This window comes from Rhyacophila brunnea, unplaced genomic scaffold (assembly GCF_057557595.1).
Source record: "Rhyacophila brunnea isolate RB1 unplaced genomic scaffold, BYU_Rbru_1.0 scaffold_32, whole genome shotgun sequence".
Classification (NCBI taxonomy): domain Eukaryota; kingdom Metazoa; phylum Arthropoda; class Insecta; order Trichoptera; family Rhyacophilidae; genus Rhyacophila; species Rhyacophila brunnea.
The window spans coordinates 979,466-1,051,554 of NW_028232985.1; the positions used below are offsets into that span (position 1 = coordinate 979,466).

At 25.1% G+C, this 72,089-nt stretch overlaps 1 protein-coding gene and 1 pseudogene across 1 annotated transcript; both read right to left on the minus strand.

The window, feature by feature from the left end:
- Positions 1–23,205: 23,205 nt before the first annotated feature.
- On the minus strand, positions 23,206–24,992 carry LOC147067687 (uncharacterized; annotated as a pseudogene).
- A 701-nt stretch (positions 24,993–25,693) lies between these two features.
- Positions 25,694–31,023, minus strand: LOC147067688 (uncharacterized). Its single transcript, XM_085953443.1, is given in 4 exon segments — positions 25,694–25,718; positions 25,720–26,679; positions 26,956–28,103; positions 31,009–31,023. Coding segments are annotated over 4 exon segments (2,148 nt in total).
- Between the last annotated feature and the right edge of the window lie 41,066 nt (positions 31,024–72,089).

Consider the following 72,089-nt stretch of genomic DNA (forward strand, 5'->3'; position numbering starts at 1 on the left):
TTTTAATTGGAACTTTAATGTAATATTTAGACACACTGATAATTGCATTCTATTATAAATTTGCTACAGAGAATCTTTTATGATTTCTGATTAAAATATAATTTCATATTTTTTTAATAGAATTAACCAATGATTTAAAGTTCATACAATCAAAATTCAAATGTATCTCTTATATATACTTGAGCATAAATACATTACAGTTGTATAACAGTAAAAATACGTGTTTCACGATAAAAATGTTTTCATGTCAGAATTAGTACTTAAAACACGTATTTATATGAGTAGAAATATTTTTCATGTTTAAGTCATGAACTCTATCGTATAAAATTATAATTCATATCTAAACGCGTCATTTCAATATAGAAACTTCACTTTCTATTTAATAGAAAACCAAAAAAACCTTTTGATACCGTTTTGTATATTTTCTTATACAACAAGAAAACAGATTAAGCATTCAAACTTCATAATATTCCGTGCGGGATTGAGTATTTGGTATGACAATTGTTATTACTTTGATACAATATATATAAAAATATAGAAGAAGAGTAACTCAAAGTAAGAAGAAGAAAAATTCAAATATACAAAATAGCGAAAAATTTATATTTTTTCTATCGATTTTTATTTTAGCGCTCGTACAAAGTCGATATATGCTTTTATATATATTTATAATTTTTTCAACATAAGATATTGAACGAATATGTCTTTATATAGTTTATTCTTGTTCATACATTTGATTTTTATCAAAAAACTATTTTATAAATATTATTATTAAATATGTAATGATTATATTCTGCCACAAGTTTTCATCCCTTTTTATATATTTCAACATTTTTAATATATTTCTAAATTTTGTTTTGATGGTGACAAATTATTACTGTTTTATTTATGTAAGTCCCAAATTAAACCCCCAAATGAAGCATCAAAACCTAGAATAATACAATAAAATAGTGTCAGGTTTAAATTACTAGCACTTGAAATTTTTTTTATTGAAATAGATGTATTGAAGTCGTTTATAAATCGTACAAAAATTTTAAATTTAAAACGATCACAAGAAATAGGGCAATATTTTTAAAATGATTATATATTAGCTCATTTTATTTTATAGTCAAAATTAATAATTGTAAGTTATTATGCCGACAAAAATATTTAATGTCATATGTACCCTACAATGTTACAAAAATAAATTTTTCCGCGGTAAAAATGTGAAACTAAAACAGGTTATAATAAATACAATCAATGACATCTGATATCAAGTTTAAGAAATTCTAATGATTAAAATGTTTTTTTTACTTTTATCTTTTATTTTTTTTTTCACCAACCGTAGCTGTATTTTCATCCCTACGTTTTATTTTGGTGTTTAAATTGATTGCCTTAAATTTAAATTTTTTTACTTGACTTAAACCTTATCCATATTACCTTTTAGTGTTTTTTTGCCTATTGATAGTTTAGTTTACTTTCTTTCTAAAAAATCTTTTCTAGATAAATTTTTTTTTTCTCTTATGATTTTTATATATGCAGCGGCTGCTTCTGTATATCTTTGTAGTCTAAAAAGATTTATAATTCTTTTTGTTTAGTTAATAAAGGATTTTTGCATAAAGTGGCACCAGCCTGAGTGATTTGAGATTTCTCTTTAGGTGAAATTTTCCCCCTTATAATGTGTTTTAGTTGTACTACTGACGTCTCTTACGTAGTTTTTATTGCCTCTTCTTATATATCGGCGTCAACAATCGCCTTTTTATATATTGATTGATAGACCTGTATAATTTGTTCGAATTTAAAGATTTATATTGATTTCTAACAGCCTCTCTTTTGCTTTTGTGGTCATGCTCTAAGCAATTCAAATTCATATGACATAATATTATTGCAAAATTATATAAGCCATATTAACTCTTTCGTATTTAATAATGCTACCATAATGAAAAAGAACACTATATGCTTTTATTTATTCCCAGATCCACCAATCCCATGGGCTTTTTGCTTTTTCTTCTATTCGGGGGTTTTGTTCTAGTACCTTTTTTGGTTCATCTACTTTAGTTGCATTGGAAGCTTTCATTTCATCTTGTAATCGAACTATTTGCTCTTGTGCTTTTTCGAGTTCCTCTTCTTTAGTTCCCTTGAAATCTATCATTTCTTTTTCTAATCGACCTATTTGTTCTTGTGCTTTTTTTAGTTCCTCTTCTTGAATACCCTTGATAGCTGTCATTTCTTTTTCTAATCGACCTATCAGTTCTTGTGCCTTTATATATTCCTCTTCTTTAGTTCCCTTGATAGCTTTCATTTCATCTTGTAATCGAACAATTTGTTCTTGTGCTTTTTTTAGTTTCTCTTCTTGAATACCCTTGGAAGCTTTCATTTCATCTTGTAATCGAACAATTTGTTCTTGTGCCTTTATATATTCCTCTTCTTTAGTTCCCTTGGAAGCTTTCATTTCATCTTGTAATCGAACAATTTGTTCTTGTGCTTTTTTTAGTTCCTCTTCTTTAGTTCCCTTGGAAGCTTTCATTTCATCTTGTAATCGAACAATTTGTTCTTGTGCCTTTATATATTCCTCTTCTTTAGTTCCCTTGGAAGCTTTCATTTCATCTTGTAATCGAACAATTTGTTCTTGTGCCTTTATATATTCCTCTTCTTTAGTTCCCTTGGAAGCTTTCATTTCATCTTGTAATCGAACAATTTGTTCTTGTGCTTTTTTTAGTTCCTCTTCTTTAGTTCCCTTGGAAGCTTTCATTTCATCTTGTAATCGAACAATTTGTTCTTGTGCCTTTATATATTCCTCTTCTTTAGTTCCCTTGGAAGCTTTCATTTCATCTTGTAATCGAACAATTTGTTCTTGTGCTTTTTTTAGTTCCTCTTCTTTAGTTCCCTTGGAAGCTTTCATTTCATCTTGTAATCGAACAATTTGTTCTTGTGCCTTTACAAGTTCCTCTTCTTGAGTACCCTTGGAAGCTTTCATTTCATCTTGTAATCGAATAATTTGTTCATGTGCTTCCTGTGCTATTCTTTTGTCTTCTATATTGTCTTGAGTGGATTGTTTCAATCTCTCTTCTAATTCTTTCATTGCATCGTTTGCAGTTTTTAATTCCTTTTCCATGGTATTCTTTTCTTCCTCGGTCAATTTAAGTGCATTATTTACGTTCTCTATAACTGCATTCGCACTTTTTAGTTTATCTTCTATTTCTTCTTTTTTGGTTTTTAACATTTTTAAGGCATTTTCTGCGGTTTTTAAGGCCTCTTTACCGGCGTTTTCTTTAGCTTCTTCTGTTTCTTTAATTTTCTTAAAATCCAAAAACTTCATTTCTGAATTATGTTGAATTTTTGTCGTTTTTTTTTGTTCATCTTCTGCTTTTATAAACTCCTCTTCTGCTATTTTGAGTTCTGCTGCAGATTTCTCCTTAGATTCTTTAGAAGCCTTTAGAATTGAATCAGAATTATCTTTTGCATCTTGAGTCGAATGGGGATCCCTATGGACGTTCGATCGACTATTAGTTGCGTCTTGAAAATCTGCTACTGTTATGGCATATTCTGTTTTTTTATTTTCTAGATCTATCTTTTTTTGATCATATTCGACTGTAATATTTGTAAGATCTGTCTCTGCAAGTTTCTTTCTGACAATTGAAGCTTCTAAATCATCCTCTGCTCTTTTTGTTGCATTAGCCAAAGTTGCTAGATCTAATTCAGCTTTTTTTACAACCGTTTCCATTTTTGCTATCTCAACATCGATATTTCCGTTCTCTTTGATTAATGCATCCATTTCATCTTGAATATTTTTACTGGATTCTAGTTTCTCTTTCTCTTCTTTCGCCTTTTTTAAAGCCCCTTGGAGATCTTTGATGCTGGATTCGGCGATATATTGCGATTGCTTCATATTATTTATTTCTAATTCGTATGCCTTGTTAGAATTCTTTATATCAGCGAGTTCTGATTCAGCCTTATTCGCTTTGTCTATATAATCCGTAATATCATCCTTCTTCTTCTGCTCTTTGTCATTTTTGATGCTGATTTCCCGGACTATATCGTTAATATCTGCAATGAAACCTGGAGATTCATCATAGTATCGTAACCCCACTATAGAATTTATGAAATGATGACATACAATATTGGATATCTTGAATTGATTTTCATGTTTGTTCTTTAGAGTCGATGACAACTCTTCAAGAAGCAAATTCTCGTATAAAAAATCATCATATTCAATCAAAGATATCTTATTTTTTCCAAGAAGTACAAGATGACTGATTAATTCTTTTAAGAACAATATGCTCTTATCTGTCGTCTCAACTTTTAATAAAATAAGGAAGTCTGCTCGGTGTGTCATAATCATACTGAATAGATCACCTATTGCATACATGTTGGTCAATTCTGGTAATTTGGTTTGAATTAATAAGAGGTTTTTAAGTTCTGTACTTTTTATATTCTCATCTGTTATTTTTTGCATTTTTTTAATTCTTTCATCCAACTCCTTAGTCATTAAATGAAGCTCAATACTTTCGTTCTTCTCTTTGATTGCAAAACTGCAAAAATTTCTGTATTTATATATTGCTATACAGAAAAGCAGTAGTATAGCGAGCAAAGAACATATTACGATCAAGACTTTTTTCAAATTAAATTGATTCTTCATGGAATATGATTTCACAAATGTTTATATACTTGTTGAATATTCCAAATTAGACTTTATTTACTTTATTTGTAAATTATTGTTGCATCCAATGGATGTTTTATTTCATAATTAATTATTTTATCCAAAAATTTTAAAATTTAAGAGCAAAGTTTACAATTCATTTAAAAAAATTCTACAATTTTTCTATTCATCTTTTCGTTCAGGAAATGTAAAAATATCTATTGAACAACATGATTCATCCAAGAACAAAAAATCAGTCATAACTTGTTTTAAAGCAGTAAAAGGAGACAAATTTTAATAAGATCAAATTATATTAATCTGTACGCGAAAAGAAAATTAACAAAGTATTTATGGCTGATAAATTGTCGATCATTAACCAATTTATTCGGATTATTCCGTATTCAAAATTATGAACCAAAAAATTAAATTTATATTAAACAAAAAATAAATCTATATCCACGGTAGACCACAAAAACGAAAAAAAGTCATTCATCGCAAATAAGGGGTCTTAAAAGGTTTTATTTGTACATTCTGAGTATTTTTCTAATTTTACAACACGAAATAAAAATCTGTTTTTGCATAATTTATGATTGAAACTAAAAAATACAAGAGACTCAGGAACTGCTTTCTCTTATTATTAAAATTTTTGAATTTTTAAAAAATTATTTGTACTTAAATTTATATATTTTTTAATTGTAAATAAGTGGTTTTATCTTTCAAAAGCATGTATTACGATATTTCTGATTTTCGATATGTTGTTTAAACTTAGTATTTCGAAGTTTTTTACTACAAAAATACAGATCAAGATTCTTTTATATATAATTCATCCCTAATGGGTTACAAAAATCAAAATCTAATAACTATATTTTACTACTTTTTTTTTATTTTCAAAATGCACGATTTCATTAAATGTGTTGAATAAGATTTTTTTTTAAAATAAGCTTTTTTATTACAACATGTATATAAGAATGGTATTGTTCATGAACACAATTTTATCAATGAAAATCGTGCCACAAGTTATTTTATCTAGGTCTGATATATTAAAAAGCATATAGATTAAATTTCGACTTTTAACATCATTTCGTGATATAAGATGTCAAAAATATTGTTTATAAAATTTATGTCTTCTTTAAGCTTCGTGATAGATTTCTAAATGCGACTCTATCAATTTAAAAAGAGCAAGCGTTAGAAAAGTATGAAGATAATTTATAAATATATTTAGGAAGGTGTTATAAGCCACCCATCGAAACTTGCTTTGTATTCGCTGAAAAAAATATAAAGTCCGATTTTTTAAAAAAGGAGGGTTTATGATGGTTATTTTTTTTCAATAAATAAGAAAATTGATTATCTATCCAATAAAAATATCATCAATCAGAATTGGGGTTTCTTTTTTTTATTGGTAATTCTCAAAATTTACATACATTTATCTGCTTTTTTTTGCGTATTTTCAAATAAATTTAACTTTAAATGCTGTTTCTAGATTTGATTCTGTAATTTCTGACTGCATATTTCGATATGTAAAATATAAATAAACATTATAGTTCATATTATATACGAATTAACACATTTTTATAATGATAAAAAATACATTTTATTTATTATTTTGATCTTTTTTTTGTAGTACCAACGAGATAATGTATCGCAATATTTAGTATAAAATTTGATTATTCAAAATGTAATGTTTTATGTAGGCATATTATTAAAAAAACATCCTAAGATATTTCTAAAACACTTGTCTTTTTTTTGATCTACTATTTAAATTTCCGAGCCTTAAGTTGCAAAATTCATAGAATATGTACAATTACATATTTATTGCTTAGCTTTTTTTATTTAAAAACTTAAAATATCGTGCTTAGTGAATATTTATTGTTCGTGTGATGTGAATAAGGTAAAAAATAGACAAAATATTTTTATAAATTTTTTCTTCTGATATTGTTCATGTTTTGAGTAAGAAAATCCCGTTTTAAGATCAAAGATCGACCTAAAATATCAGCATAAGCAAAGTTCTAACCTAAAAAAGAAGGATTTATCAATTGAGATATAATTATAAAATTAAAAAAATAAATATGGCTTTTAACGGGGACAAATAGATGTAAGTCGAGTTTTATAAACTTTAGATACAATAACCAATAAAAATCCAGCAAAATACGTGACATCATATCTGAATTACCTAAGATTCTAGCAACAAATTGTAAAAATATTATTTATATGGTGGTAAGCTTTGCACATTTCAGATACCTAGTGACCGATATGAACATATATATAAATAGTTCAACGAAAATCAAGGTTATATTGTTAAATTAGCCACAATAAACTAAACTTCCAAATATAGGTCGCCATTCTCTGGATTTTAAGATTCATGAAACTGATATATACAGAGTTAAGATGATAATAACAAATATATATTTTTATATTACTAAATTACGAGATTTCAGTGTATTAAAAAAAATGTATTATAAAATTAACAAAAATGCTTGATAGAGCTAGTCATAAAATGAAGTGCTATGCACAAAAAATATACAATGTATAAAAAAATCTTAAAAATTTAAAGTATATTTGCTTTATATTTATGTCCAGGCGCTGTATTAAAATTATCGATATTTATCGGGTTGAAATTACACTAATGACTTCTAAAACGAAGAATGAATAAAAAACCCAACAAAATAGAAAATCATAGCCGATTCCAAAATCCAGTCATTTAAAATAGCCTATCTAAAATAAGGGATATGTGGCTTTATCAATGAATTTGCGTGAATTAAAAAAAAAGGGAAATATTGGCAGCATTCTTAAGAAAAGAGGCAAATATGATAACAGAATGCATATATTTCTGAATAAATACATTTTTTCTACAGTTTTTGTAATAGATAATTCTTTTAAGATATGAATTTTAGAATTTATTTTTTCTCGAAAGATTAACAAATACCTTCCTTCGATAGTTTAATAGCTCAAAATAACCGATAAATTTTATATTATATAGAATGCTTATATAATTTACCAGGTTTTGGTAATTTTTTACTCATTTTTGGTAATTTTGTTTTAGAAACATAATTTACAATGAAAATTAAGTTATCTTTATTAACAATGACCTAACTTTTAGAAATATTGATTATAATCATATAATAAAAATCTATTAGAAAAATTCATATAATCGATTTATAATTAGTTATCTAGTAAATAAATATCTTTTATTTTCATTGCCTAGAAATGATTTCATCCAGAAATACCAAATTAGCAAAGACTTACTATATATAAATATATGGATCTAATAGATCATTAAAATATGTAGTAACTACAATAAGTGAGTTTTATAAACAGACATTATCAAAGGGAATCATTATTAACAACCAATATGAAATATAAGGTTCAAATTATCTAACTATAAAATAGAGGAAATGTAGAACATTGAATTTGTTTATTTATTAATATTTAGTTAGCTTTCCATAAATATAGTATTAGATTTATTGTATTAAAATAAGGTTTTTTTATTAATAATATACACATTTGAGTGCAAAGAACTATTTTTATTAAACTTCTTTGCAGGCCATATATGCTTATTAATTCATTTGTTTTTTATGTATAATTGAATTTTTTATATGAAAATAATTATAACTTTAAAAATTCTATAAAATTTCACAATTAGCAAAAAAAAATGAATGTATCTTGATGATTCAATTATACTTTTAAGATCATATAATCGCTTTTATTTTCATGAATAATTCATAAGCTATACTATTCGCAAACTAGTATAATTGAGAAAAAAATCAATTATACAATGAAAAAGGAAAATTAAAACAAAAAAGGCTTTGAATATATTAGAATGTAGGGGTAAAGGTAAAGTAGTCTAAAATAATATTTAATTCAATTATACGTGTATTTAACGATAATAGAGCAACTTAGAAGATTATTTGATTAAATAAAAAAACTAGTTATGGGTTATTTAATCTAAACAATGACAAAAAACTAGTGCACATTATACAATATTTTTTATATAAATATCTGGTATTCTTTAAGCATTCTATATATTTCAAATGCAAACACTCTCAAGCAACTCAATTGTGTCTGAACTTTTCATTCTACTTAGTTCCTCATACTCTTAATCAAATATATTTTTGTATTTCCCAACTTAAAATAAATAACGATTATTACTAAATTATCAACAAAATAAGAATAGGGCTTTTTTTGTTTATTAACTTGCAAAAAAATCGGAAGTCGGAAATGATAAAAAGTAAATGGATTTAGCCTAAGCTGATAATAATTATAACATGAGAAATATAAATAACATAAAATTGTTGCAAAAAGATGCATTAATATGTCTTAGTAAATAAATAAAAAAAAATAAACAAAAAAATAAAGGTTTTCAAAATATTTCTTTTGAAGTTAGTGATGTAGAAGTCTAAGTTTTTTTTGCTTTGTAAAGAGTTATCTACAACTAAATTTTATTTAAAGATGTTATGTCACATAAAATTTTGTATATTTTAAACCAAAAAAAATAAAGAAATTCTTAATCGTTGCACATTAAACTAAAATAACTTCAAATTAAGCTGTTAAAATTTTCTAGACGTTTATAAGTATAGTTTTTCTCCCAATTGCTAGAAGTATAGATGTTTGTCATGTCAAAGGAATTTTTTAATAGATTTCAAGCCTTGATTATATCTGTTTAAGATTATGTTTGATATATATATGATTCAAAATCTAAGATTCGTTTACCATATTTAATTTATTGATATTATGGGATTTTTTGTCTATATTTATAAAAGGATAAAATAAAAGAAATATAAAATCCATATTATAGTTTGAATATTTTATTTTAATCTCAAAAAGATACAAACAAAAATTTAATTTTTTGATTTTAAATATTCCATATAGGATTGCCTTTTTTATTTTAAGGAGGAAAAAATAATTTGATAAATTAGCCTTTATTCATAATATCAAGTACATTTTTGGCGAATGTTTTGGAGTTTTATATTCCTATTATTTTATATTTAAAATTAACACATATTTTTGTCATAAACTAGTCACACAGACAAAAGCACTATGATAGTCCTGCTTCGAAACAATTTAGCATGTACAATAAATATAAAAAAGACTTATGTTTTTTGATAATATATATAAGACACAGATTAGGATTAAAGTTCCCGACACGAGATACTATTATAATTACAATATTCAAATTAGAATAAAACAGCAAAAATATAAATAGTAATTATACATTTGATCTAGAATATGTAATTTCATTTTACTTTTTTATTGAAATGCTAATAGCATGTATATATATAAATACATGGTTTTTACATCATAATTAAAATATAGGGGCTGTTATCAAATAGACTAACCACACGAAACATCAGTCATTAAATATAAATAACGCATTAAATGTCGTTTATAAATCTTTTTGTGCAATTTCCTAAAAAATTTGGCATTTTAATATGGTAGTGAATTATTTTTGCTGTGCCATTTATGTTAAAACACAAACTATTTTTCCAGTACAAAAATCGGATTTAATATTCTTTAACTATGTAAACAATGGTGCTAAGATAAAACAAAGTTTTGTTTTGCTTTTTATTTTAATTAAGATCTACCAATTCCATGAAATTTACTTTCTTTATGCGTTTTATTGATGGCAGTGTACAATCTATATAATAGAGTTTTTTTTTTTGACAAAGCACGACTAAAGATGTAAAAAATGTTTTTGTTATTTCACATAAAATAATATTGACAAAATATATTTTATATCGAACATCATGGGTTAATGCACAGTAATCCATTTTTTCTTTTTGATGAAAACATAGGATGTTATTTAGAGTATATATAGGTTCTTATAATGACATTTTAAGATCAATTTGTGATAAATTTCATAAACTACACGAAAAAGCATCGCATTTACGTGATTTTGTCATTAAAAATATTTTTTACAAATAATTTATGTAAATTCCTTCCATTTCGTTATGATCGATTATAGTTTAAGCAGTATTTATCGAAATTTGTAGCAGCCTTAAAATTTCGGAATAAGGCCATTACCCGTGGCCTTGCAAATTTATATTTATATTTATAATTCCTATTAAAATAGAAATACTAAAGTATCTAAATATAAATAAAAGCATATAATTCAAATCAGCCGCAAAAATCCTAAAAATTTCTATAAATGCACAAGAATTTTAGTTTGCCAAAGATTTATTCTTTACTGTAAATAAATCATTGAAAATTGTAAAATCAATATTTTAACAAATATTAGTCATAGATACATATAATAGAAACGCATAAAAAATATTTTCTAGAAATTAAAACCTTTTTATTGCATGCAAATGTAAAAAAAAATATGCTTTCCTAAGATATTCATATTTAAATCAAATGTTTTGACCATCGTATGATTCAGTATTGTATAAAAAAGATTTATCAACTACAATAAATTTTCACCATGGCATATTTATAGAATTAAAGTAGAAAAAAAGCTATAAATACCAATATATTATATATTAAAAAATAAGTTATAGATAAATTAGAATTTATGCTCATAATTTTTGAAGTCAAAATACCGCAAATTTTATATGAAATTAAAATATGATAATAGCTTAAATTTATAATAAGTACATCTCTGCATATTTTAAATGAAAAAAAAACGAAACCTTTATTATCTTAAAAACAAAAACATGCTTTTGTCATTTTTAATTCAATTATGATATAATTAATTTACTACAGTGCTAGTTAAAAGTTCTAAGTCAAACAAATTTATTAAATGTAAAGCAAATCTTGTTTCTGTATTCTTTTGAACACTTTTTTGGAGTTTTTGATATTTATAATAAAGAAATTTATAAATAAAAGGAACGACTTTCTGGCTGTTTTTACATTGATATTGGATAAAACTACCTTTTGGGGTGGGATATATGCTTAACTTCTTTTCGAAAATTCTTAAAATAATTAATATTGGTGGAAAAATACACTAAATAACTATAAAAACCCCATAACACACAAAAAATAAATATAAAATCAGTACAATATAATTTGATTATTTAAAGTTAGTCATCTAGTTCAACTTTAAATATTCTACCAAATAATTGCTTAAATAAAATATAATCTAATCTTGAATAACCCATTATCTTTTGACTAGTATTATATCATGCCGCACATTTTTGTATTAAATCGAGGCAGTGTGCACGCCAGTTACATTTTTGACGACTTCATCGTTAAAATAGAGTGTTTAAATCATTTTAACATAATCTTATAACGTGTACACAGTCTAACCAAGATATATTTTTTAAGAAATGATACGTTATATTACCTTTATTCTATATCTTGACCGCAAAAAAAAATTTCTTTGCTAGTATTTCTTCTAAAAATCACACAAAAACAAATAAATGTGGATAAACGATTTTTTTATTTAAGATCTAGTAAATTCACTTAAATTTTTTAATAAAATAAAATATTTCAAAATTTTAAGCTAATAAAAATAGCTTAATAGTATATTATGACGTTTATTATTATAAAAACCGAATATATAAGAAAGCACATCTCCTTATTTATATTTTCAGCTTTAAATTTTTACTCTATCTGCGCTTTAATTAGTTTTAAAGATTAAAAAAGCCTGTTTAATTATTATTGCTAGCCCAGATACCAAGATGATTTTATGACATACAGTTATATGATTATAATATAATATTATAATAAATAGTATATTCTATGTAAATCATAATTATATATGACATAATTTACGAGCACGCAATTATACTATGGTTGTTGCTTTTTGTCAAAAAATTGGTAATGTGCTCACGCATTTCTACGATACAATTATATTAGTTCCATTTTCTAGGCTATTTTAGACGATTTAATGTGTAATTAAGATTAAGTATAATTTAATTAGAACGGATCATTTATCCCAATTTACATAATAATTTTTATAAAATTTTTCTTGTACTTTTCTATAATAAGAAAATCAATATCCTTCGAATCGTATTTTAACGGATCTGAGTTACTTCATTTATCAAGTAACGAGGTTTTAAACAAAGCATAAATCATTATCACGCCTAATTTATGTAACAAACTCATGCGTTTTTCTTTTTTAAAAATAAATCTTTAGGTTCTAAATATATATTCTAGTGATTTATATATTCATATATACACATTCATTGATAAAGATTGCTACATTGAACCTATATTTTAATCAAATTTTATAATTCAAAATATTAATATTGTGATCAAAATCTGTTTATATTATATACAGTCGCTGTATATTTAGCTCTATTTACGGTAAATTTATAGACTTCTATAGACATTTATAAATTTAGCATTGATTTTATGCCATTTATTTTTTTTGGTTTTAATCTCGGAGGGTGTGGAAACATCGAATTTTCACTTAGGGGGAAATATTAAATCTTTATGAAAATCAATATAAAAAATTTTCAAACGAATTTTTTATTATTATCCAATGTAACAGCTATTTTTACACATTCAATCTTATTTTCTTTTTTTATTTCTTTTATTCATAAGATTGCTAGGTTGAAATATCAAGTTTACTGATTATTAAGCATAATTTTTATTAGAACATTTGATAGTAAAATAAAAAAAACCCTTATTATTTGGAAGTGTAATTTATTTTTTAATTGAAACTCACACCACCAATCAAAAATTCTTCCACTTACATCTGCCATTTTTTTCAAGATTTTATAAATACATGTGAAGCAAAAAGACTCTATATAATCATTTTTTTCTACCGCGGTTTATGTTATAATGTTTATCATTTAAGTTCTTCATGTCTTTCCATCACTTTTTCTTATTAAAAATTATTAAAAAAAGCAAGCTGCTAGTAAAAAATTAGAAATAAACTAACAAGGTAGTTCAGTATGTTTTTCATAGCATGAAATCACTTTTTTTTATTAAATGAAAAAATATTTTTGATAAAATAATCACATAAATCAAGAAGTAAAAAACATCAATTTCATAATGATTGATATCCAAAATGTTTAAGAGTTTTTTTTCTTTCTATGCATATTAAAATCTATTTTTGGGACAATAATACAATGATGATACATTGTGACTTATAAGCATTTAAAAGAGATCATCCTTATATATACAATTCTATGATTAAAAAAAATAATTTTTTATTAATAAATCGATATTATAATAAACACGAAAATGTATTTTAATACAGTTTTTTTGCATGTTCTATTATATTTTTTTTATAAAGTAATGTTACGTGTATCTTTTTAAGACAATTAATCATTTCTACTAGCTAGAACTTCATTTAAATTGTAAAAATCTTGTAATTTTGTTCGTTTATTTTTAATTTACTTAATATTTCATTTAATAGAATTAAATCAACGTTTAACTGTCGTATTTTATAATCAATAAAATTATTTTAATCTTTAATTTGCAAATAAAACAAAATTCTGCTTATCTAATGCAAAAATTTAGCTATTTTCCATGAAATAAAGCTTATAAGTTTTTTAGAAGCGATATATAAATAATTTATATGTTTCTTAGGATTCTTTTTATATTATTATTAGTCAAATAAAAAAATAATAATAAAATACATTATTAACGATATTAAGAGCCATCTAAGCTTCGTTGGAATTTTACTTATTTTGATTATATTAAAATTTAGATATAATGTTTGATTCTAATAAACTATCTGCTGCAAAGTCTTTTCTATGAAGCAAATGTCATAGCTTTAGATGAAAACAACAAGTCAAGCATATACGTAGCCCTGATAATTTATATAAAAAAATTGTTTGAAATGGACGAATTATGGGAATAAATGATACAATTGGTCTAAAATTTCCATAGAGCATATAAAAAATAATTATAATATGCATTTATTATGCTCAAAAACATAAACCATGATACATTTATTATTTAAACCATCTAAATTTAGATATGCACAATAAACAAGAAAACTTACACAAAAAAATATAGTTTTGCAGATAAAATGACGACATATGTGCAATTTATCGCATATAAATTATATCTATTATTAGATGATATACATGTGACAATAGTTTTTAAGTTCAATAATAAAAGATCAATGAAAAATTTGCAGAATAAACAAATAAATTATATAATTGTTTATGAAAAAAAACGCTATCTTTGTTGATTTTATATTAATTATCTACAAATTTTCTAATTTTCAACATCTTTTTAAACCAATAAATGCTATGTTTGTTATATTTTAAATGCATTTTTTTCACTCGCTTGAATAACATATATTTTAATAATTAGAGATGTAATTTTGGAGATTTATTTACAGTGTAAATTTTAAAAAGATTTACATTTTATATTTTGAATGAGATGAATGAAATTTATTCTGTCTATACTGTTTTCATTGTAGCATAAGATTATTGTTCAAGGCTTATTTTCGAAAATTTTCATGCGCAATTTATGCTGTTACATCACAAATATACAGATATGCTTATCTCTTGCAGTTTGTATATAAAAAAATAAAAAATTTAACGATAATAAATAGGTTTTTATGATTAAAATTCATGATTTGTTTTTCTATTTCTTATTATTTTTTTTGTGATTTCAAAGAAAACCATAAATTTATTAATTCTATGATATTTTCACTTTTTGTTTCTGTGTATTCATTTTTATACTTATGTAATAATTTGATTGATTGTTCTTAGAACATCTTTGACACAAAACATTTTTTGCTAGAAAATTTAGTATGCTATATACAATTATAGAAAACAAAGATCTCTTAATTCCCATAACTAGATACATAGCAGAAGCACTGATATTATATATATTGTTCAAATATGGATATAAATCAAGGCGGTACGAAATTTTTCTTGACGAAAAAACAAAAGATCAGCTCATTGAGGATTTCAGGCCAGAGGATATTGTGGATGAAAAATTTCCAATCGAAAATTTGCAAACCATGCCTTGTTTCTTTACATCTGCATACGAATCCGAAAAAAGAAGAAAATATACTATTAAATTTGAGTGTGCAGATTATGATTTATTTGATCTACGTTTTAAAAACAAAGATGAAATAGTTGATGTAATAAAAAAATATGGAATAGGAACTTGTGGACCACCTGGGTTTTATGGAACTTTAGATCTTCATCTTGAACTCGAAAGAACAATTGCGGATGTTATTGGTGTCGAAAGCTCTATATTGTATTCCAACAACTTCACATGTATTAATTCTGTAATCACGTGTTTTTGTAAGCATTATGATATTGTTTTTTATAATCAATTTTGCAATGAAGCAATTCTTAGAGCTGTGGGAATTACAAAAGGATCATCTATTTCGTGGACAAATTTAGAAGATCTCGAAGCCAAAATAAATCGTTTTTATGAAAAAGGCAAAAGAAATTTTATAATTACTGAAGGTCTATTCAAAAATACAGGAGATATAATAGACCTACCGAAATTAATTTCTTTGAAGAACAAATACAAGCTAAGGTTAATTGTTGATGAATCATTAAGCATACCAATGCTAGGAAGAGGTGGGATATCCGAATATTTCAAAACATCTGTGTACGAAATTGATGTAATTATCGGATCTCTTGCCCATTTATATAGTGGTAGCGGAGGATTTGCAGCAGGAACGGTTTTTACAACGGACTACCAAAGACTTTCCGCACCGAGTTATTGTTTTTCAGCCTCCATGCCTGGATACTTGGCCAAAAATGCTATGTGTAATTTGAGTATAGACATAAACATGGAAGATATAACGCGGTTAGCTACTATTTTCATCGAAAAATTTGAATCTAAAAATTATATAATTACGTCACATAGCGATTCACCAATGATAGTTATAGCAAGCAAAATGTGTATGTGCGAGACGGAATCTATTTTAGAAGAACAATTAGTTGAAATAGTGAACATAAGAAAGATCAAACGCTCACTTGAAAAGGAAGGAGTAAGAGTTGGTGTTATCGAAAACCCGATTCCAGCAATAAGGCTTTGTATAAAAAAAGATTTTTCAGCTAAAGATGTTCTTGAAATTGTAAAAAAAGTCATGAAGCATTGTAAATAAAGAGTACCACTGCTGAATATACTTTATATAAATAGATAAATTTTAATGAAAATTTTTATAATAATCCCGTACGAAAAAATATTTATGTCTGATATTATTGTTTAAATTTTATATGAAGTAAACTTTGCAAAAAAAATGAGACCTTGAAGGAAAAAAGAACATTATTTCTGATCAATACTAAGTTCCAAATAAATAGCAGAGTAAAACTATAAAGGTGGTAAAAGATAAAAATTAAGGAGTAATTTATTTTATAATTTTTTTAACATCTGTCGTAACTTTAATGCTTTCACAGTTACTGTTAAATGGCGTGCATCATTTTTTTTATTTATTTTTGAATGAAAACGTAAAGGATAAACTAAAAAAAATATTTCTTCTTGATTTGCTATTACCAGTAAATTAGATTTAAATTACAGCCCAAAAAATATCACAAAATTATAAACAAAATTATGAAAATTTATGCATTGTATATTATGACCGCTTTTATATACATTGTATAAGGCACCAAAAAATTAAAAAATAGTCACCGGAAAAATAAAGACATGATGTATACGCAAAATATAGTCCGGCACAACTTTGTGTGTTGATGGAGTCTTTACCATAAGAATCAAAAATAATCTTTGCTGTGTATATAAAGTAATAAAATATGCATTGTTTATGTATAAAATTTATACATAAAGCATATAATAACGAGATTTAGCATTTATTTTTATCAAAGTAAAAAGAAAATATTAAATCGATAATATTTTTTTATTTATTGTATACATTAAACTCTCGTTGAGGTATTTATCGAGGTTATATTTTTTGATGATACCATATACATAATAAACAGTTACTGGCTTTAGAAAGCGTTTTAAATATAAAAATAATATGAGTTTTTTTTCAATTACATTTGTAGATATTACACTATGAATACAAACAAACACAGTGACTTACGATTTTTTGACCAAGTTTTGCAGATATTTACTATACTAGTTTTAAATTGACTCTGAACCAAATGAAGACGTGATAATTACGATCAAAATATTGCTTTAATTATAATTATAAATTTGATGTTTGCTATTTTCACATGCAAAATTTTTAAATGAAGGTTTAATCTTCAAAATTTTCGACATAAGTTTCAAATTTGTTATAATCATGTAAAAAACCCAAAAAAAATAAAGACGAGTAATATGGTTCTATGCAGACTTGAAAGAGATGTAAGCTCATCAAAAATATGTTATAAGGTACACGTTTACAATTTAAATCGTTAGTATAATTCATTTATATATGTACGAGATTATAAATAGTTTAGCTTGTAACCAAAGCGTTTTATTTTAAATATTATATATGTATTTTGCTCTTTTATATACACCTATACATGAGACCAGTGCAAAATATTTTATACATAAAAATATGTCCGATAAAACAATAAAAACACAACTTTATTTTTAGATGGTTGTTTTTTCAGCAATAAATACCTTAGAAAACGTCACAAACACAAGTATAAAAAAATGCTTTTTATTGGTGGACAACGTAATAGATAAAAAACCAGAATTTTTAAATAAGTATTTATTCCTACTGTATATAGAAATAATATAATATGGTAGTTTTAAAGGGCGTATAATAAATTCCACGTAAATTGCTATATAAACACCCTTACAAAGCTGGTAAATATGTAATTTTTTTACAACTTATTTTCAAGAAAAAGCCTTTTTGGAATTTCAACCTTACAATTTGCGATCTAAATGTTTAGGTGATTGAATCTTTGTGCTATTCTATATAAATAAGCATACAATGTAGATCTTAAATTTCTTTTGATTCACAAAGAAAGCATTTAGATTGAATCAAGAAAACCAATACCCTTTATAAGTTTAATAAATTGGATATATATTTATTTTGTATTTTATCATACTTTAACAGCTTTTAGAGTCGACTAAACTATCGGAATATATCCACAAAACTCGTCTATAGTATGTGACTATTTGGATCACAAGCAAATATAATTTATTGTGTAATTTACTGTGATCGGTTATTTTTAAGTCTTTTACACAACTCCATTTATATTTTTTTGTATCTTACAATAAAAAATACTACTATAATCTTCATAATCTTTTGAAATTTATATTTTTACATTGGAAATTTAGATTTTATTTTCGCTGGAAATATATTCTTTTTATTGTTTTTCAATCGTAATACGATTTGTTTTATTTTTAAATACTACGCTGAGCCTATGGAAATTCATTAAGATCGATTTAACAACCAAACTAATTTTATACTTGTGCATGATCTAGATCCCTATTAATTCTTCTAATTGGGGATACCAAAGATAGAAGATTTGTTTAAAAATGCAAAATATAGTTTATGCTACAGTAAAGACATGTCAGCTTCGGAATTTGTGTTCAGGGCCATAACACCCCATTTAAATCTAATTTTTAATGCCAAAAGAAATTAATTAAACACATTTTCACTATATATCATAATTTTCATACAAAATTTCATTTGGTTTTATTAGGACAGAATGGGTATCTTTTTATTATCGATAGTATAAATTTTAATATTTAACGGAGAAAAAAAGGTAAATAAATTCAAAAATATATAGAAATTACTGATTAGAAAACTTTTAAAAAAAACGGTTAACTGTTATATTAAAATTAAAAAAGTATTAGGATACAATTTTTTTATGCTTAATTTTCAAATAATAATGATTCACTGTCAACAGATATTTTATGGTTATAGATTCAATAGCTTCTTACAAAATTTTACGCATATTGATTTTATGCAATTTCCAGCCTAAAATTTATCATTTTTAAATAAAAGCGATCTGGGATGTTTTTTCAAAAAAAAATTTATATGCTTGATTGGGTTGTAGTAAATTTATATTTACTATGAAGTTTTACATATATGTTTATAAGTTGTTTATTTAAAAACTAAACGTGATAATTTTGCCAGAAAATAAAAACTAGATTTAGTTAATTATAGTGCAATATATTCCCTTTAAATTTTTTCTTTAAAGCTACTATTCGAGTGTGGACCACGCTTTTTTTTTCAGAAATATACATTATTCAAAATAATTTAGATATGGGTTTTGGTGTGTTAATTTAGACAAGCATATTTGGTAAAAGAGTTACTATTTTTTTACACCTTTTGCGATTTTATTATAAAATATCAAATCCAAAAAATGCCTTAAGGACTCAAATTAATACATATTGATACGTAGGATCTATTTTTTTCTAAAAATTTGATGATTTTTTTGTATTTTATATATTTATGGCTTTTTTGAGAAAAGTAAGACATTATTAACGCAAAAATAGCATTTATAAACATGAAAATAACAAATATATATTGAAATCGCCATATTCTGCGATAATATATTGTTTTTATAGCAAATATATAATTATATTTACTAAAAATAACAAAAAGATTGAAATTCTATTGTTCTTAATAAAAATATGACGTTTTATACTGCATAATATAACATTATATGTTTAAAAAATACCAATGACGATTGAATATAGGTTACTAAGTGCTATGCTACTAAAAAGACACCCTATAAGTCGATTGGATGTTATATGTAAAGACGAACGAATTCTTTTATTATAAAATAATTTAAAACTAGATATATTTATGAAAATCACTTGGCAAAAAGTTTCACTCTACAGCTTCTCTAGAAAAATTAAAATTGAATATCGATTGTGACACAGAATATTTTATGTTTAATTTCGAACTAAGGACGAATATATATACTAAATCGATAATAAACTGTAAATCGATATTAGATAAACAGTTAGAACTATGAATACGTAGTTTTAAAGGTATAGTTAAGCTTAGCTCTAAGAAATTTGAGCGCAAATATCAACAGAAGCTTAACTGTTGCAGCAGAATTTATGGTTTTGATTGAGACAAAACATTTTTTACAAATTTTCAGGATAGATTTACTCTTCAGAAAAATATGACAGAAGTCATGTATATCATGCATCGTTAAAATTTTATGAAGCTTAATATCCATAAATTATAGTATGAATGATTGATATATGTGAAAGAAGAAAACCATTGATTATAAATACAAGCAAAAATCTTCCTATAAATTTTAAAATTTTCTAAGAAGGTCTATTTTGTTATTTTAGTAAAAAAAACATGAATAGCAAAAAATATATTTAATAGCCCATATAGCAAATATAAAACGAGCTTAATATATATTGGGTGAAGCCGGAAATAGTTTTTTTTTTGGGTATCCATGTGGGTTATATCAGAACTTGATCTTTAAGATTTTTAAATCAAAACATTTGATTTATTTCCACTCTAATATGATTTTTGAGTATTTTACAGCAGTTAGAAATTCAAAATCTGTTATTTCTATATATTTGCTGATATTTTCAATTATATAAGGTTTATTTATGTCATAGTAATAAGAAGAATAACGTTGGAAAAATGAAACTAGTTATTGCTGTAAGATTATAATATTGGATTTTTTATTTTTAATGTTTTAATTTAAAGTTTTATAGATTGTATAAAATCGTAACAGAATCAAGTTAATTTGCAAACGTTTCCTATGGTTGAAAAACATTGCATATAATCTTTAGCATTGTAACAAGCATTTAGGAAAAAAAACCAGATATTCCATCTATTCAATTTTAAAAAAACTATTTTTATAGGTAAAATTTTATTATTATAAAATACAATATAAGCTTTGTGAACATGGTAATTTTATTGGTTTAATATGAAAAGTCATAGAAAATTAGAATAATTACGCTCAAATATGTTTTATTCGTAGATAAATCGAACATTATGTTCGTATTATTTTATAGAATTTTTTTTTTAAATAGACGATTTCCATCATTGGTCAAGGCAGTAGCTCCTATTAGTAGTAATAATTTTTGATTTTAATCAAAACGTGAATAATAATAATCAAATTTCACGTGATGAAAACCTTATTCCGATCTTCAAATATATTGTAGCAGCAGAAAAGATATTATTTTCGACCCGAAATTTCATAATCACAGCTTGCATTTTTTTCTATTATAAAGAAAGAAACCTTTCTGTCGTGAGTTCCACAATCGTAATGATTTTTGATCTTCTTTTCCTGTTCACCATCCTCATATTCATCATAAGAATTTAGACACAATAGTCTCTACCATCACACTTTTATACTTATTTTATGAATATTATTCAAAATTTAGGTTTATTTTCAATCATAATAATTAAAACAGAGAATAGGAACCACAGTATAGGATACAAGTATCAACTTACATATGTATTTGTGTTCAAATAAAAAAAAAATAATATATACGTTAAGAAGTTATATTTGACCCCTTTAAATACATGAATAGCAGCTAGATAATATTTGAGATACTCATTGGACACGTTTTGTTGTTTTTTTCTGATATTTACGATCCAGGCTTATTTTTATACCACAATTATAATTTTAAAACCTACTAGTAGTGTTTTTATGATTTTTGAGTACAATCTTAAAAGATTTATTTTTAATTTGCAATGAAAAATCGGTTTAACATAAAAAAGACTTCCAAATTTAAAATTGTGTGTAAGTTAGCCTGTTATAATCAGGTAATATTTATTTTTGTATCTCAACCTGATTAATTTAAGATGTAAAATCTTGCGAAGCTTTTTGTATTTCCTTACTTATTTTTCGGGACTTTTTAGTGTAAAGGGTTTTCTCGGTCTTATCTTTTAATTTATGCCACAATTTGGTTTTAAACATGAGTGCGCCCAATTTATTTGCTTTTAGAGTCTAAATTTCCAGTATGAATTTTAGTTTCTGTTTCCAAACATAATTTGCTTGATTTCCGTGCGCTATTGTAGTTATAGTTTCAGCTATCTTCACTGTCTTTTTAATATATCTCCAATTATTAAGCCGTATTAATTCAAGGGTTTTAACAACCCAAAGTTTGTATAAATGCCTCGATCAGGTTATTAACTTCGATTTTTCGCGAAAATTGAGATCGTAAAATGATTTGAATTTTTAAATCGAGATATATAATTCGTTGATTAAAAAAATGTTTATATTATCATACCATACAATAAAAATCAATAATCACATTTATATAAAGAAATGTTTACATATCTATACTATACAGTATAAATTCACAATCAATTCATAATAATAAATGTTTACATTTCTGTCTATACTATACAATACAATAAATGATTAGAATGATTGAAGTTATTATTATAAATAATGTACAATATAAAACAGTAAACACTTATAACGGTTGAAGTTATTAACTAGAAATAGTGTATAACACAAATAAATGTCCCTTAGAAGGATAAAAGTTATTAACTAGAAATAGTGTATAACACAAATAAATGTCCCTTAGAACGATAAAAGTGATCAATTATAAATAATTTACAATACAAAAGAATAAACACTTATAACGATTGAAGTTATCAACTAGAAATAGTGTATAACACGAATAAATGTCCCTTATAACGATTAAAGTTATTTATTAGAAATAATGCACTGTAAAAATAAATGTTACTTATAACGATTAAACTTATCATATAGAAATAGTGTACAATACATAACAATAAATTGGATCATAAGTTTTAAAACAATTTAAACCTTTATTTTCTTGTATCCCCTTCGTCTTTTTTCTCTTTTTCTTCGCTTGGTGAAACACTTCTAGCTTGTGTTCTTGTTTGGGTGTCTCTGGAATATCTTGGAGAAGAAGGAGACATGGGATTATTTCTTCCAAAGAACCCGCCTCTAAACCTTATACCCGGAGACAAAGGGTTACCATCCCCTGTATTTGAGCCTAGGGAAGAGGCAGATGTAAAGGAGGGTGAAGTTGGTGTATATTTTGGACTAACGCTGGTGTAAGCTGGACTTGTTGGTGAATAAGACTGAAAGGAAGTTGGGGAATAAACAGCAGAACTGTGGTTTCTAAAAGAACTACCGGGGATAAAACCAGGAGAAGAGATTTTCATGCTTTGGGTGTATGAAGGAGAGGAAATTTTAGAGTAAGATGGACTATTGCTAATGTTATATACTTTTCCAACTTTTGAGTATCCGGTAATTTCAGGACTCCATCCGCCAGATCCTTCAAATTCGTCGCTTAATGGAGTTCTTACATCAGGGGATCTCATGTCTGTGTATGAGTCATCGATATTTTTAGATTCGAAATCGAATATCTTGTCCACGCCGACTATCTTTATTGCATCTTTGAGCATAGTGGTATCGAGGTATAGTTCTGTCAGACCAGTTCCTACAGGTACGTTTTGGCCTAGAATTATACTTTCTGTTACCTCTTTACAGTAGCTTTTTTCGCCGATGACAGCAGCTTCCATGAGGATTTCTACAGTTTCTTCAAAACTGCACCGCATTAAACTACTTTTCTCGCCTCGATTAACACCATGTCTTGTAATTCCGGTGAGAATCCCCCTTACGGTCATTACGTCAGCAAGAAGACTTAAATGTCGAATATTTACATAGCCTTCGTTTTCGATTACGGATCTTAGTTCTTTGAGTATAACGGCCCGAGCAGCTTCGATTCCTAGTACCTCGAATGTTTCGATGATGTTGTTGGAGTATAGTTGTGATGTGTCAATTATTGGGCATGCGAGCAGATCTCTGAGGTTAACCCCTTCAGTTTGAAGAATAAATTCATTTTTTTCTTCGACTAAGAACACTTTTTTTATATTTTTGTATCCTAATAAAGGAATGGTCATTATTTTGTTGAAAAGATCTATGTTTTCTTCTTCGGTTGTGAAATAACTTCTGATTCTAATTACAAGGTTTATATCGTTTTGATCGCTTGTAATTATAGATAGTTTACTGCTAATTATTTCCGCATCATTTGTTATGTTATCGATTGTATCATTTTCGTTATTTGTTTGATTATTATGATTTTTTGGTGTTTGATCATCGTGTTTTTCTTTTATTTTCATAACTACCTGTTCGATAGTGATGTTTTTAGACACAACTCTATCCCTATCAAGTACAATTCTGATGACATAAAATCCGAGTCTTTGATCCCTTTCCTTTTCAACATCATCTGCCAGCTCATAGTGTGTGCTTAAAAAATCGTTATCTTCTTCAATATCTGTCTGATCGTAAACAGGCTCGTATAAAATCTGGGAATAGTCAATGAGGTCTTCAATGCGTGTATACTCGATATTATTCTGGGCAACCTTTGCATCGTTCAATGATTTTCTGTACTCTTCATTGAGTACAATTTTCATAGACGGCGTTTTAAGAGTTTTTGCAATATTTATAATTTCCTTAAGACGAGGTACTCCAAGAGTGACTGTTGATGCAACACCAGCAAAGTGAAATGTATTTAGGGTCATTTGAGTTGCAGGTTCACCAACACTTTGAGCAGCCAGTGTGCCTACCATTTCATTATGAACAGCAAGCGAGGCATGGAGTTTCTCTTTCGTCACATTAAAAATGTATTCGAGTTGATCCATATTTATTTTATTGTAAAGGATATTTACCATAGAAAGTGTATTTTGTATATATTTTAAGAATTGAGAATTGTTGCTATAATGAATTACTTTCTCAGCAATCCATTCTTCAAGTTTGTTTCGTTTGTTATATAGTTCTTTTGGGAGTATATTACATAAGGTTGATGGATATTTTCTTTTAGCGTTCCAGAAAAGTCTACGCATGTTTACTGGCATGTAATAGGTGTCTATTTTTGATGCTTCCTTCAAGCTATAAAGCTCGTCCTTTAAAATATTTGTAAACTCCATACATGTTTTTTTTACATTTTCTGTAGCGTTATTGAGAAGAAAAACAATTGTGGCTTGAATTAAATCAAAATTTTCAAGATCAAAGCTTGATTTGTTGTATGGATCAGTGCTAACAACAGCTTCCATGTTTGTTACCTTCACTTTAGACTGATTAATATTAAATATATTATTTCCAATTTCAAAACTATTTGATGATTTGAGGCCGCTAGTATCATTTCCAAAGCTGTTCGATGATTGTGCTACTAAATTTTCTGCAGGGATATTCATATGGGCATCGCTACTTTCCTTTTGGTTGTTATCTGTTGATTTAATTTTATTATGTATTTTATCTGAAGGGATATTCATATGGGCATCGCTACTTTCTTTTTGGTTGTTATCTGTTGATTTAATTTTATTATGTACTTTGAATTGATTTCTTATGATTTCCAAAAGCTCCTTTGGTATTTTTAATTCTGATATATTACATCTCTCAATACTTTCCCCTTTCAGGCTATCATCACCATAACAAAACTGCGTTAGGCTTCCACCACCGGATCTTACACTTCCATCAAATACAATTTTAAGATCCTCCATTGCCTTTACAAGTCTTCTTTGAATATAACCAGTCTCTGCTGTTTTTACAGCCGTATCAATAAGTCCTTCTCTTCCCCCCATCGCATGAAAATAAAATTCTTCTGGTGTAAGACCTGTAAGATATGAATTGCTTACAAACCCGCGTGACTGTGGACCATAGTCATCTTTCGTAAAATGTGGAAGTGTTCTGTTTCTAAACCCAAAAGGTATTCTCTTACCTTCAACGTTTTGTTGTCCTACACAAGCAGTCATTTGTGATATATTGATAAGGCTACCTTTACTACCCGCCATCACCATTTGTTTAACATTATTACAGTCTCGAAGCTCCTTTTGCGCACATGCACCACTGATATTACGGGCTTTATTAAGGGCAACGTTTATATGGGACTCAAATGTTTCTCTTAATGACATTCCGGGAAGTCTTGTAAGGCTAGTTGGATCCATAATTATGTTATTCACTTCTTGTCTGGCTGTAGCGATACTTTCGATTATTTCCTTTTCTAAAATCTTTGATGCTATTGTATCTCCAATACCAATACTAAAGCAAGAAATCGTTGTAATATAATTATTAATTATTCTTTGAACAGTGTCAAAAAAGCGTCGGCATATTTCACCACCAAAATCATTAAATATTATATGAATTATTCCACCTTCACATGTTCCTACACTTTTTTTGTCGATTACTCCACTATGAAGATGACCGTCTACTATCAAGACTCTCTTATCGTCAGCACTTGTAGTTCGAAAATTTATTGCGGGGAGTGACCACGAAAATACTTGCTTCCCTGTATACAACGGGATGGGTCTTAATATTGTTGGCGGTGGTAGTGTTTCGGAATTGAAATAAATATAATTAGTTTCTTTTTTTTCGTTTGGATTGTGGGTTCCTCTGCTATTTATACCTTTGGCACCGTAAATAGAATGTTCTAGATTTTCCTTTCTTGTAAAATCATCTGAAAAAAGGCTATAGTTTGCATAATCATTATGCAAATCTGCATTAATATCCACATAATTATTCATGGAATTGGGTCTGGAAGTTTCCCCTTCTTTATAAGAAGTCGACGCATCAGATTTATCACTATAAATGTTTTTTTCTTTTATAAATTTCCCTATATCAGCGGCATAAAACAACTGCATGGCTTCACGAAGTGTGAGAAAAACACCATCAAGCGTAAGTCTACGAACACCGACTAAAGTATCCTGCACAATACCCATCACAGGTCTATTACTCTGTGGACTAATTATTTGCTTTTCTACACCAGCAAGCAACGAAAGCTCAGTAACTGTCAATAATGATTGTGGTGCGTGTAGATTCATCTCATCCCCATCAAAATCTGCGTTATACGGGCTTGTGACAGAAAGATTCAGTCGAAAGGTTTTCTTGTCCATAACACGAACACGATGGGCCATCATACTCATTTTATGAAGACTTGGTTGCCGATTAAAAAGAACTACATCACCATCCCTCAGATGCCTCTCAACAATAAAACCAGGTTCGAGCGTGATATCGCTACGATTGAACCTCAAATCAATTCTTTGGCCGTCTGTTCGCACAACATAATTCGCACCGGGATGACAATTAGGTCCCCTATTAATACACTCTTGCATTTCAACTACATTCAAACTATTCACACACTCGTTAAAGGTGTGGATCATTGCTATATTAACAGGAACCCCAACTTCATCTAAACTTATATTTGGATCTGGAGTTATAACTGTACGTGCACTAAAATCAACTCTCTTCCCCATTAGATTGTATCTAAGTCTACCTTCCTTTCCTTTCAATCTCGCACTAAGACTCTTTAAAGGACGTCCACTCTTCTGTAAAGCCTGTGGTTGACCTGACATATCATTATCCATCAATGTAGCTACATGAAACTGAAGAAGCTGCTCATAGTCTCGTAAAATATGAGCCGGCGCCCCCTCATTCTCATACTTTAGAAGATTATTATTCGCCTTGACTATATCTGCATATTTATGGGTTAGATCGTCCTCACCTCGAAGACCATCCATTTGTATAGAAGGTCTACACGAAGGAGGACTAACAAGAAGAGTTGTAATAATCATCCACTCAGGCCGAGACCACTTCTTATCAAAACCAAGAAGGCCTATATCATCATCATCAATCCTCTTCAAAATGTTATGAACTTTCTCTGCACTCAAAACAACCTTTCCATCACCATCTGTTCCCTTCATAAAAGCAAAAAGATTTAAACCTTCTTTTCGTATGACAGGTTGTTTATTTGTACACGCCTCGCACACAAAACGTGATTTGTTTTCAGCCCAAACTTTATTTAATAGGTGTCTAAGAATAAAAGGAGACACTCTCTCTTTCTCTTTAGATTCATTTATATTTGTTGTGCTAGTATTAGCAGGCGAACCACAAGAATTAACAATATGATTAAACTGTGAAGAAGACTTATACTCATTATCTACACCTCTCGATAAACGCTGAGAACCATCATGATCGGTTACTTTCGTTACAGACTCTGGTCGTTTACTATCATCAGAAACTTTCTTATTCTTAATAGAAGAACAATAAAAACATATACTCTCAAGAACTTTTTTTATCTTAGTTATATAACCCACATGATAAACCGGCTTACAGAGCTCTATGTGCCCAAAATGTCCCTGGCACTCCATCGTGTTATGTCCACAAGTAGAACACAATAATGATGGATCAGTAATCCCCATTCGAGGATCTACTAAACCACTATCCTTTGGTACACCACCATCTAGAGTTTCTGGGTGAATTATCTGAAGAACACTATGGTGCTTAATAAGCGTGGGCGAATATATTCCAAACTGGACGGATTTGATTGTCGGGGCCGTGGATTGCGAATTCGACATTTGAGGGTAATGGTTGATTTTATTTTTATTGCAAATGAAACGAAAATATTTAATCGCTAAATTAAAAATGATAAAAAACTTTTAATTCAATTGTTTTAAAAAAATATTTAAACTATAAGTTTTAGAAGAGGCATAGAAAAATATGAATATAAGAAGAATAAATAAATTAATTGAAAAAACAGAATTGTTTTAGAAGAGGTATAGAAAAAGATGAATATAAGAGGAATAAATAAATTAATTGAAAAATTAGAATTGTTTTAGAAGAGGTATAGAAAAAGATGAATATAAGAGGAATAAATTAATTAATTGAAAAAACAGAATTGTTTTTTTAAAAAATATTTAAACTATAAGTTTTAGAAGAGGTATAGAAAAAGATAAATATAAGAGGAATAAATAAATTAATTGAAAAAACAGAATTGTTTTTTTAAAAAATATTTAAACTATAAGTTTTAGAAGAGGTATGGAAAATGATAAATATAAGAAGAATAAATTAATTGAAGACTTTCTAAATTATAATTGTTGATAAATTATATATATTATTGTTGATAAATTATAAAAATTTTAGTTGTGATAAATTATAAAATAAGTAAATGAATAATTATTACATAATAGTGTTGGTGATTTCCAAAAACCATTATATATGTTGGAATATTTGGTTTTGATTTCTGTTATTTAATGACTTAAATCAAGTCGAGCTTTATTGGCTTAAGTATTGATACGTCCCAAATTTAGGACAAAATTGTAAGAAACATTGGGTATTCTGTCTTTTTTTTATTGAGTATTACATTCATATTCACCTTTAAATACCAACAAATTCATAAAAATTTACAATTAAACTTTTGTGACATCTATTAGTTAAATATCAGCTTCAAACCCAATTATACAATTAGTATGTAATTTACTGCCTAATATCATTAGCAAGCGTTAAATAGATGCACCTTTTCATTTAGTGAAGGTATTACACTCTAAAACTATTACATATGTTCTTAGGATCTGGTTTTTTTAAACTATAAAGCTGACAATGATTGACAAAAATATTTCACATGTTCTATAACAATTTGACTTTACAGTCATAAATAATAACCCTAGTATTTTTTCAGTTTTATTTAAGCATATAACAAAAAGATGCTTTTTACATTATCCTCGCATTTTTTGATACAAATTATATAAGGTCTTCACAAGATTTATCATGCAATGCTAAAATTTCATATGCTGCCAGATGTCAGCAATACGTGTTGTGCCACCACTTTCTTGAAGATAACAAACATTTTGAGCATATAAATATATATTATTCTTGATAAAAATATGAACTTGTTCGTTTTATTATAAGGTAATTTACGATTCAGATTTGAATATAGAGTAATTCAGAATAAAGTAGCAGCAAATCAAAATATAAACATAATTTAGCAGATAATTATTGCTGTATGATAGTGAACATTATGGTTAACAGATAGTAGAAGCTTTATATAATTTCTAAAAATTGAAATTTTCGATAACAAAGTAAATTTAAACTCCAAATACATTTCAAAACCAAAATTTTTAAAAAATAAAATCATAAAAAATATTGAAATCATAAAAAATATAAACATTTTACAAATCAGTTTTTTAATCAAGCTAGGGTACTTAAACAAAATTATACAGCACCATATATATAAAACTTTTAAGTTATTTATTTTCTTTAATGTATAGATATTCGTATGCATCTATTATAAAATATGTATCAATATATGTAACATCATGATTCCTATGATTTTATGTTTCACAAATAAACGCCACGTAATGTGGTTTTGTTAAGTCCCGTAAGATTCAAAAAAATTAACATTTTATGCTCGTTTATAATTTAAATTACAGAGAAAAGAAGAAGTTTCTATACATATATGTTTTATTTAATAAATAAGAAATAGTATGAAATCTGGAAATTTCACCTAATCTACTTTCAATAATTCCATCTTTATCAAAAATGCGATGTATTTTTATGGGGTTTCTTATTGTTATTTTTTGAATTTTTAATAAAAAAAATTTGACAATAAATTAAATATTTTAGCTATTATAATACATCGCATCTTTAAAATTTAAAAATAAATATATGCTTGGAATAGTTATTATATTTTCTATCTTTTTATTCATAAGATATATAAAATCATGTTGCGGGGGGGACTTAATTCAAATTAGAATATATTATTATTATTTTCATGTAAATTATCTTTATAAATATCAAAATCATAGATTATATTGTATAAATGCTGCTATTATCTTGTTAAAAAATAATATTTTTATGTTTATTTAGGCAGAATATTATATTTATTACCATGGATCCCGGCATCTTAGCATGAATAAGGCAGAATACTTTTTTTCATTCTAGCAATCTTTCGCTTTAACATCTAAATAGGGACTTAAATTTTTCGGCTATAATTAACTGTTGTCTTTTTCACAAAAATATATTACTTTCAGCTAAAAATAAAATTACCATAAATATTGGCATTTGACTATTTATTTTTTGCATACAAAAAATACTTCTATAATATTATACTCTATGATTTTATATCCCATCATCTTATTCTCATTTTTTAATGCGTTTTATATATGTTTAAGTTTAGAAAAATGAACGTGAAATTGACTTTCTTATTGCCAATTCGAATGTAAAAATTCTCGAAACAACAAAATTTAACAATTTATCCGTAATGAAATATCAATATTTCAATGCTTCTATAATCTAAATGTAAAAACTTTATCTAGCAGATCGATCCTATTATTACAAAGAAAAAAGGCTTAAATCGTATTTTCTACTATTCTCGTACATCAAAATATAAAAATGGATTTATTTTATGATACAGACTTGTGTATCAACGATACTTATTCTTATATTTTGGCATAAATTACTTTTTTGAATAAAACAAGCTCTGGAGATGAATTTTTTAGGTTTTGTAAATTTAAATTTACCAACAGAAAAAAATATATTGATCTATTTATCATCAAACAAGATGAGATATATATAAAACTATGTGTTGGTTTATAAGTTAATAAACACATTTATAGTGAAAAATATATTTTATTATATAATTCAATTAGAACGGTTGTTTTAAAAGCTTTTGAGAAAAATACAAAGAAATTTAGTATGGGTGATATAATTTTATATTAATTCACCCAGAAATCATAGAAAATCAGTTAAAAACAGTAAAATTGCAAATTAAACTTAAAAATACAAACATAATTCAATTTAAAATTTCATATTACTCTTTTTATAAAAACAAAAAAAAATCATACATAACTTTGATTTCTTCACTAAGTATATATTAATGTATAATAGACATTGAAATAGTTTTTATTGATCTTAATATTTGATTATTGAACAATAGGATAAGTTGGGTGTACATAACATATTAATACTTGAAACTAGATAATAAAGATAATTCTCTGTATATTTTGTATTATTTTGCAGACACAATCTTATAATTTTAATGAAAAAAAAACTTCAATCACAGGATATTTATTTAGTACGATATTTCGACTACCTTGACTAATTCACTTAAATTACAATATTGGATATTGAATTACTTACAATGTCGAAAAAATTTTTTTGTGAATCTTACTATTTTTTTAATTTTTAGTTCGTGTAAAAATAAGTAACATATATATAAGCTCATACGAAATTCAATATCACAAAAATAAAAAAACAGTGATCGTGTTCGAATTTTTTTTTTATTTGTATATTCATATATCATAATAGTCCTAAATAGAGCTTGATTTATAGATAAATAACTTTTATTCTTATTTAAATATAATAATGTAAACAAATGCTAAAATTTATGTACTAAACATGAAACTAACGCAATTATAACATATTTTTCAATTTTTTTTGTGAGTTTATTGGAATATATGTATTTCTCAAAGTGAATTTTGAAATAGGCCGAACTTTATAAGAGAATGCGAGCCTAAACTAGATAAATTGCATGTTTTTTGCTTATCCTGCATGAAAAAATAGATAAAAAGTGAAAATATTTTTGAAAGAAACTAACACAAAAATTTATTTTTTATAGAACAGACCTTAGCAGATATTTCTTAGAATTCATATTATATATCTCGTTACGTATTTTTGGTGTTTGTATATATAAAAAACAATTTAATTGATAAAAATTTTGATTACATCTTTTATAGTCTATATTTACCACAAGAAAATACAGTTCAAATGTAACTTAAAATATTACTTCTTTGTATTTACATGGAAAAAACTCAAAGCTGATTATCAAAATAATCTATAAACCATCAACAAAATTATACCAAAGGCACCATAGTTCATAATAAGTTATAATTGTTAGTTTTTTTTATAGCCAAATATATTCTTTTACAAATAAAGAAAACGTTTATAAATGCATTTGATATGTATAATAAAATTCTCTGCTAAAATATGATGTTTTTAAGATAATTTACTCTTTTTATGGTTAGTATATTGTCGGGCTCATTTGCATGTAAAAATATTTTCATGATGTATAGATATATCAAACAGCGCCACTTTTTGTATACGAAAGCTACACCGTCAACGATGTTTCTATACCGGCTTTGTAATTTGCGTATGAAATAAATAGTTAAAACCATATATAAAATCCATTTATATCAATAGATGCGATTATTTTTTTATATTCTTCATGTCATAAATTTATTATCTGCAATAATTCATTTATTATAATTATTATGTAATGATGAATCTAATACAAAATTTATAAGATAAATGCAAATTATATTATAAAATATTGACGGGTATATATTTTAATAATTTATACATCCAAATATGATAAATTTTATATTTTTAGAGATTTGGGGTGGCGTGGTTGAGTGGTTTACACATCGGACCCCTATGAGGAGTCGCGGGTTCCACTTCCGCCCACCCCACTAATTTCCAAACGAATTCACACTAAAGAAATTTACCCAAGGAGGCGGCCATTGATGAACAAAAGATAAACCAAAAAGCATTGACAAACCATGAGAAATAGGTGGTTGCTGTGTAAGTTGTTGAACTGTGCCTCCAGTACGAAAAAAGATCCCACAACTTTCAGCAGGATGTAGGTAAGTGTGAAGTGTGGTTTTGACTTGTATACCTTAGCGATGAACAGTAGACAGAATCACATTCCTCCCACATAATGACAGCCGCCTATTTGAAACGGCCCAATCCACATGGAATACGGGCGACAAGAAGTGCTGGGGGAGTCCCACAGAGAGACGCAACAGTTAAGAAATGGTTCCTATTAGTATAAGGCGAACTTCTTAGTAGTATTAGATGTAAAACATAAATAAAATAAGACAATTCGATCAGAATTTTGATTTTTTCTAGAGAATCATTATAAAAATTTAAGGAAAGTTTTTAAAAATAATTTAATATCAAATATACATCTGAAATTTATGCAAGAATATAAGATAAGAATTTTATAAATAGAGAAGTTGATTTCGGAACATGCATAAATCCAACTCTGCTTATAAAATCATCGACAAAGTCATAGGCCCATTAAAATCAAAAATTATTTTACAAATAATACTTTAAAATCTATCAAAAATGTTTATTATATTTTTCTATAACCTCAAATAAAAAACTAGTGATATTATTATGAATTTAATAGCGATTCTATAAAACTGTTTAATCAAGCTATCTAGATTATAAGTATATCGCGTAAAAAATAGAAATATTGGCAACTATTTTTTATTTTAAATAAAAAACATTATTTTAATGCAGCTTGGGTATATTTTTTTTGTGTGCGCTGTTTCTTTATTTATTTTTTAGACTGACTATTCTTTACAGAAGAATATTTTTTACGCTTCTATACTTGTTGTCATGTTATGTTATTAAAAATGTATATAACCAGTATTTTTTTTACCTGTATCTAAAATTTTTTAAGGTAAAAGATAAAATGTCCAGATTCAATACAAATATTTAAAAAAAACAAAGAAAAAAATATTCATGAATCAAAAGAAATAAATAAAAAAATAAAAAGCAAGTGAAAAAATTAAAACACTGTAATTAAAGAATCATTGTTTTTTTATTGTATATTTTTAGATATCAATTTACAGAGATATAGAAAAAAACAGAAAAAATCGATACTGAAATTAGTTTTCCTTTAAAATGTTTTTTCCAATGGTAAAACGAGATTTAAAATTTGATTTAATGAACTTTGATTTGTTTTTTTATTATCTATTTTTTACATAATACACAATTTTATTGAAATTATAAAAACAATCGTTTTTAACCTGTAATAGGCAACAAAAAGATTTTTTACGTTATTTTTTCCCGTAATAAAACAAACAGGCCGGCTTATAATGGTTTTATAACCGTATTTTATAAGAAATAATATTTAATCACAATTTATTTTTTATTAGAAAAATAATCACCAGAACTTAGTGATAAAAACTTGATAATAAATGAAGAACTTGTAAATTATGGCGAAAAATTATTTATAAATAAGTAAATTGTAATTTTCTCTTACTGAATTACATAATTTAGTACTATCATAGCCTATAATTTTATTTAAAGACTTTCAACAATAACGAATTATCAATTCGAGTTGGTAAATTCTATAACCCATTATTATTGCAATAAAATTTGATATGAATTTGTAATGTTTAAAAAAAAAATATTTTTTTACAAATTATTAGAAATTTTCTGACTGAAGATCATTATAACTCGAAAAAATCTAGATAAAAAAAGACAAAATGCGAAAATCTACAAAACTCGATAGTTCTTAATAATGATAGAAAAGCTGACAAGACAGAAAAAAAGTAATCAAAACAATACCTAGCTGTAGAATTTATACAATAACTTTTCTTGATATAAAACATAATATTTGTCTGAAATTTCTATATACTTTAGTATCAAAAAAAATATAACTTGTACTTATATATCGTAATACAAGAACCTAAATATATGTGGTATAAATCTATATCCACATATATACATCTAATTTTTATGAATGAAATTTTAACGATTGAACTAGTGAAAATCTAATTTGTTAAGATTTTGTGCACAGATGCTTCTTAATATTTATATAATTTAAATTTCATCTTTTAATTTGTATGAATATAAAAGAAAAAAATTAGACAATTGATAGTAATAATAATTTTAATTTTTATGTTAATTTTTTTTAGATACCTATAAATTTTCGTTTGATATCATTAAACAGCTGTATCAAATTTATTATGCTAATCTTAAAAATTTGAGAAAAAAATCCATAATTTTTATAAAAAATAAGAAATTAAAAGCTTAAAGTGACATAATAAATCACTCATATTGATCTTATGCATATATACATTTAGCTAAATTATTTAATAAATTTTTAAGCTCTGAAATTATTTAAATTAAATTATATAAAATGTATTATTTGACATAAAAATCTATGATTTTCTTCATAAAAAACTTTATATTCTTACCTACAATACCATATAGAATATGGTTTTGGTGCTATAATACAAAAAAAAATGTTCTTTTAGCTATATATTTTTATTGGTTTTTATCATGCGATTGTCTTAAATGAAACCAGGATCGTGAAATATAAATGTGCAGTCTATATAATAATTATATAGAATATACAATATATTTATGACTTAAATTTACAACAGTTAAATAAAAAAAGTAACTCTGATGGTTGGCTAGCATGCTTCAAAAAATAGATAAAAAGATTAATTTAATAAATTATGTTTATAAAAATTTTTCAAGATTTTAACAGACTAAGTTTTTTAGATTTTTCTGATAATTACAAAGTTCTAGGCCTTTTTCTTTTTATTCAACACACGTTATCTTTGAACAGATAGTAAAGGTGTTTACAAGACGTATACATGCGAACTTGTTGAATTTTTTTTATTTTAGTAAAGCTGTATTTTAAAGCCATTATCTTATAATGAAATCCTTTAAAAAAGAGAAATTTCACATGCTTATTTTTGTCGTCAATTTATTAAAATTATTAGAGCTACCTTTATGATTTTTTATATGTAAAATTTAATGTGAGCAGATATAATATGTTTGATATAATAAAGAAAATTATTTGTTTTTGATTTAGTAAAACGGGCGTTTCACTTTATTAGTTTTCTAATTAAATAATTGATGTATTATATTCATTAAATTATAATTTAATTATTTACTGTAATTTTGATCTCTATGCTGTAAATGATGCAATTTTTTTTAATTTTTATCTCATATAAATAGATTTTTTTTAATTAAAGGCTACAGTTTTCAAAATACAGAAGAAAAAAAAATTTACAGTACGAAATATCCACTCTTTTAATAACTTTTATTGTCTTTAAAAAAGTAAGATATAATTTGAGTTTGAATAAATGTATACAGCCATCATTAAATATGATTTTTAACGTTTCTCAGAACTTTTTTCATATCCGGTAAAATGTGAATTACAGCCTAGAAGAGTTTATTTATATAAACAGAAAAATACCGTGTAATGATAGAAAAAAAATATGTGTATTAGAAATTCTCATGTTTACCCTAGATGCATATGAATATATTAAAAGGATATTATTTTTTTGCTACATTTATCATATTATTTATATATTTTCAATTTTATGATTTTTCTTATAATACATTGTAGAAAGTTTAATTTTTATTTATGAAAAAAAAAATTATTGGTTTACTAATCATGAAAATTTTTACAAAGCTATGTAAGATTGCATAAAAATCATTTTTTTTACTTTCAAGCGTTTAATATTTGTTTATCCTTTAAATTAAAATTTTCGCTTTTCTTTGATAAGAAAAAAACTATTTTTTGCACAATTATGCCTTTTATTAGCATTATGTAATATTTTTTCAATTAATAAAATAACAATTAGCCAAAAGAAAAACCCATATGACAATAATCATTAGAAATCTACAGCGAAGTTTTAGATTATAGCCTTCGATGTATAAATACCATAAAAAACATATGAAAATCGTTTTTTTATCAAATATGAGCTCAAGAATATTATGCAAAAATATAAAAAAGATATGACAGAATGTATGAAAGCTAAAAAATTTATTTTCTATAGATCCAAAAGGTTAAAATGAAAAGGTTTTGTAAAATTTGCATCTTTACGACTAATATCTATCAAATTTTTTTTAAAAAAAATATTTTTTTAGTTTAGTACGTTACAAGCTTTTTTACATAAATTAAATTTCAATTGGAATCAATTCTGCACGAAAATATGATGAAATCGGACAAATTTCTTTAATGAAAAAATAAATCTTAGTCTAAAATTCTGACCATCAACTTTACAATTATTTATCATAGGAATTTTTTTTCTTAAATAATCCGAAAAATCTAGAAAACTAAATTTACGTGTGCTTTTGTGATGTTAGAATTCATTCTGCATATCATATTATTTCAGAGATAATTTGTCGATAGTTACTATATTTTTTTACGCCCTACATAGCCCCATTTTAGATTAAAGTATAGATTTTTTTTTATTATCGGTTAAAGCTTTTCATTCCTTATTTTTTCTTGATTTTTTTATATGAAGAATATGACAATGTCTTTATAAAAACTTATGTAATAATCTTTTTTCAGTTATAAATTCTAAAAGTGTGTATCAAAAATAAAAAATTGGGTATCTTGCGGTATGAATTCTAATTTTTTGCAAAGAAAAATCTTTTTAAAATAAACATTTAGCTTTTTTTTTATGTTTATTGCCAAAAATTAAACAAATAAAAGATATCTTTTTTATCTCAATAACATAAATTGCTACTATGATGCTTTCTTAGAATCTAAATATTAAAATTATAAAAATATAATATCGTAAAACTGTTCTGAAATTATATCTTAAATAAGAAAAAAAAATCTAATGATAATATATGATCATCTTTATTGATTATTCGAATAAAAATATTTATTTGAACAACACTTTATTGAGCGGCTATATTCTAAGTGTGTAAAATAAACTAAATGATGATATGTATTGCCATTCATCAACATATCTACATGTTTTATATATATTTTTTAAATGTAATTTATTTTATCTTTTTTATATTTTAGAAAAGTATTCAATTATATAAAATAAAGAAACTAAGAAAATAAACATAGTTTATCGGTAAATTTTCATTTAGAAAAAAAGATCAAATTATAAAAAGGTTTTTTAATACAATTAAATCCATAAGAAGAGTCTATCTTCTTTTCTTCAATCAACTGCATGAATATTTTAACTTTTATTTGCATTTTACATTTTTTTTTCATTTTTATGGTGTTAACTTAGCTACTTAACTATATCAGTTTATAGAATTAAATCATCATCAAAAATTGATGTAATTCACGTTATTTTGTTTTAGTAAAACCGACACTTGTATATTTTGGTTTTTTATTTTTTGGTTTTAAAATTTATTCGAGATATATCTTTTGTGCAATATGCCACAACTATGACCCGTTCCGTTTTATACAAGAAAGCCTATAGCTACATTTTTTTTGCCATTTTTCAACGTTTTATTTCCCTTGAATATTCTATGCAAAAACTTAACAATAAATTGATAAATACCCATTTACGAAATAATAAAATCCCAATTTATAGCCATATAATATTTTTAATGATTAAGTCATATATAAAAACAATTTTTTCCAATAAAAAAGATTTTTGATTGCTTAATTGCATTGAATAAATTTGATCGCATACATTCAGCCTAATATGTAAAATAGATCTTTAAAATAAACCAATAAGGATATAAAAAATGAACCTATATACAATTTAAAAACATGAATAGTTGATTAGCTATTCAAAGAAAAAAACACAATGTGTAAGTACGCAAAATAATCAAACTGCAAGAACAAAAAAAACTTACAGCGTTTTTAGTAGGTTATACGTTACAACTGAAAAAAATATTGAACCATTAAATATAAATATACCTGATTCAAAAAACAGAGAAATGAGAATAGATTTTGCAAGGTTTATATATTGAATTAGAAGGTTTAAGTTTATTTCATCCTTCTAATAGATCATTTGTAAAAAAAAAATTTTTGTTGTTTATGTTTTTATCTTCATCAGATATAAGCAAAAATTCATGTGATAATATTAAAACAGAAATTTTTAGTTTGTATAATAAAAAATCCAATGAATCGATCAAAGAGTTGAGATATAGCTTCGTATGCTAGTGGATGTTATAAGCCTTTTTTTAATTTTTTTGCTTTATAGAATCCAAATTTCATAATCGAAGTTTGTTATATCAAAAGGCTGAAAAAAACTTAAATTCGGAGCAGTAAATTTATAGCTAGACTTAAGACGATATTTCATTATCATCCCGATAACGACGTTGATTAGATATTATATCTTATTCACATGTAAGGATCGTATCTTTTGATATGTATACTTATAATCATAAACATTTAAATATTTAAGATTATATCGGACAAAAATTGGTTGATAATATACATGAAAAATCAAATTAAATCGCCTTTTAATATATTCTTTCATATATATAACTTGATCAAAGTAATAAATTTTACACAATATTTATAGTTGTATAGAGAAAACATATAGGTTCTGTTAAAAATTTTATGTTATTCGTCTTAAAAAAAAACTTATATTATAATAAATATTGTTTTGCTATTTATTATGGCTTAAATACATGTTTATAGATAGATGGTAATAGTTTTTTTTCTGATTCTGAAATGATTTTAGAATTTGAAAACCTAAAAATGTTTAAAAGTTAGCGTGTTATCATTTAGTTATACTTAAATTAAATATTTTGGAACTGCTTAAGTTGATAAATAGTTTAAATATTAGAAATTTATACTGATTTTATAGGTTTAATTATTTTAACGAGAAACATAAAAAACCATCAAAATCAGACTTCAAACGAATAAAAATGCGTTTTTAAAAAAATTAATAATGCATCATATACTTTTCAATACGCATACATTGAAGGATTCGACTTGCAAAGAATGACATAATCTATATTAGAATCAGTTAGTATACCTTTATATTGTCTGAATATGCATTCATAGATAAAAATGTAATCAACGTCCTGTTACAGTCGTTTTTGCTTATAAATAAATTTCTATAATTAATTTTAAAAAATTAAATTTAAAGTTTTCTTTGGATATACTATGTGCATTTTATAGCTTGCTTATGTCTCTATATTACTTTTTAATATGCATCAGGCTAGTAAGGGACTTATAAGATATAACTATGAAGTTAAATATAAATATCTTGTGATTTTACAGTAAATGTTATATGGTTATAATATATTATCGGTTTTTTTAAATGTTAATTTTACTTCTAATTTAGTTTATAAAAGATACAGATCTTTTTGAAAACTATAAAAACACAAAAAAAGCAATAGATGCAAAAAGGGTTCTTATTTCGTGTATAAGTACATATAAATATCCAAAAATACATTAAATTATTATGAACCACCATATAAATATCCGAAAATCAAAGGATCTGATAATGTATCATAACGGACAGTCTTAAAAATATTATTTATTTGTGTTTAGAAAAATCATAAAAACATGTCTTATATTTATTTACAATTTTTATTTCGTTGCAATATAATCACAAAAAAATCTGTAAAGAATGTTAATATAAAGTTTACAGAAATCAAATATATACGAAGGTATATTTAAAATATATATCACATAATTTTAAAGTCTATTGTATACATCAAATAATTTTTTTATATGAGATATCAACAAACATAAATGGGTAAATTCTTTTCATTTATATAAAATCTTGCTATACATGAAGATCCGCTAACCGAACTTTTTTTGCAGTAAAAACGATAAAATGGTAATTAAATTAAAAAGAAAAAACTTTAATTGTATTTAATATATTTAATCTGGGTTTTTTTATCTTTGACTGAGTTTTGTTATTTTTTAAGTCAAAAAACACCAATGTAAATATAAGAAAGGCTGATTTTTTTGTGACCATATTATATAAAACTTTAAGCTACATATAAATATTTAGTTTACTAAAAACCATGATTAATCTACAATATACAGTAGATTAATCTACTAAAGACCACTGATAGATTGTATATGAAATCTTGTAGGATGTAGCTCATATTTTCCCAACAATAGCAGAAAATTTAAACTCTCATTCCGTGTTAAACACGATTATTATACTTTTTATGGATTATAAATGCAGTATATCCAGAAATTTATGTTATATAAGAAGTTTTTTTGATATAATTCAATAAAAGCATTGCTTCTTTCACCCTAAATAATTGTTTTTATAGTTTTGCCTATGTTTAAAAAAAATTTTTTGTGTTTTTTTTCATAATCTACTCAGATTCATCATTTACAAGCCTTATTGAAACTATTTTTTGTTACTTTTATTATTCATATGATAGAATTTTCTATAAAATTCCTCAAAATGCCAAAAAAGGATTATAAATAACTAAGTCTATAAAATTTTTTTTTGTAGAATTTCATATTAATTTTGTTTTAAATTATCGAATTTTTTAAGGATAGAAAAAAAATTCCGAATGTCATATCAAAAATTATAAAACAATATTGAAATCTTGGAATTCTGCATACAATGTTAATACGAGCACATGAAGATATACGTAAATTATAATGACATAGTATCGCTAAACATGATAACGCGATATATAGCGATGTTTTTATTTAAATACCCACATATTAAGTACAAAAAGAATCCAATCTATTTAATAAGCTAAAAAAAAAAATTTTATACACGCAGCTATATATCAGACGTTGATTTTTTGAATTTTTTTAGCAAGCACTTTGAAATTAAAAAGTCATCTGAAAGAATAAAAATGATTATAATATCCGTATTTTATTGCATAAAAGAACCAGAAAATAGCCTTACAGTCCTTGTCCATGTGATTTTGTTTATACAGATATTTGTGAAAATTTTATAGATTAATATCTATACTTATAATTCAAAAAAATATTATATAGTCATATAAATAATTTAAGGAAGCCACCAACGTTGTTTTAAAAATTACATGCTGCAAATATCATCCTTTAAAAATTCTAGCAAAAAAATTCAAACACTACTTTATTTTAAGTTTTTTTACCACAAAAAAAGGCGTTTTGTATGTTAAAAATCATTGAAAAGCTTGGAAACGAGTAAAGATATTTCATATGTATATCACTTTTTATTATGGAGATAAAACAAATTCTAAATGATATTCATACAGTATTTCTAATTTCAAAATTATATTTATTTTATTTTTTGATGAGGGAAGAAAAAGAGAAAATTGAAATCTAAAAAAATCAAAATCAAAAATATATTCAATGTACGCTTTCTATATATGGATTTACATTCAAGTACGTATTGAATATTCTGTTATATATATTTAAAATAAATATGCTAAAAGTTGATTTAAACATGTTAATTTCGTGTTAACACACTTGTACTGTTTAGTAATAAAAATATATATTATGTGCGTAAATTGCTTAACATGCTAGAATAATTATAATAGTAAAATTATTTATAATACATCGTTCGTCGCATTGGTTAATTTTATAAAAAAATATTTGACTGTAATCAAAGTGAGATTTTGAAAAAATAAAAAGTTGAATTATTTATGAATATTATAAAAAAAAGACTTATGTATTTTTTGAGATTTGTGCAAACTAACGAGAGCACATTTGAACGTATTCTAAAAATTTTTTGCTCACTTTAGTTTATTTTTAATAATAATTCGTTTTAATCATATCATTTCTCCAAAAACAGATATTTTTGAAGCATAACATTTGTTAAAGCTTCTAAATACGGTATTTGAAATGTTATTACACTTATTTTTAGTAATCATTTGAAAGATTAATAAAAGTATTAATTCTTTTTCATAAAAGAGATGTTACTATCACTTATTCTTTTTATTAATCTTTTTGCGACAAAAATTTATATTTCAGCTATATTATTATTGTGAATATATCATTAATTATAGGCTAGCTAGATTTTTAGGCATTTAAATCTGTTTAAGCGAAATTTTGGACTACATTATAGAACATATATAATAATCATTTATTTAATCCATATATTACTGTAAGATTTATAATATTATTAATCTTGGAAAATTCATTTGATGGATTTTGATAGTAAAATAAAGGAAACAACTTTTATTTGTTATTTAAAACCCGATAGTGCCACAAAAAAATTTTATATCAATGTTGTATTTAAAAGATTTCTTTATAATATTGCAATTTACCGCAATTAAAATAAATCCATTGTGGTCAGATAGCTAGAAATTATTGAGATGATACAAATAAGCAATATGATTTTATGTGAATTTCTTATTTAACAGATGATGAAAATGTGAAATTCACGTAAAAGATATATAAAGGGAAATTTTTTAGATATTTAAAATTCATAATTTTATGGATAAAAGATGATTTTTTTTCGTATTTATTATTTGAAAAAAATATATCCTTACTATAATGATTCCGACTTTTAGATGAAAATTAATAAACAATTTATACTGTAAAATTAAAGCAAAATGATTAACCATAAAAACAAGAAAAAACACGTTCGATAGCTCAAAAAGATGTTATTATCAGAAACAAAATGAAATACATAATCGTGTAAAGTAGAAATCCCATTAAAAATAAATAAATTTAAAACTGTAGGCTGTAAAAATGTGGTCCAAAAAATTGTATTCTATGGCAAGAGTATTTTTTAAAACACAAAATTAAAAATAAAAATAATTTATTAATATTCTTGTTTTATATTATAAATACCATCAGCAAGTATTGCAAAAGTCGTAAGATTGTCATTTAAAATGAGTTGTGAAATATACTAGCGATTGTAGGGATATCTACAAAGATATTATAATAATTCCAAAATTTAAAATGAAGGCTATAATATATTGTATAAATGGTGAAGCAAGAATTGGATAACGCAAGGATAACCGTGTACATCGATTAAAATGATTTACATAGTTTTAGGAATAGAAAATGCACGATTAAAATTTTTTTATATATTATCTTGCAATAAAAGAGACCTCGGTACAATAAACGGAATAATTATTGTATATGTCGAGCTGGACATCATAATTACACGGAACATTGACGGACACATTCCATGATTTTTGATTTTTTTTGTGTATTCATAAAATCTTTTACATCAATTTATGATTTAAGAGCTGTAATATAAGTACTATTACAAATACCGTTGGGGGTTTATAATAGAACTTAGGGTATAACTGGACATCAAAACGGAACAAAAAAATAATAAATTGGGTCATCTTAACTTTTTAGTTTGTTGTGAAAAAAATTAAAAAATTCATGAATGGGTTTTATTAATACTTTAGATGAATTTTTAATAAAAAATCTTTTTTGATGCAAAATTGCTTTTTAGAAGCTTGCCGTGGCGTTAGTTCAAGAATACAAATATTTCTAAACTATAAAACACAAAAGTATATATATAGATTATTTCAAATCATATATAAGCCAACTTTTATAGCGCTAAGCAATTTATGATCTTTTTTTTAGTTTTATTCTTTCTTCCAAGATATCATTAAAAATTTCTAATTTGCAATAAAAAAAGCACAAACATATATCAGAAATATATAATATCAGCATAAAAAATATATGAGAATGAAAATTAAGCCACCTATAATTGAAACAAATTTTCGAAAGAATTTTAATTTAAAAAATATTCGTATCGCGTCACTTAATATAAAAAAATCCCTTTGGATATTAAAATTGCTTTTTTCATTATTTTTATGTTTTTATATACATTTCTGCTGCAATATAAATTAAAGATGTGATTTTTTATAAACATCTTTTCCAAAGCGTCGGTGACTCAACATTCAAGCCTAAATGTATGTAAACCATTAAATATCCATTTGTGTTTTTTTAAGTTTGAAATTAATTCCCTAATTCTTATTAAAATATGAGACCATCTTATAAATTGTCATGGAAAAATTGCTAAGATCTTTAAAATTTGCCTAAATCGATCAAAAATCTGTTTGGAAGGATGTTGCAAAATTTATAAAAAAAAAGGTATAATCATAAAATAATGCAATAAAAAAAATATTCCGTGTAAAATATTAATTTTTATATTTTCTGAAAGTCAAAAAAGTTTATTTATCTGTTATAGCACTAGTTTTACTATTTACATATCTCTCATCTATTTTTAAACATAAAAATTAAAATTCACCTAAAAATACAAAAATTTTATTATAAAAGCAAAACACAATTATTCCCACCTATAAATTTATCAGGTTTTTTTTAATATTATTAAGCGCTTTTATATTTTATACATTTACAATTTATGTGTAAAATTTGTATTTTTTTTTTATTTTTTTCTTAATAAAATATCAGGATATATTATGATATGGTGGTATGTGAATAACAGCAAATAAATATTTGTAAAAAATCATTTTGAATTCCATAATACTATAATATATAATATTAGTTACTTGGAAACAGTGCTTATGGTGACTTTTACGATAAAATTATTGCTTTACAGTATAATAAAACCGTTCATATTTTCTCTCGATGGCTCATTGCATTTTTATAAAATAATTTTGTTTTTTGAAATAGAAATTCAATTCAATTTCTTTCTTGAAAAAAAGGATTTAGATTCGTTCCAATATTTTTTATGTTTAAAACAAAAGTTAAAAAAAACTTTTATCGGATACTTAAGATGTATAGGCAATTTATTATGTTGATAAATAATAAAATTGAGAAGCATATATCAAATAAGTATTTATATTCATAAAGGAAAAATTTTGACAAAAAGACAACTTTAAATTCGAAAACAACGAACGTATAGCAAAACTTACCCGTATTAGACTTTGGGTGTAATATAAAATTTTTTTACAAAAACAAGAAATTTCACGTTTCTAAGATATAGAGTTTGATTCGAATTCCAAATTCTGATGATTGTAATAATTTATAATGCTAAAACTTGTTCTTGAAAATGGCTATTCAATTCTATAAAATCACATAAGAATAGTGTTCGAATTTTTATAAGCAAAATTGTTGACAAAAAATCCTGTTTTACAGTTAAATTTTTAAAAAAACATGTCCATCACCCCATCTCATTATATTATATAAAATATATCCATTTTACTAAAATATCGAATATCGCATATAGCAATCTAAACATCAATTATAGATGAACTAAATATGCATATCGCGCTATAATACTTATAATCTATAGCAAAAATATAAAACAAAAGTCAGAAGATATAACACAAGTATTAAAATTGTATTGAAATTGCATCTTTTGCATAAATATTTTTCTTTTCTTGCAGTTTAAAAGAAAGATAATTTTTTTTAATAACTATTTATCAAAGCTTTATACAAAGATATAGAGATAGAATTCTTTTTCTTATTTTTTATGATAATAAGTAAAACAAAAAAATTTCTTTTTTTTTGCTACAAAATGTCATATAAAGAATAAAATGTGTATAATTAGATACTTCAGGTCATATATGTACTATATAGTAAGGTTTTATCCTTTAAAGTGTAGGGCAGAAAATATAAATAATTTAAAAATTTCTTTGAAATGTATTTTTAAACTAAAAAATGCAAAAAAAACCCAAATGAAAGTGTTATATATCTAAATCACTAGAATTAAATATAATTATTATAGAGTTACCATCAAGTTTCTTATAAAATTTTTATAGGCATATTATAATCATAAATATTATGAGAAACAAATTAAGAGCGAATATTTATTCATGGTGAAATTCTATAGGTGTATATACTTTAGTGCAAAAAAAAATTTATCAATATTGAATTGTTTTAAACAACAATTTCTATTAAAAAACATTCATGAGATTGTATTTAATTATTTCAGTATTTATTTTTTTTAGGTGTGGCACAGGCTTAGTTCATAGTAGTATTTATATTGGTCTAGTTAAGAAAAAAGTAATTCAAATTATATAAAAATTTTATGCGTATGTGTAGAGTATTTATAAATATTTTAAAAATTCTTGGATATGTATTCATAATAGTTTATGGGAATGTAAAACTATTCATGTAATGCAAAATATTTCACATATAATTCCATGCACTAAAAATTATCTAAATCTTCAAAGCCATACAAATTTATATGCTTTTTACTACAAAAATCACGATTTTTGAATTAACAAATATTTCAAGATACTAAAAATTGTAAATTAATAGGTTAAAAACGCAATATTAACAAGGCAATAAAATTGAATATTGAACACAAAAGAATGATGTTTACATATTAAAATATCCTGGAATCTCTTCTAAAAATAATAACATTGTTCTAACATTATATATTTTCAAAAAAAATATACTTTTTAACATATATTGTCAAGTAAAATACGGCTATGCTTATTATTTTTTACGTTGAATTAAACACATTCTAACTAAAGGCATTCAATTTTGTTTTTTAATAATATATCCTTATATCTAATTTGACATAAAAATCGGATGTAAAAGATCAAACATAAATTTAAGACGAAAAAAGCTGTTATGTATAAATACAAGTAGCTTAGTAAAATATTTTAACTACCTACAAATAATTAAACAAAAAAGGTTTTTTTTAATATTTAAACAGATTATTATAAGGTTTATTAACTAGATATCACCGTTTAAAGTTTTTAAAAATTTTATGAAAAAAAATATGCAATTTTTTTTCTGAATATAAGTAAGTATTATGTTTTTATTCATTCTACATAAAAAGCCTAAAGATTTCCGTATCTTGTATGCACGCATTTTTAGAATAGATATATGAAGCCAACCACCATATCATCCATAAAACGCCTTTATATAAATTAAAATCGCTTTTCAAATTAAATAACATAAGAGAAGACCACCTATACAAAGCCGTAAGCAGAAACAATCCGTCCAGGAATAAAAAAATTATATAGAACATGTTAAATGCAAGATTTTCATTGAATAACAACATCAGCAACATTTTTTATAGTAGTAAAAATAACTGATATTGTAAAAAGATAATAAAGTAAACCTAAAAAACAAATAGGGCCTAAAAATATCCAAATCATAGACTGATTATTTATAGAGTAAACCACAATGTAGTGTGAGTGTATTCTAATCGTGAAAGTCGATTATGAGTTTTCCAAGGGTGGTAAACAAGAGAGTTAGATATAATTTGTCTAGAATTGATGTTCTAACAACTGATATTTAAATTAGAATTCATCAGGGCAGTTTCTTGTCGGTTTTGTGTCGCTTCATAATATGAAGGCAGTATATTGTTCATGTATTTACTGTAATCGTAGTTTTTTATATTATCGATTGACTTTTCTTAGATTAAATTTGTATTTTATGATATAAAATGCCATCGATTAAAAAAACTTAGATCTAAAACCAACTAATTTAAGATCAATTGATATGAAAATAAAATCGGCATTTTTATAAATTAAGAAAATCAATTATACTAACTTCCAAAAAATATGTGTAAATTTATTTTACAATGTTTTATTAACGTTTTGGAATGAAAATTTTTTTCGTGATGTATTGTAAATAACTTAGAAAAAAAATCATTTTTTATGTGGTTTCATCATGATATTTCTATTTTTTATATTTATTTCTTAAATAGTGGCATAATTTGCTTTTAGATCATTAAAAAAACACAATTCACTGAGGATATTACATAATGAGACGTGTACATCTATGGGATGTATGTTTTTATAAAAGATCAAAAACCTTTGGAAATTATTTTTATTTCTATTTAAGACACACCAATATGATATCAACATTATCGTAACTAAGATTTTCTAGTGAATTTGTAGATTTGAGAAAACTGGGATTCGTGATAAAAACATGCTAAATTTTTATTATGATTGTTGTAACAAAGCTGTTTAATTAGATTTGTGTATTTTTTTTCCGGGTTTGTGATAAACAGAGACTAAATTTTCATTATTATCGTCGTAACTTAGTTGTTTAATAAATTTGAAGTTGTATTATCGGATATACCACATAGTAAACATTCATTATAACAAATTATGTAGTTATGCGGAATATAATAATAGGTATCGAAAGGATAAGAGGTCTTTTAAAAGCACACATATAGAAAAGATAGTCGAAAGTATAAATAAAATGCGATCAGGAAATAAGTAAGTTGTGCCATGGAACAAAAACTAAAATTTTGACCATAAATTAAATTACCAAATTTGATCATTAATATTCTAATTTAAGTTAATATGATCCTTATCGGTGTCAATTGGTGGGAATATAAGAAAAGTAATATAAAATTAAATTTAACACTATATTATGAAAAATAGTTTTGTGATAGTGACTTAAAGATAGGTTTAGTTTTTGTATGATTTTGCATTTATTGCATTTAATCATCAAATAAAACTTCCAAAAATATTTAAAATTTTTAATAAATTTACGTAAAATTTAATGATCAAAATCGAGATATTAATATATATATGCAGATTTGATCTTTATAATTATTAAAGTATTGCTGCTATATGCATTTATATGAGAGAAATCAGAAAAAAATATTAAAACTTTATCAATTAGAAAATTCCCGGATCTTATAAATAATAAATTCACCCCGACATCTATTAATTTTTCTTATTTGAATAAAAATAGACATAAAACACGAGAAATCAGAAAAATCAAATATTTCATCATAGTTTATAATTTGAGTATTCTCCTTATAATAATTATTACCATTATCAATTCTTTTAAAATTTAGTTTCATTTCTTATAAATGTAATTAAATCCACATTGTTCGCTCAAAACATGAAATATTGTATTTGTGCCCCAAAATAATAGATGAATGTATAAATGTAATATAAACCAATGATGCAAAAATTTAAAAAATGATTAAATTCCAAATTTAAAGGCGTTTATGAAAGCGGAAAGAAATTAAGAAGATTATTTGATTAAAATTATAAAATCTTTAAGAACTGTATACTCTTATCTGTTTTATCAATTTTTTATTTTATTGATGTCGAGCATTTATTAATTGTGAAATGAATAAAAGGTTTGTGTATTTGTTCCAGCTAGATAATTTACAAACACATATCTGTGTCATACAGGGCAGTCACATTATTTATCATTTGAATTCAGTATAAAAAAATATTTATATGTATGTATTTTAAAGCCAGAAAAAACTTGTAAAAAAGTACATAAGAATTTTGAATTGCTTTATTAAAAGAGAAAGTCTGCAATAACTGAGAAATTTGCACTTTTTGATGAATTTATTACTCGATACTTGCTATTTATAGGGAACTAGTCATTTTGTAAAATGTATTTACACTTAAAAATGGCTCATCGACTTAAACTATTGATCCGGGTTCCCGGAATTAAAGGTTAAAATACTAACTTAAAGGGATAAAAATTAAACGAGTGAATGTGTTGAAATTTCCATTTTCACTAATCGGAATAAAGGGATTGATTGTAGGGGTTTTTTCGACATTAAAATTATGCTTTACGCCATGCTAGTATGTCTAGCGCATATGCCAATGCCTGCAAAAATAGAAGTTTCCCCAAATTAAATATATCTATGAACTCTTTTTTTAACAAATTTATTAAATATTTATGATGAAACACAATACATCACCCCTGTATTTTAATGTAATTTTTATTCTCCGAGAGTATTTTTTGATCAGAATATGTTTACATTTGAAGAAATTTGTCTGTAATTTCGCTGTTAATTTTGCTATAGATGTTAAAGTATAATGTATTTTTGAATCTTTTTAACAAACCTCAAATTATATTTTTTTGTGGAGAAAAGAATCTAAAACTTGCGCCTACTGCGAGAAGTTCTTTGTATTTAACCATAAATTTTTTTAAATAATTTTTATTTTTATAATATGCAAACAAAATTTAAACGTTTGTAATAGCACAATGAAAATTTGTGGAACAAAAAATGTACCTCTAACGATAAAAATCTGATTATAATTAATCAAATATAAAATATTTTCTCACAAAAGACAAAAATTATCCCATATGTTATAAAACGGATCGGTGTGATGACACGATACCATAAAAAGTACCAGAAGGAACTAGATGTCACAAATCAGATCGAGGCATATATAACCTTAGGATTGTGAAAAACCCATGAATAATAGGTCTTAAAAAGCGTATAATTATTAAAAAAGACTTTGAAGAAGAGAAGTTAACCAAAAATTATAAATACACTGTGCGTGCTGGGAACTAAGCAAGTTTTTTCAGGAACAAAAACTAAAATTATAACCTTAAATTTAGCCCATAAAAAAAATGTATTTTTACAAAAACATAGGAAAAATAAAATCGTCTAATGAGGATTGAGACCAGTGAAAATATATTGTTAATCTATAGAACTAAAAAAAAGAGAAATAAAATGAAATTCGTAAAATTTTTAAATATGTGGTCCAATTTTAGAACAATCATTTACATCAATATCTGTCAATTGTAATAAATAACCCAATTGAGTACATATACTATCACTTTAAAAAAATGCATTAGGTTACAATTCAAAAAAAATCATTAAAAAAATACGAATTATTATTTTATAAGATTTTAGTTGGATAAATTCCAAATAAGTGCGACGAAAAACGAACTAATAAGTTTAGATATTGATAAATCTTTTTAGGTATGATATTGGTAAGATTATAAAAATTTATAAACTTTATAATAGTATATATTAGGCAAAATCGTGGCTTAAGTTTCATATACATCCCACATTTGCTATAATTTACCAAGCATAAGGCTTCAGAAAACCCATCAAGGTGTTTAAAAAAGCCTAAAGTGCATTTTAAATTAGTATTTTTAATATTCATCAACACTGCTGCAAACTGAGCCTATGAATGTATCGCAAGAAGCTAGTCATTAGTCGAATTTTCTACATTTTTAAGTACACCGACTTAAATAATATATAAAATATAATTAAAGTGTGATTTTTTGTTTGTAACATGATTCTAATACGAGTTGAGATTTAGACTACGGTCAGGAATTCTGTAAAAAATTTTAATAGTATGCCTATAATAAGAATAAATATAATGTAATGTATTCTAGTTTTAGGAACCTCAAGATGTAATTTTATACTCTAAAACAAGTTCTAACAATTATTTTTCTTTATTTTATTTTTTTATCATATTTCATGCCCGATTAAAGAAATTCATTGAACAAATTTGCTGCACAGATAGCTTTTTATATTCTAAATGAACAAAGTTTTTCAAACTGAAATTGCGTCATTTCCAATTGTATTGAGTGTAATTGATAAGAAAAATATCTATTCCATGAAGATGATTTTAGTTATATCCCAGTAAAAAGAATAAATAGAATAAGTATGGTCACAACATTTTATTGTTAGTTATGATGTACTAAAAAATCCTTCATCTTGATGTACTACATAAATATAGCATCTAAATCATCACAAAATCTACAGCAAAGAATCGATATGCTTTTACAAAGCCCTCAAATTCTGCATTAAAATTACCGCTGTAGTAGGCGCAATGTAATGATAAAAATATAATTAAAAGTAATAATCAATAGATTCACATCTTTGAAAGATATCAAATGTCCAATACCCACCTTTTGTATCGAAAGCACAAATTTACACATAATAACCTAAAAATTTATTTTAATCGTATTTAATTCCATTACAAAAAACTTCATATGCTAATAAGACAAATATTGACCAAAATAATAAAAACAAATGCAATATATTAGAATCTTTCATATATTTTATGGCATGAAATGCATCTAGATTTAAAAATAATATATAATATCACACAAGAAAAATAAAAGAAACACATTCATAAACACTATGTATTTTGCAAAACTATAAATAATGCCTTTTAAAGATTATAAATTTTAGTAGAAATATTTACTCTCATATATTTTATAAGCCAGGGATTCTTATCATGCAAAAATATATATTATAAGCATCAAAATATTTCATTTTATATGATTTTTCATTCTTATGTGCTTTGCATTTAGAATACTTTATATAAGTATATAATTTTAATATCATGCAGCAAAGATACTTATCAAGTATAAAGGTATATTAATTTTTGGCACGAGTTTATAATGATTTATAAAGGTAATTTCTTTATTATACTCTACGCAAAATTTATTCTGAAAAATCTGTAGAATACATCGAAATATACCATACATTGCAAAGGTATATTATGGATTTATTGGGAAAAATCATGTTGATTTCTAACTAGATATAAGAAGAATATCATATGACCAGTGAAACCGGGTTTAAAAATGCGTCGTGTACACCATGAATCTAGAAACACGCGTTTAACGTTTTAGATCCGCATTTATTTATAGAATATAGATAATTTATGTGAATTTTTTCATTTATTATAGTGCGGATATAAATATGAAAAGAATAAAAAACACATGATACTTATTCAAGTGTTTGATGATCAAAGTTTATGTACAGATATTTAATAAAGAACTATATTCTGATACATCATATAAGTATATAATAATACCGAAGTTACATCAATGATCCTTCGTTTATTTTTGGCAAAAAGTAAAGATCCGGGGCAAAAAAAAACAAAGCTGTAATAAAATTTAATATGCATAAATCTAAGAAAAAACAGTAATTAGCCAAATTTTTTTAGAAATATAGCTGTAGATTTTCGAAAATAAAACCCTGAAAATATTTATTTTTCGATGTATTCAGGGGAAAATATAAAACGGTACTTTTATTGAATCTATTTGGGAAGAATAACTTTAGGTTAGTTTCATCTTTAAAAAGTAGCTTATCTTCAAGTTGATGGAAAATAAAACGGAATGATAAATTAATTTTTTACAATATCTCTTACATAATAATAAAGACAAAGAAAAAAACTTTCATAATAAAACACTAATTTTATGTAAAAACGCAAACTAAAGCTCTATCGATATATTATTTTTATTGATTGATTTGCCTCTAACTTTTAAATACCTTTTAAACTCTTAAAAATGCTTATGCTAAAAATTATTCAGATTATTGTTTCATTTTTTGAAGCTTATAAAAGTAATGACGAAGTCAAAATTATAAAGTTTTTTATATTTTTAATCGTAAAATATATTCAAATATATATTTATCGCCGTATTTTCTGTGTAATAAAACAAGTAAAATATAGTTTCTCTATCATTCAATTAATAGTGTATATAACAATATCTCCGGCTAATGGACATGTATTCTCTTATCTTCGACTGTAATTCTAAACTGTGCTTGGAATATTCAAGCTAATAAAATCCCATTTTTAAAAGACTTATTTGTGTCATTATAGTATAAACTATTGAGTTTATGAACTACTACTTCACAAAAAGAACATAATCTTTAATAAATGTAAATTATGTAGAATGTATGATTTACTATAACAGCAACCTTTTTTCATTAAATATATTAAATTTTTCTCCAATACTATATTTTGTATTACAGTAATACGATAGCTAGACTTTGAATCGTATATACTCTGATTCATAAATAACCAAAAGTATAAATGTTCAAATATATGGACGACCACAATATCCAAGCTTAAATACAGGTGTAGAATGTAAATCATGCTTAATCGATTGTCTTTCTTTTTGTGAAGACATTTTTACATTTATCAGCAAGAAACTAAAAGACTTTCGCAGTACTTTAGAATACCCTTAAAAAATTATCTGACTAAATAAATGCATTTAAATATTTTTTTAACAATAATTGAAACAATTTAACTTTCAGTTATGGCTATAATGAGCTTTTTTTATATATTAATTTTACGCAAAGACAACAAAATAAAAGTAACTTTTTTTAATAAACATAATTTGCATGCTTGCTCTGCATTTTCCAGCAATGCAGACTCTCTTCTGTCGGTTCTATGGTGATTTTTTTTTACAAGGAAAGCCAGAAATAACGTATGTTAGAATAAATAAACAGAATTTTCATTTTTTTATTTTTAAAGCAAAAATTTAAAATTCTATAAGAAATTTTGATTTTTATATATATTTTTTCCTTTCTATGTTGTATACAGAAATAAGTTCGACCATATAAGTTACATTTATTTGCAGAGAACCTTAAAATACATATCCACAGATATATTAAAAATGGTGTGATAATATACATAAGAATATATTTGCAACGAAACCAGAAGTACAAAGATTTTGAAGACACATAAGCCTCATTTTTATTTTTTAAGGTAAGAAACAAGATAAATTTTAAAATACTAAAGTTTTCTTCGAGCCCACACACTAAAAATACATATAATAAAGAAAATTGCTATAAAATAATATATTTTAAAAACAAAATAAGAATCGAAAAAAATGTGAAAGTATATATTTATAAATACGACTAAATGAAATAACATAAAAATAAGCACTATTCAGAATTATGAGAAACTATAAAATCCCATGACATTTTATAGCAAATACTAATTGCGAAACTAATTTAAAATAAATTTTTTTCGCGAAATGATTATACGATATAAAATGGCAAATGATAGTTATACATAGAATGTTAACCTTTATGTGTAAAATAATTATAAAAAACAAATAAATTTATTTTATAGAATTCATATGTAAAAAAACTTTACAAATAAATAATAGAGCTATAGAAGTTGATAAAAAAACATGAGAATATGAAACAAAGAAAGCTAGACTACATAAATAAAATAATGATTATTTTTTGAACAACCTATCGATTTAGAACAAAATATTTGTATTTTGTGTATCATAACAACTTTAATTAGTTCTTTTTGAATATTACTGTGTTAAACCTTTGTTGCTTAAAAAAACATTTGTAAAAAATTTACCACTTTTCAAAAAAGAGAATGTATATAATTTTAAGCGGTGCAGAAGAATTCTAAATTTTATTCATGATGATTTTTAGACCTATAAGTAGATTAAATAAAAATTATTTTTTTATGAATTAAATATGTTATAAAAACAGACAAATCTATAAAAAGGTGCATTTTTATAGATAAAGAAATATATAAAACATAAATTCTGAAACTTTTATGTTAGCCATATAAAAAAAATTCATTAATCAATTTAATCAAGGATTTAAAGGGTTTTTTCGAATATAAATAAAAATATCCAAAAATTTTATGTTTTAAGCGGTTCATATTCACAAAAAGGTAATAAATCACAAATCCCATCGCAAAAGAACCTTTTATACACAAATACTAAAAATTATGTAATCTTATAATACATCGTTTCGTACTATTTTTGTTATCCAGAATTCACTTGCAAAATAAAATAGTATAATATATGTACTTTTTGCAATTGGAAATCTTTAAAGAGCTGTTAAACAATGAAGCTTTGACTTAAAAACAATTTAAAATATCTCTTGTCGTTTTTTAGATTTACTCTTTAACTCATTCTATATAAACAAATTTTGTAGGTTGTGACTGCCCGTGCAGGCGCCTATTGAAAATATATTTCAAATAATCTTGTTTATAAACAAATATATAAAAAAAATAAAACTTCAATAGAATTATTCAGCCATTAAAATCACGTTATATACTTATTTAGCTTTGAATTGTTTTATTATTTACAAAATGATGGGTTGTAATTAAAGTTTTTGAAATTATTTCACAATAAAACACATGAGACGACGGAATTATCATGTTTATCTGTATAGTAAAGTCGAATTTTACGTATGTTTATTTATATACTTTTCCGTAAAATAACATGTGATATAATTTAGGACATGACAAAGAGATAAAAAGAGACGTCAATTACCACAAGTTATAGGATTAAAATGTGATTTTATATATTATTACAAGTATAATGACCTTTAAAACATTTCGTAGACATGACAAGGATGCGATTTATAGCGACTTTCTTAAATAATCATAGAATTGAGAATATCATCAAAAAAAATTCATATAAAAAAGGTAAATATAGCCTGGATTTACAGATTTATATAAATAAACATATATATAGGTTATGAATTAGATAAATGCTATATTTTATGTACATTTAACGATTAATTTGATTTTTAGATATTTAATCTTATCTAAGATAACTTAAGAAAGCTATTTTGAACAAATTTGGCTATTATTTAAATATACTTCGTCATTTTAAATAATAAAAGATAAGCGTGTTATTTCTATACCTAAAACTACGTCTTCTATAATCCTATATTTTGTGCGTGTGATTCTGCTTCGATTTGCATTCATAAATCGAAATTTACGACTTATTGTACAATTAATGATTCGTATACACGACCTACCCTTTGATCCATTGTCTAATAAATTTAAGACATATCATATTTTTTTAACATATAATTATCAGAATAACATACCATAAAAAATATTTAAAAGAGAAAAAACAAAATATATTTTACTCTTAAATGAAAACATGCCAATCGTAAAGTTAATGACAAGGAAAATATAATACTAGATATTTTTCAAGTTTATATTACCAAATATGTTAAGTTTTATATTCCCAGTTAAGATAAAATCCTTATTTTTATTTTGAAATTTATGATTTTTACTCTCGAGCACGACTTGCTTGATTTCCCTTGAACACAGTGTACCTATACTATTGGCCTTCTTCTGAAGTTATAGTCTTCTTATATGAGACTTCCGCTTTCGAGACATATTTACCTAGATTTTTTTAATCCATTTGGTTTGTATATATGCGTCGATCTTCTTCTTGACTTGCTAGCTTATATGGACACTTTTATGGTATTGTTTTAAAATTCATTTATAGATCTAAGAATATATATAATCTTAGCGGAGCAAGTAAAAAAACAATATTGAAAAGAAATATTTGGATAAAAAAGACTTGAAAAAGAAAAAGAAAAATAAAAAATCTACAAGAAGATGAATATGAGTGGTGTACAACGGTTTCTAAGAAGACTTTAGTGCATAAGATCATAAAAATCAAATCACATGTAGAAGGTTGTTTAGTTTATAATACTGGTACAATAATATGCGGGTTTAGAAAGACTCTGAAATTAGTTCTGTAAAAAATATGTATATGAATAGGATGTAAACAAAGAGTGCTAGTAAGAAGGATAGGGGGGTTGAAGAGTACCCTTTAGTTTAAACGTCTTATGAAGAAAATATTTACTGGGGAATGATATATGGAGCACATGCTAAAAGAATTACATCAGGGTGAATGAAGATACTTAAATGCATGAGTAAAAAAAGCGAATATGAATTAAGAAGTTTTGAAGAAGAATGAATTAATAGAACATTATGATGGGGTTTTTATTGGTAAATTTAAAATTTGATTAGTTTACGATGAAAATTTATATTAAAAGAGTTTTCTTATATATAAATATTAATTTTTTGAAATATTTAGGGTGTGTTAAGAGAATGTGATTGAATGAAGATAATATGACCTCTTTACCAAACAAAAGTTATAATGTGTTATAAAAGAGCATTTAAATTTCATAAAAAACTAATACCTGTAAAATTTAATCAAAGCAGGAATTCATAAAGACAATAAAACCCAATATTATAGCACATTGTTGAATTTTCCTAAATAATAAGAGCAAAAATGAAAAGCATATTACTTTATTTTATTTTCTGTATCAAATTTTCTATTGATACTCTTTGGCATTAATGTAATTATGAATTCTAGGTTAAGGAAGTAAAATTCAGTGATAATATAGTCTAAAGCAAATCCCATCCCGTTTTTTTATAAGATATTTCCCCCGTATATTTTATTTAACTAAAAAGTCACGCATAAATTGATAATTTTTTTTTATAGTATAATTTTGGGTTATCAGTTTTGGTTATTTTTAGTTCACACCGTTTTATTACCCTTAAAATATATGTGCATATGTCTTTATTCTATGTAAAACAATGTTTTTTTAAACATTTCCTTCCATCCTTTAGCATTTACTTGTCGGGTTAATTTTTCGACTTACCTTATCTTGTTCTATACTTTGTTGTATTCTTCATATATTTAGAACTTCTTTTTCAATATTTTTTAGCGTGATAATGTTATTTATACAGAAAACTTCCCTCTCTTTCTTTATAAACTTCATAATGCTATTTATACAGAAAACATAACTTTTTCTAATTACTTTAGTGTGACGTGTTTCTTTGCTCTTAACCTTCCTTTTCTTAATTAATAAACGTGTTAGTATTTATTATACATAAATAACATCATTTTCTTCAATTGTGTGCGTATGATTCTTGCATTATATGTACTTCTTTTTTTCATTAATAAACGTGTTGGTATTTATTATATATAAATAACATCATTGTTCTATAATTTATATGCGTATTCCTTATGCACTTAAAACTTCCCTTTATTTATTTATATTTATATACTTGATAGTGTTATTACAACAGAAAACACAGCTTTTTATTATTTTTTAGCGTGACGTGTTTCTTTGCTCTTAAAACTTTCTTTTCTTAATTTATAAACTTGATGGTGTTATTTATACAGAAAACACAACCTTTTCTCTTTTTTTAAATTGAAGTTGTTTTTTTGCTCTTGAAACTTTCTTTTCTTAATTTATAAGCGAGATGGTATTTATTATACATAAATAACATTATTGTTCTATAATTTATATGCGTATTTCTTATGCTCTTAAAACTTCCTTTTCATAATTTATGAACTTGATAGTGGTATTTACGCAGAAAACACAACTTTTTATGATTTTTTTAGTGTGAACGTGTTTCTTTTGCTCTTAAAACTTCTTTTTCTACATTTATAAACTTGATGGTGTTATTTATACAGAAAACCAACCTTTCTCTTATTTTTTACAGAGACGTTGTTTTTTTGCTATTAAAACTTTCTTTTCTTAATTTATAAGCGTGATGGTATTTATTCTACATAAAAAACGCATTTCCCCCGATTTTTGTGCGTATTATTCTTATGTTTTATGTACTTCGTTTTTTTCTTGTGTGTTAAGATATAAACCTTTGAGTGTATTTTTTTACGTTATATTTAAAGTTTTGTATAAAAATTATTGCTAAAAGACTTCATATATTTATTTATAGACTTGATTATGGTCAATTATTTTTTCTTTTATGGTTATCAATAAACTTTCTGATGCTATCTTTGAGGTCTATCTCTTCTCTTATCATATTCTCATTAATTTTTTCTCTGTTGAAGGGGTCCAAGCCGTCACATACCATTAGCATATCAAAAGTTGATCTATCAATAACATTATTGCTAGTAAGTAATTTTACGGGGTTTTGCATTGGTTCGAAGGTGAGTGAGTCTAGGAATTCTTCTGGGTAATCGATATCATCGTTTTCTTCTTCCTTTTTGATTTCTTCGTAAATAGTATTTAGACTATCATTAAACTTTTTAATTTTTTCCTTTTCCTCGATTGTTATTATACCCTTTTCCGATAATATTCTTTCTGCTCTTTTAAAAAAGTTTATGTTGAAGTCTCTTCCCTTTACAACATCTTTTTGGATATCGGTGTCGAATTGGCTGTATATCAGGGTTATACATCTCAGGATTTTTTTAGGTTTAAAGTTGTATTTTTCCATGTTCTGGATGCTGAATGATGAGCATTTTGGGCCCACTAATAGTTTTAGATTATAGTTTAGGGTGTTGATCAATAGTTTTTTTGCTTCGTTGTATCGGAAAATAGTATCGTTTAGTTTTATTATGAAAAAAATTGTTTCGAAAGATTCTAAAGAAAAATTAAAGGATCCTTTAGCAACATTTGTGAGATGGTTGATTGATCCAAGCAGTTCTCTTTCTCTTGGATTTTCAGATGCTTGTCTTGAATATTGATTTATTTCTGATGTTTTCCCACTGGTTATAGTTTTAAGTTCATCAACTTCTTTCTTAATTTTTAAAATTGATTCGAGACCTGAAGCCAAAAGTTTTTCGAGATCTTTTACTACACCACTAAAATATACAAGCCCATTTTTCCTAAGATTTTTAACGCTTCGACCAGTATCATTTCTTAAAATTCTATTTATATATAATCTCATGGTCATTTTATCTTCAGTTCCTAATTTATTATCTTTTCCGTAAAAGGATATAAGTGCTTCGAATAAAGATTTAGAAAGTTTTTGGGGGGTACCTTGAATAATTTGCAGTAACCTTTCTTTTGAATGAATATTTGTACTTCTTATAACCATTCTTTCCATCAGGCTATAGTTTGTTTGTGATAATGGCTTCAAGTATAATCTATTTGACATGTCTAGTATTGTTATGAGAGGATTGTAGAATATTTCCGACATGAATAGTTTATTATGACTTAACGAAGTCTCTGGATTTTTGTTATTTGAAGCATCTAAACTATCTTTATTCACAGCATCTAGACTATCTTTCATCGAAGTATTTGAATTCTCCTTCATTGAGGTATCTAAACTATCTTTCATCGAAGTATTTGAATTCTCATTCAATGGTGAATTCTCATTACTTTTTATTGAAGTGTCTAAACTATCTTTCATTGAAGTATTGAGGTCATGATTCAATGGTGTATCCTCATTACTTTTTATTGAAGTATTTACATTTTCCTTGATAGAAGTATCCACATTAACATTCAATTGGTCAACACCTATAATATATTGATTATAATGATTTTCTTCATTAAAATTATTTTTATGCCCAGATGTACTTTTGTTCTTTTCTTCTGATTCTAATTTTATTTCGAATTCATTAAGTACATTTTCAGCACAAAAATCCACGAATCCATTCAAATTTTTAAAGGACTGGTTGTAAACCAAAACGCGATATGCATGCAATCTTGATTCCAAAGCTTCTTTATAATTAGGATCTTGATAATCAATATTTTGTTCGAGATCTTCCATTTCCTCGATTATTTTTACATACCCATAATTTAAATAAAGATTTGTAAGGGTGAATATTCTTGTTACAAAGGCATTGAATTCCTTTGAAACTGTATGAATGCCATCATCAAAGAAAATGGCGTCATTGTTAGAGGAATCAATGTTATTAATGAAGTTATTAGAGCCAGAAGTTCTTCTAGTATTCATATCTCTAACAAAATTTCTGATTCTATTACCATTATTGCTTGCATTGACGTTAGTGTTATTATTTGTAGTATTATTACTGTTTGGTTCGGCCTGTGGCTTTTTTTCTGTTAGATTATGAATTGTATTACAAAGCATATTGACATAGGAAAAGGAAATTTTAGATCCCATACGAGAACCCGAAATAATTTTGCTAGAAAACATAAACAAAACATTTCCAAGATTAACAAAGAATCCATCGCTTCCCGGCAAACTTCTATCATAGACCATTTTCCTTTTCTCAAGATTCGCAGGAACTATCAAGACATAGGTAAGGTATCTTAAGAAATGCTCTTTACAGATAGGATCACTTTTTATAATATTGAAGAGTATGGAATGTAAAGTTGATGATATCTCATTCATAATACTATCGATTTGTTTTCCCAGTTCTCTTAGCTCATGTGGTTTCTTTTTGTAGAATGTAAGACTATATTCTTCATATTTTTTATATACAAATGGTTCAAGTGCACCTTCAAGAAAAAATGGCAATACTGTTTTTGATGAAAATGCTTTATGAGGCATGAAATTTCTAAGTGCACAGAAGTTTTTAAATTCTTGAATTATTTCCTTATTTTCTATACTATTAAAAATTCTATTGCATGATTTAGAGTGATTTAGTGCACTGTTTGACTTTTTATCTTCGCTCGTACCATTGTTAATATTAAACTTACACTTATCATCAATATTATTATAAATAGCGCTACTGAGATTATCACTACTATTAGAATTTCCATTCATATTGGTATTACCATTATGATTCATATTAATATGATTGGTGTTGTTTGTATGCATTACAGCGTCTATTTTATCATTTTTGTTTCCACTAATGTCATTTAAATCTATTTTACTTAATTCTTGGCTGTTATCCTTCCCATTTATATTTATTGGCAATCCCCAGAACATTCCATTTTTTAAAAGTAATGCAACACACTTTAAACTGCATAAAAACCTAACCGTACAAAGTCTAGAACCAACATCACCATCAATATAAAGGCCTGAAATATCCTTACAAACATAATACACCAAATACAAAAAAAAGACACCATCTGTAACTTTATAATTCTCATAAATAAATGAATCAAGATCTCTTATTGCATTCGAAAAATTATCATATCCCGAACTGAAAATATCACCAAGGTACTTCAAAATAACCGAAGGGTTTCCCGTATCTCTACCGAAATCCATTTGCTGGGTAAGACTAAGATGAATATACGAAAGACATACTTGTTTTAATGCTGGATGGTGGTCGCGTGAATACTTCTGGATAAGAAATAGTGATGTTGGAATTGTTTTGTGTGAGGAAATAAGATCAATGAAGAGTGTGTCTAAATCAGATTTTGTTGATGTTGTTCTGCCGAAAAAATTTAAAATTGAAGTCTCTAAATCCATTTTTTCTTCTATATTTTATTAAAATTCTTCTTTTTGAGTGAACTTTTATATTGGTTCTTTTATCAAAAAATATTATCTGTTTCGATTACTATTTGAAATCTTTTGTTTATAATAAACTGTTTGATACGCTTTATCTTCGTTAAAACTATTCAGTATTCTTTCTTTTGTATAAACTAATATTTCTTTCTTTTGTTTTACTTGGGGTATTTAAATTTATATCACAAAAGGAAATAAATGAAATAATAAGTTAATTTACTTCAAGATGTCAGAATAATATAATTTAAATTATATTAATGGGTTTTTAAGTGATTATAAGGACATTTCAAAACACATTATGCGTCCACAAGATTATATTAATTGTTAAGATAATTCAAGTGTTCCTTTTTTTCTTTCTGTTTTGAATTTAAATTATATTAATGGTTTTTTAAGTGATTATAAGGACATTTAAAACACATTATGCGTCTAGAAGATTATATTAATCGTTAAGATAAATCAAGTGTTCCTTTTTTTCTTTCTGTTTTGAACTCCAAACCAAATAATTAATAGAAATTGATGTTAATATTTTCATCTAAAATATAGCCGGTATATATAATATCACTGAAAAAAATATTTACTATCTTTTACTATTTTATATCTAAAAAGAGCAATTATTATAAATTATTCCAATAAAATCATTACAAAACTTATAGCTTCTATTACATGCCTTTGCAAATGATTAGGCAACAATTGAAATCGATAATTTGTAATCATGAATTTTTAAACTTGAATAAAATATGTGAAATTTTTACCCTGTAAGGTCCAAAACAGTCAACTATTATAATTCACATCCAAATCGTGCTATTATTATTGTTCTAATATATTTTAGAATGGAGATTATAGTTTAAAAACAGTTATTTCCAGATTTATAATATAAACTTGAGTTGTTCAAATGTTAAAAATAGAAGATAAAGCGCGTTTAAAGTAAAGATAATATGATTGTATATCAACTTTTAATAGAAGATTTAAAATATTATGATTAAAAAATAAGGGCTAATTTTTTCTCGATTTTAAATACAAGACTAGACATGCTGAACAGTAAAGAAAATAAGTGTGATAATATCATGCTTTAGAGCAGTTTAACTAAACATGTTAAGGTGAATGAACTATCAAATTTCTGTATCCTACTATAAAATACATGATCTTTAATAGATAAACTTATTTTTATGCGTTCGTTTTTATCACACAGAAGAAATTAAAGATCAAACATGCTTAATAGTATAAAAAATAAAGGAAATTTATTTTACGGGATTAGTTGTGAAAAATGTGGAATATTTTACCTTATTACAGATTTAAATATAAGTAATAGTAAAATTTGATCCGACTTACAATAGTTATAAACATAAATAAATAACAGATATTATAATATAAATTATACAAAAAAACCAATGTTTGTATGTTTTATATACCAATCAAAACATAAAGATATAATATCACTTGTTTTAATAAATAGGTCGAATATTGAACTAAAAGGCGCATTAAACCTTTAAATACAAACCCAAGACTTCTAGCCTCTAAAAAAATATCAGAAAAAAGTAAAAAAAAAATTTATGTAAATATGATTAAAAACTAGTTTTTTTATATGGACCTTAATTATAAATAATGCATACTTTTAATTTAAAAAAATACAGAGGATGTAAAAAAGTTTATTTTTAGTAAACTATTATATTTGCTATATGGTGACTCACTAGTTTTTTTATACTAAATTGCAGCATCTAATATGCCAATCGCTTAAAAAAGCTCTAACGTAAGCAGAAAAAGGCAATAAATTAATACCTAAGTGGTTCAGTTTAAAATTTACAGATGCAAAAATTTCAAATATTATTAATTTTCAGATTGTTATATCGGCTCTAAATATCGCACAGAATGCAATCTAGCCATATTTCAGCAATCACGCGACTAGAATGGTCTATAATTACACGAATCGATTTTCTGGTGGGGCTAACATATCTTTTTGAAATCTAAGCATATGTGGTTTTTGAAAAGATATATTTTTTTTTATGATTTTGTGCTGAATTTCAAAAAAAACCATTTATTTGTGTTAGAATAGAATCATACCAGCACATATGACATTTTTATATATAAGGCAAACTTTTCTAAGCTTCGGAAATGGATTGATCCTATGATCACTATAAATATTCGGAGACAAATTTATTTGCCCAAGGTATATTGTGGAACTGATGCGCCTGTACCTAGCCATGTGCTCAATTCTTGATGTAATTTATATCTTGAGCAAAAAATCTTTATAATTAGTAGAATATGTTAGCACGATATACTACACAAAAGGCTGGGCTAGAGTAATCTAAAAATGACTAATTCATTTTTTTGTCATTTTTTTGCTTAGAGAATATGTCTAGTATATACAATATTGTTCGCTGATCTTTCTGCGCTTAATTGGTCAACGGTAATATACATTGTAAAATCAGTGATAAATTTATTTGATTTTCCCACGAGGTATATACACAAGACAGCAGTCATTCATCATATGACCAAACAGAATGATAAACGAAAACGCAAGGAAAAAACACTATGGTCCGAGGTAGATTTTGTGTAATCTTGTTTGAAAATGATGTATCAAGATTCCTACCAAAAATTTTATGAAATAATTGAATATGTTATAAAAAAATTTATTGTGTTTTTTTTTCTGACTTTACGATATATCTCGAGACATAAATGTAAAATTATTATTGTGCATATACCCCTCTATTTTAAAAATATCATTATGCCAAGAATCATTACAGAAAAGGAATACAAAAATTTACTTTTTGCATAACCACTAGATCTTAAAATGTGGAGAGATATTGAATAATATATAAGAGAAAAAGATATAGAAAAGAGTATAGATATTATGTAACTACTAAAAATCAATCAGTTGTGCTAGAAGAGAAAATCTAATCCTATAGTGCTAAAATTTATACATGAAATACAAAATATACAATATTTTAAATTTCAAAGTACGCGCTTTTGATCATAATCAATTTTAATTTCATGCAAGCTCCTTATAACGACTAATTACACTTCAAGAGGGAAAAAAATTTCATTATTACACAAAAAATATTTTTTTTTGCATTCATTTCTATAAATAGAATCTGTATTCGAACAGTTTATAGCTTTTTATGCCAATTTTTTTTTAAAATGCACGATGACCAACTATTTATAGAAAATATAAGTTTAACAGTCAAAATTTACTGTAAATTCGTCATGGAAACTAAGATTTTCTATTTAACTGAATCCTCTCATTAAATTAAATCACATTCAAATGATATGCTGAACATGTCAAAAACTAAACCTCAAAATAATAAATTAGTATTCAAAAATTGATATAAAAATACAATATTATTTGATTTATATGTTTTTTATAGAGAGAAGAAATAATCGAATTGGAAACTGATATGAAGTTTGAATGATGCGTTTGCATATTCATGCGCCTTTACACAATGTATGAAGAAAAAAATACCGAAGAATTGAAAACGAACAGTTCTTGATTTTCTATGATAAAATATAAAAAATATGAAGGTTTATAATAAACACACTATATCACTTTAAACTTATTTTTTTTTGATTTTTACTTAAAATCAAATTATCTTTTTAGTTGTTCATGATGAAATTAAAAAATAAAATAATCATAATATCTATGCCATTATCTAATCTGTTAAATTATAAAATACCATTTTCATAATATTAGTACCAATTTGTTCATAGATATATACTAAAGTTTCTAGAAAAAGTCTAAAGTATCAATGAAACCAGAAAAGATTGTTGTTCTGGATCTAAGATTCTATGCGTCTAAAAAAATATTTTGTGAATTCCATTGCACACGAGAACTTTTAAAAATCAGATGTATTTTTTTTAAGTTTACAATCAAAAGTTCGTGGTTAAACATGGCACACATTTAAGATTTATATTTATTTATAATAAATGCATTTATGTTTTACAAGCATCGTTAAGCTTTTAATCATCAATCACTCATGTGAATTTACGATTTGTTATCACTAACGTAAAAACATTAAAAAGTATATATAAAATCATCTTGTCGAATACATAGATGTGTATAGATTCTATATGAAATTAACAGTTTATTTTTTTTCTTGTTTATTTACAATATTCATTAATTTAGTATACCATGCAAAATCATATTTATAAAATTATGTGTGAATATTTATGTTAACTGTAATTATACTATATTTGCTGTCATTTTATGTATTTATAACCTTATGGATAAAATCATTGGCAGAAAATTACATTATAATTTCTGTGCAAAGCAACGAAAGAAGATCATAAATATATATTTTTTATTTATGGGTTAAGTTTCTTTTATCAATATATCTATTTAGACGTAGTCAGCCTATTGGAAATATTGCACAACTCCTTGAACCATCCTTTGACACCTTCCTCCGATCTATCTTTGCCAAAAACTCTTTTTCTGTCAAATGATATGAGTTTAAGTGTCTTTCGAAGTGTGAGAGCTTGCATGTATGCTTCTACTTCGTCCAGGATTTTAACTCCTTGACATATTTTTTTTTAAAGAACTTCATAAAACAATTATTATAATTATAAACCGATTTATTATAGAATTGTAAGAATAATATGTGCACGTAATTTTACGATTCAAAATTTATAAAAGAACTTCATGGGATCCACATTTTTGATCCACATAAATTTTTAATTAAATTAAAACACGTTTTTTCACACACTCCAGGTTAAAGGAAAAACTTACAGATTTAAAATTTGGTATAAAATTTATTTTATATTTTTTTCTGATATCACAATCTAAAAACGGATATTGCTGTTTTTAAGGTAATTAAAGGATTATATTGATTTATTTAAAACGTGTATATCTTCTAAATATATAATAGAAACCAAATACATATTGCTGTATTACCAAAAAAAGCAGGCATAAAAGGCCAAAAATCTGACTTTTATCTGTATAATGCAATATTATTTATGAAACAATCAGATTATAATCTTTTTAGGTTAATGTAGTTAACAACTTACGACTCATTCACAAGAAGAAACTTAAAAATAGAAAAAACACAAAAATCTTGAAATATGTAGTTTAAGTTCAATAGTAAATATTAGCATGAAATTATTTTCTCTTTTGATCAAATTATAAAAAATACAGATCAATTATAAATTACAAGAATAAATTAGCCTATGACTCCTATGCTAATAAATAGAACATAAAAAGGCAATACTTAAAAAAATGGAATAAATTAAAAAATAATAATGGTTTATAAATTTTACTAGTCGAGTATAAATGTCAAAATTTTAAACCTAAACCCCAAAGATAAATTTTTAATGAGTTAATATAGTTTTTACAACACTGAGAGCCAATAAACAAACTTTTTTTGTTTTTTTAAATCCTTATCGATGATTTCAACATAACAAATATACTAGTTATTATTTAATTTTTATAAATATCTATATAAATTTATTGGTTAGAATTCTATAGTTTTACGAATACCTTTTACATGATAAAAGATTTCTTCATTTGAAATATGACAGAAATATTTTCGGTACTTAGATTGCCTGCAAGCAACATTCAGTACTGTTGTAATAGATTTCTACCATTTAATCAATACACTATTATTAAAATCATGATATATATCGATGAATTACAAAAAACTAGTATATAAATAAGAATGGGGGCATCTTTAGTCACAATAAATTTAAAATGCTGTGCATAGCGAAAAGTTTAAAATAAAATAAGATCTGTAAAATTAATGTTTATACATAGATGCATTTTATTCCGAAAACGAAATAAAATTATATATTAAATAAAATAATGGACATAAACAGATTTTTCTTGCCAATACAAATAATACTTTGTGATTTTGTCAATTTCTGATATTCATCGAACGAAATAATGGGCACAATTGGCAAAGTTTTTTATTTTTTATATTACACTGTGCTTAAGAAAAATTTAATCTGACTAATATATTCAATTTAACAAAGAATAAAATAATTTAAATTTTGTAAATTACCAGTTGAAAATTGCTTGGAAAGTAAAAAACACTACAAAATATACAAAATTTTTAAAATTATCTTAAAATCATATAAATTGGATTTAACTTGCAATTCACAGGGACTATCACGCGTGTAACTGTACTTTTATTTTTAATTGATATATAACCGAATATATCTATTTTTTAATGTATACCGATTGTATACTCATCCAAAAAGAACACAAAATTTTACACGGGTAAAAAATTGCCACTACGTAAGATTTTATAAAATTTTTGTCCGTTGTATATGTGCTAAATAAATCGAATAAATGAATTTAAAAATTTCTGAACATAAAAATCAAAGTTACAAACGTTGATATTTTACTAAAAAAAAAGCATAATTTTATTTATTTGTGGGACAATTTTCTTTTTTTGTATTGAGACGTGGTCAACCCATTAGAAATATCTCACAACTCATTGATGTTGTTTTTTGACACCCTCCCCTGAGCTTTCTATGCACTGATTTTCATTATTATAATTGAGATGAGTTCAAGCGTCTTGCGAAGTGTGAAAGCTTGCATGTAAGCATCTACTTCGCCCGGGATTTTTAACTCTTATAAGTTATGATTTTATATACGATTATCGCGATATGATTAAAAAATTATATTGTTCAATTATATTCTTCATAATCATCTTTATGAACACAAAACAACTCTTATCATATCTCTCACGCACAATTTAATCACACGTATTTGTTTTTCTTTATATAAAATAAAACCAACCCATTTATATTAATTTTATCTGTTTTTAATGTGTTATTGATAATCCTCGAGGTTTATATAAAAAACTAAAGATTCTAAAAAAGTAAAATATTAATATTTGCCAATTTTCTGCCTACTGTTTTTGAATAGTTGAGCTGTCAACATTGTAAAAGATTGTTTAAAACTATAGAATATAAAGTTTAGTAAACACAAAACCATCTAGATTTCATAAATACAAGCTTTCAAATATAATTAGTTTATATACAATAGATATAAAAAACCATGAAACCGTTATGTCAAAGATAAGTTTAGAGCACTATAAGTATATCATTCTTTTTTATTTTTGCACAAATTTTTTTATACTAAAAAATGTTAGAACACTTCTCAGAATACCTTAGGTGGTCGGTGATGACTTGCAGGATAAAAACATAAATTATTATTATTATAATAAAATACTTTATAAATTTTGAAAATAATTTTTCTTATTATATAATTAGGTTTATGAAGCAATAAAAATTCTAAAATAAGCAATTCGTATTTTTTTGGTTGATAATATCTACGTCTTGATTTTTATATAGACGTTGTGAGGACTGTAATAATTTCTTTTAATATACGTTTTTGATATCTAATTACATATTTTCTCAACTATTTAACAAAATTTATGATTTTCTAGATCCACTTGAACTGCAAGTCACCTTTTTTATGATTATAATTGTTTAAATATACTATCAGCCTTATTATTATTTTAGTTCAATGTCACATTTTTTAATTTTTTGATAGAAGACATTAGCGTTTGTAAATATGTTTAATATCGATCGTGAATGCAAAGTTAAAAAATAAGATTCCATTCAAAATTTTTATATTATTTCCGTTAAGATAGTCTTCTAAACATTATGTATATCTACATTTTTCCATTTATTCACTTGAACGAAAATAAAATAGAATAACTATTCTACTGAATCACAATATTGAAATTCATCTATTCGTGTGCATTTACTACATCATATCACATCTTTTAGAGTCATTTTAGTATTTTAACATATTTACATAATGTTTAATATAAAAATTCAACTTCCAGATCATATTATTAGTTTATTTTTTCATCACTTTCTAATTTACATATAAAATTTCTCCGATTTCTATCGAGAAATTTTAAATAAGATATCCAAGATTGCCCTAAAGGAAAATTTTTTCATAAATATTGTGTAAATATAAGCCAGTTTTATATAAGCTTATATATAACAGATATTAGTACATATGTCTTAAGTCTCAGAATGCGTTATAAATATGATAAGAAACATATTAAAAATTTCTTGTAAAATAAAAAATTTTAATCTGAAATATATTTACGAATTTAAAATTGTATTAAACTTCAGTGACATGTAAAATTAATAGCACTACTATTATATGCAAAAAGGATTGATATACACAACTAAAGACTTTTCATAGCCAAAAAAATTATGTATTTCGAACAAATAAAATAGTTCTATAACGATCGAAC